Here is a 72,089-nt window from a genome sequence, read left to right as displayed (position 1 = left end):
TTGTTTGTGTTGATACTTAAATTTTCGAATTTCGATTCCTCCGTCTTCTTCTTTCTTCTCCTAAATTCACAGGCAGAGCATAGTTCTGATACCAAAGTTCTTGTAGTGATAGTTACTGTAATTAGATCGGTATAATTTTGTGTTTGTCTATAAACATTTCCTGGTTGATAGTTAACAGCATTTTATTTTATTTTACATTTTTCTACTAACTTATTTCTTTTTACGGGTAATTGTGATTTTTGATTTTTTTTTTCTTTTTTTTTTTTTTTTTTGAAAAATTTGATATTGGTCAATTTGTTATATAGTGATCGTTGAATAAAGTTAGTTCCAATTGTGAAGAGTTTTCATGAATTTACAATGCTATTATTAAACTGGTGGACTCAGCTAGTTAGGTGTGGAGTCATTATGCAGACATAAAAAGGAAAGAAACTGAAGAGACCCTAATCAATGTACTGACTCAGTTGGTTAATTTGGTGACCTGAAAGAAACAGTCGAACACTCAGTTGGTTCGAGTGTAATTTACATATCCCTGGTTAAGTCGAGTGATATAGTTTCATACTTACCAAAGACTGTAAAGTTTAGTAGGAGGGCAAGAATAAAAATTGTGATTCTTTAAACAGTTGACATTATGATGAAGTCGTAGGCCATTTAAGTGCCATTAGGTTTGCTTTACTGCCAGAGAGATTGGTTTAGGAGTTAATTTATAGAGAGACAGCTTTTGCTTTTATGTGTGTTGGGGATAAGGAAAACGTGTCAAGCTGGTCCAAAGCACTGTGTTGATTCTATTGTTTCTTAATCCTTCTCAATTATCTTGATGTGGCAATTTTAATCTGCTAATTAATTTGTATCTGTGAGACTATCTGATGATGTTTGCAATATAATTTTCTTAGCGTTATGTGCTGTGTTGTGCAATTTATGTGACTTAAATTACGTATTTAATAATAAAAGTAATATATGTTTGTATTTTGAAAAGACTTGGCTTCTTCTTTGCTTGTTGAATTTTAAGTATCTCTTGATATTTATAAATTAGCCCCTGTATGCTTTCATAGTTTCTCTTAATTTTTATTTTTTTGCTTTCATAGTTTCTCTTACTTGATTTAGGACATTTAAACTATCTCATTGCAGGATACTAATTTCAAAGAATGGAGGCAAGTGGTGCAAGAAATTGTTAGATTTATTAAAGTTGATACGTCCTTTATGAATGCTCGACCTTTGCGTTATTGTGCTACTTATGATTCTCATCCAGCATCTCTCCCGTATGTGACTCGATTTCATGCAAAGAAGGTCTTGAAATTTAAAGATGCGTTACTAACAAGCTATCACCGGAATGAGGTGAGATATTTATTTCATTATGATGGGCAATTTTAGTTTGCCTGGGGTTCTATCATCGTTAGAAATGCTTTGAGAAAAAAAATAATGTAAATATACTCTTACATGCAGGTTAAATTCGCTGAACTTACATTAGACACATTTAGAATGCTACAATCTTTAGAATGGGAGCCCACTGGATCCTTTTACCAGAAGCGTCCACTAGAATCAAAGGATAATGGTTCTTTTACTGATCATTCTGGGGCTTCTGGATTAATCGATATAAACTTGGCAGCAGACATGACTGATCCATCTTTACCTCCAAATCCAAGGAAAGCTATTCTCTATCGTCCTTCTGTGACCCATTTAATAGCGGTGAGTTAGAAAATATGGTTTTCTTAAGTCAATGATCAATGGTGTTTAATGCAGTTCCATGTTTGTTTCCATTGGGCTAATGTTTCCATCAAGCTAAGGGGCCCATCTTCCAAACTGTTTCCTCTGATTGAGGCTTTGTTGAGAATTGTTTATGAAACATAAATTTTAATATGCCTATGCCCGTCTTACTCTTCTGTTATTTATCTGCTGTTTGCAAAGCTTATGTTTATCTCCATGATGTGCTGGCAGGTTATGGCAACAATTTCTGAGGAGCTACCTCCAGATAGTGTTATGCTGGTGTACCTTTCAGCCTCAGGTTAGGTTGCTTTTATGTTGCTAAAAACTAAATTGTCTTATGTAGTTATCCAGGATAAGTAACCTTGGAGTTCACTTTTGCAGGGAAGGTTGGTCGTAATGTTGCCCCAACGGAATACATGGGAGGGTCTCAAAAATTATCAAGAAACAAAGTCCAGGAGCTTAGCAGTACTCTATCTCATTCTTGTGTAATTGACAAGGGAGAGTCTTCAAGTGGATATTATGATAAATATTTATGGTTCGGGCCTAGAGGACATGGTGGTAGGTACCCTTCAAATCATATCATATAAGCAAGAATTATTCTTATATGAGCATTTTTCAGTTTTAGTCTACTATTTCAGAGTGTCTTATTGCTCTACTAATGTTAGGTCTTTTGTTGAATTTCAGGTTCAAATAATTTATATCCTGGAGATATTATTCCATTTACACGTAGACCTCTTTTCTTGATTATTGACAGCGACAATAGCCATGCATTCAAGGCAGGTTTGTCAAAACTTGGGCATTGCTTTTTACAGGCTACAGCAAAAAGAACTTTGTAAAGTGGATTTTGTTCAATTTTCACTATACTTTTTTTTTCTTCTTTTTTTTTTTTCAAAAAAATATTTATTATTATTATGGTTTACAGTTCTCATGCGACTCATGTCTACTCGAGTAACTTCTGTGACATACTCACATGAGCAAGGAAAAGAAAAAATTAGATGTAGCTAACTACATTTGCCTAAGGTTTTGTCATATAAGTTGTTGGTACACATCTTTTATGTGGCTACAATAATCATATTTAGATTTTTGTAATTCAAGTGCTTTTAAAAGCGCGTGGTTGTGTTGATGCTTTTCTAGGAAGCTCAATACCTCAATAAGCTATTTAGTTTAGACAAAATGATTTTCTGGAGATTGTTTGGCTGTCTTGGTGCTCCCTAATTTAGGTGATAAATCATTAGCTAGATTTCAGTGTGGAGCATTGGTTCGTCTGAATGTGAATTCTTTGTAAAGCTACTTACATCGAAAATGTATGTATTTCAGGTTATACATGGTGCAGAAAGAGGGGAGCCAGCTGCACTACTTCTTTCACCTTTGAGACCATCGTTTAAAAACCCGTCTGATGCGGATATAGCACAAAATGGAAGTCAATTTACATTTTTCTTGACTGCTCCCCTGCCAGCATTTTGCCAATTGATCGGCTTCTCAAATCCAGCAGCTGAAAATGTAAGTTTATACAATAACAATGTTTCTGTACTTCCTGAAACTTAAAGAGTGTCTACAAGGATCTAATTTGTTTCACTCTGTAGGATGTTTATAATGAGGCTGAGGAAATACTCTCCTCCGCTTTCTCTGATTGGGAAGTTATTCTACTGAGATCTACAAATCTGGATTTGGTTTGGGCACAAGTTTTGTCTGATCCATTCATCCGACGACTTATTTTGAGGTACTTAAGCTTTCTTATCAAGAAAAACAACAAACATTTTGGTAAAATAATTCATAATTTATATATTCTGATAAATAAATTGGATCTATAAGCTAATAGCACACTTTTATTGTAAGATTACTTATCACATCCAGACTGCATTATTTACTGAACAACATCATAGAATTTCTTTTCCCCCTTTGTGATGGGAAAATGACATCATTAGATATCATAAGGTTACAGTCAGGCTTGATATATTTTGAATACTTTAACATAAATGGCAACAATTGTTTCCGAGCTTTACTTTAGTGTTTGAAGTTTGAACATTATTGTTTAGAACAAATGGAAGTGTTGATGATATACTTCTATTTCCAGATTCATATTCTGCAGATCAGTGCTCTCTTACTTCTGTTCTCCTGAAGATAACGAGCAATGTTTACCAACGTGCCTACCCTCATTTCCCAATTCAGTCTCCCCAGATTCTAAAGTTGTTCAGAGTGCTGTTATTCGGCTTGCAAAGCATTTAAAAGTTGCTGACTACTTTCACTTTAGCGACTCGTGATAAGAACCCAGAAAATGCAAATCCATGGACCATGGGTATTATTGACAGTGCATCAGAACAAAAAAAATGCAAATTCATGGACCATGGTTATAGTTGACAGTGCATCTTTTCTGGGGTGAATATTTCTTCAGTTCAAGCACGATCTATATCCCCGATCAACAATTCAGGAAATGCCATTGGTTGTTGATGGAGGAGATTATTAGGCCATCAACTGAGCAGGGTTGGTCCTGCTTGTTTTATATTTACTGCATACATACATCCCTGCTGTTTCTTCACTCTGCAACTCTTGTATTGTGGTGGCTAGTTGTTCTTTGCGGTTAGATTGGTATCTCGTATTTTGATAGGCTTTGGCGCCTTTCTTCAGGCATTTCTTTCTTTCATTTTTTTTTTTTAATTTATTAATTAAAATTGTTAATACACTCTGTAAAAGAAAATCAGGTAGTTAAAACCAATTTATGTTTTTCTGCTTTTTGAGTTGTATTTCACGTTTTTTTCTTGAAATGTTGCGTGTAATCTTAGGTCAGATTTTTTTTTTTTTTTGGATAAATTAGGTACCAAACTCTTGAGTTGTAACACCAAAATTAGACGGACTGCTGTAGGTCTTTCTCGTGTATATTTTGGATTTTGCAATTAAATTTTTTTTAGAGCTTCTTAAGTAATTAATGAAGCTTACTCTATTTGTTGTTGTCGAGGGTAATTGCTTGGAATTATGATGCTTGCGTTTATTATTTTCTAAACCATTATGGGCTTATAAAATGCAGCTATAATTCTTCTTTAGAACGGTAAGTTCTTTAAAACTAGAAGAAGAGCTTGAGATTCAGGGAAAAAATCCCTTCCCAAGGACATTCGTAAGAATTGAAACACCAGTTCTGGCTTGGTAAATCAATTCTGCCAATAGAATTAAAATTACAAATTGAAAACTTGGAACAAAGCTTAACAATGGGATAGAACGCCACTCTCCAATCCAGAATCTTTTTATGTGCATGAACAAACACCTTGTAATTTGAGAGAATAGTCACCTCAGACCACTGCAAAACAAGAGCCCAATCGAAGGCCATCACAATAGCTCTCAGCTCAGCTTCCAGGGCAAAGCCACTCTCTCCTCTAGCAGACTGCAGCCTCTGGGAATTCCCTTTGTAGTTCTCAGCCACCCCTATTAGACCATATTTGAAAGAATCATCCACAACTAGAGCATTTGAAATGTAATTATTATGCTTAGAATTACAATTCAGAACCAAGGAGACTAAGTGCATGTTTGACATCATAACTAAAAAATTATTTTTTGTTTTTAAAAACAAAAAATTGTTTTTTGTTTTTTGAAAACAATTTGACTTGTTTGGCCTTGTTTTTTGAAAACAGTTTTCAGAAAACAAAGTTACAAAAAACAAGTAATTTGAAAACAACAAAATGTTGTTTTCTGTTTTAAAAACCAATTTACTTTGGTCAATATTGTTTTTAAAAAACCTAACCAAACGTGACTTGTATTTTAAAACTTCAAAAACTATTTTTTGTTCTCATTTTTAAAAACAATTTTTTGAAAACAAAAAACAGAAAACAATACCAACCATGCTCTAAGGGTTGTTTGACATTGTTTTTTGTTTTCAAAATTGTGTTTTCATAAATGAGAACAAAAAAATAATTATTTGCAGTTTTTAAAATAGGGTAAATAGTGGCATAAGTACCCAAAGTTTTAAGTTTGTAAGTGGCATAAACCCAATGATTTTTTTTAGTGGCATAAGTACCCAATGTTTATAAAACTGTAATTTTCTTCTAGTTTCATCAGTACAGACTCTGTTATTGTCTTAAACAGGACACATATAAGACCCAAATTTTAGATTATTTGGTGTGGACAAAAAATATGTAGTATCAGTTACTTCCAAATCTTTTTTTAATAAATTTAAAACGGAGCATGTACTGACGAAAATAGAGAAAAATTACAGTTTTATAAACATTGGGTACTTATGCCACTAAAAAAAATCATTGGGTTTATGCCGCTTACAAACTCAAAACTTTGGGTACTTATGTCACTATTTACCCTTTAAAATACTACGCGTTTAGTTAATGTTTTTTAAAATACTATGTGTTTAGTTAATAATTTTTAAAGATTGTTTTTAGATTTTTTTTTTCACTAAAATAAGAAAAAGAACTCCAATATTTCACACCACACCACGACATAAATCCTACCCCACCCCGGCCCCAAAACCCGTGAACCTTGGCCCCGGACCCTAGCCCCAAACCCGAGTATGTGAGAGAAAATATAAAAAGAATGTTAGACAAAAAAAATTATTTTTGAAATAGAAAACAATATTTTTCATGTTTTCTTATTTTTTGTGTTTTTTAACTCAGTTTTTTTTTTTTAAAAAAAAAAAATTGGTCGAACACCCCCTTATTAGTTTTAAAAAGTAAAAACAGTTTTTAAGTTATGAAGTCAAACACCTGCTTAACTCTCTTCCATGGGAATTAGAACCGGTAAATTAAACGTATCTATCATGCAACTCTTTCTCTAGTTGCAAAGTGTTCATGTACTTTCAAATTACCTCAAAAATAGTTGTAGCACCCACTACTACTGACTTATGGTATGCACCAACAAGCCCGTTGTTGATGTTTTGCAAAGTTTCCATCAAACTGTCTCAATGTATCATGTAACGCCCTACTAGTTTAGGCATGTTATTGTGTTTTCTTAATTAGTGTGCTAATCTTTACTAACCAAAGGCTTTAATATAAAATTATGTTTAATTAAAACTTTATAATAATAAAATACTTTCATAAAATTACATCATAAATGCAAGTTGTTGGAAATTATTTTACCAGGATCTTAGATCTACTCACAAGTATGTTGATTAACACCTTAAATATGAACTTTCTAAAACGATGAAATAAACACATATAAAGTTTAGAAAACCTTACATTGGGTGCAGCGGAATTAAATGACTCCTTCCGTTCAGATATCTAGCCCTTGATTCCTTTCTGTAGCAGAGCATTATCAATATCTGAACCGGAATCTCTTTCTCTGAATCTTTGATGCTGAAAGTCTTTCTTCACGATCTTCCTCACTATGGTTGAGGTATCACTTGCTGTGTGTGGGCACTACTCTCACACTAAGAATTTCGAAATTGAAGAGGGAAGAGAGAGAAGAAGTGGCGGCTAAAGATAAGGAGAGAGAGAGGCTCAGTTTTTTCTGAATCAGAAGTGTAGAAAATTTAGTGTAAATTTCCTGAAGCATTCACTATCTATTTATAGCATTCCACTAGGGTTAGGTTTGAATTATTTGGCATTAAAATAATGAAAATGTCAGTTTAAATTCCCTACAAAAGTGGCCGACCATGCATAGTGGATTTGGGCCTCACTTTTTGCAATTTTGCAGTTTTATCTTTTCTGCATCTGATTTTCTCAAAAACGCCAATTATCAAATTCAACCATTTAAATGCCAATTCTAACTATTTAAGAATTATTAAATAATATTGTCATTTATCATATTTATTAATTGAACCATACAAAGTATCATAATTAACAAATATGCCCCTAAAACTCTTTCTTTACAATTTTGCCCTTACTTAGTGAAAAATTCACAAATAGACATAGTCTAACTTGAGAATTATAATTGATTAATCAAAACCAATTATATGAGTCTTACAAGCAATATTATCTCAACTAGTGCGGGAACCATAGGTCTATATAACCGAGCTTTCAATAAGTAGATCAAGAATTTATTACTAAAATTCACTAACTTATTAATTCTTCGTTGAATCCACGCATAAAACTTAGAATTGCACTCTCAGTATATAGAATGCTCTATATGTTCCACCATATAGACACATCATTAGTTATCCATTGTTATAATCCTAATTTGATCAATGATCCTCTATATGAATGATACTACCTTTGTAAAGGGATTAGATTACCGTTACACCCTACAATGTATTTAATCCTTAAAACACTTAACCCCGTATAAATGATATTTCAGCTTATGTGAAATGAGATCTCCACCATTTATTTTCGTTTGGTCAAGCTCGAAGGAGATCATCATTTACTTACTATTCGCCAGATAGAAGCTATAGATTCCATGTTTATGTTAGCGCTCCCACTCAATTGCACTACCGTGTTCCCAAAATGTACGTATCACCCTGACCTAAAAGTAGGCTTAACTAACAAATCAAAGAACACGAATAGCCTCCTGAGATTGAACCTAATCATAACAGGATTAAGATCATTTGATCTAGGATCAACTAGGCGATATTGACTTGAATAGATATTACGGTAAGTTTAATAAATCTAAGTCAAAGTTCAATATCGGTCCCTTCCGATGCATACTCCATGCATCCAACCTGAGCTTTACTTTAACCAATGCTCTGGAAAGAACATAGCACTTCTCCAAATGCAAGTAAACTCTGTTGTAGATTATCATATCAGTAAAACCTTATGTCTGATAAATCTAGGAAATTTTATTCACATAGTCATGTTTACTTTCCAATGTGTTGACAGCGCAATAAACAGGATCAAGTATGTGAAAAGGGTTTCAGATGAATTTATACATTATGTACATATAATCATGAAATAAATCATGTGAACCATGCAACATTAAATGTTATTTCTGATCTATATTAATAAGTAAATCTGATTATATTGAAATGAGTTTTATTTAGGGCATAAAACCCAACACAAGTTGTTTACAAAATACGGGATCCCGAATCTACTTTTCAAACATGAACATAATGCAATATAATAAAAGTGTCGCCAAGCGACTAATAAAACTGAGTTTATGTTGTCCTGAAGATCTGAACACTCTAGGTCTAACCATTTAGATATGTACAATTTTCACTAAGTTCCAAACTCATTGTTGTTCAGATTTAAACCTGCCTTTACCTACACATGAAAATATATTTGTGAGTCGACAGACTCAGTAAGAAAAATATAAAACATAATCATATATTCTGTAAGGGTCATTGTTTTGACAGATTATATTAATAGTGAGTCTAGTCGTATCTGTGGTTTTAATCTGTTATAACTGCATACTAATTTTTATGTGTATAACTTGTAATTAGATGCCCATACACCTAATTACCATGAGTCTATAACTTGCACCGAACGTGTATAACTGAGTCTCGAACATTCTTGATTATAGCATGATTGACCATAATATCAGTCAATAATGCAGCACTCTAGTCGTACTGATGTCATAGCATTAATCCATACTAAAAGTACAACTAGCTATAATACCACGTGCACTTAATACTCTAGTGTTGGTAGCACTAGTTTATACTCTATAAAAATTACTAAACATATATCCATCGATATCTAGGTGCAACTCTATGTACTCCAATATCGCTTTTACTGATATCTTATCTATGGCAAACATAAAACATATACAGTAAACATGTGCATTAAACTCATAATATGAAGTTTCCTTATTGATAAATAGCGTGGAAATACCCTAAATATTGAGAAAACACAAAAATTGAGGTACCCAAAAATCATCACAAAAGGTTAATCAGATCCCCAAAAGGTAACCCATTTACTGGGGTTTTGCCTGATGAAACTGTTCACTGTTTCTGTGCAAAAATCCTAAACTCGAACATCTCTTCCTCAATTATATCCCAAATTTGCTCAAACTTTTCAGAACACCCTAACATCATGTTCTAAACATATTCCAACACTTAAATGCATCAATAAACCCCTAAAATAAAATCCACCATTAAAGACCAAGTTTTAAGTTTCCAAACTTCAAAACTTGGTTCTGACAACTACATCTGCTACTATACTTAAAAACCAGCCAAAAATAATCAAAAATCAAGTTCCAAAAAACGTTCTAGCTTACTCAAACTCACACAGAATCAAAATTACAAAACATACAAAAACCTAGCTTCTTACTTCAAAACTATCAAAATAGAGAAATCTAAGGTTTACCTTGAATTAGCTACAAATTCCACCTCAATTCTAACTAAAATCCCTGTTAAAGATGAATTTGGTCTAAACTTATCTTGGTTTCTCTTGGTTCATTCTAGGCCGAGCAAGAGGGAGGGAGAATGTGATTTTAGTTTTTATTTTAAGTTATCTAATATCCTCTTGATTATTCTAATACTTTCAGCATATAACTCATATAATTCTACAGAAATCCACTAAAGACAAATATTAAAACTTAAATAGCATTTTACAAAAACACCCTTACTTCAACCTTAAGTAATCTTTACAACTAGGAGTAAAATAGTCATAACAAAATACTTCGCATAACCTTGATATTCTAACTGTCCATAAATCTTGTCTCGCTTAATCTAAGATACTAAATCGTATCAAGGTGACATTAATGGCCAAACCGCCAAATTTTAACTGTCATCATGCATAAAATATAAAAATATCATAATTCATAAATAACACGTATGACGCACTTAGAATTCAATAAAGTCTCCATAATTAAGAAATTATATCACTAATGCTTTTTCTAGGGCTTATTTTCATGTTAATGCACATATAATTATAAATAGTAATTTAATTACTAATAAGTTGCTAATTTATGTCTAATTATGTAGTCATTACAATTATCCTTTCGTTAAAAGAATTTCATCCTCGAAATCTAACTTGAACAATTCTATATATCGAGCCCTCATGATCGACTATAACTCTTAGGTGGCCTCCTCCATCTTGCTGTTTCTCTAGAGTACTTTGACCAAAACTATGGCCTTACTTTAGAGGGCCTTATCCTTCCTATCAAGGATTTGAACTGGTTGTTCCTCATAGAACAAATGTGCTTGGAGCTCTAAAACTTCATAACTTAAGACATGAGTTGGATCTAACACATACTTCATCAACAATGATATCTGAAAAACATTATGCATTGCTGACGATGCTGAAGGTAAAACTAGACGGTATGCTACCTGTCCAACTTTCTCGAGAATCACAAATGGACCTGTAAGCCTAGGACTCAACTTTCTATTCTTACAGAAGCGCTTCACACTTTCATTGGTGAAATATGAATACATGATTTCCTAGCTAAAATCCTATATTTATGCGCTTTGGATCTGCATAACTTTTCTGCCTGCTTTGGGAAGCAAGAATCCAAGCCTTGATATTTTCTATAGCATCACTGATCTTTCTGAACTGATTCTTGACCTAAATACTTTCTATCCCCAGTTTCATCTCAGTAAATCGGAGAACGACACTTCCTATTGGATGTTATTTTACCACGATCTAGATTTACTAACATGTATGTTTGATTATATTCTATAATCTAATATCCTAAACATGAATTTCCTAAAACAATAAATTAAACACATATAGAGTTCTAGAAAATCTTACATTGGTGGCAACAAAATATTATGGCTCCTTCCGTTCAGATCTCTAACCGTTGTTTCTTTCTGTCACAGAGTAATATTAAGATCCGAGCCTGATCTCCTTCAAATGTTAAAATTATTCACAATCTTTCATACTATGATTGATTACTAAATTGATATGAGTGGGCTAGGTACTCTTCACTATAGGACTTTGAAATTTTGAAGAGAGAAGAGAGAGAGACTTCAAAAATAGAGAGAGAGCCTCTTTATTTCAATTTTTTGACAGGATAGTCAAATGAAGAGTATCAGGTTATGAGCCTATCACTATCTATTTATATGATTTCATATAGGGTTAGGATTTAAATTATATGGAATTAAAAAAGATAAAATAATGGCTAAAAACTCCCTTAAGCGGCCGACCATATAATGGGCCCCACTAGTTTTAATTTTGCTATTTATTTAACAACTTATCTTTTTCTTTCAAAAATACCATATTTTAATTTTAAACCTTTAAATGTAAAATACATTTATTTAATAATTATAATTAATTATCAAATAAAATTGATATTTAACTTATTTATGCATTAGACCTTACAAAGTCTCTTAATTAACAAATAAACTCTAAAACCTCTTTTCTTCTCAATTAAGCTCTTGCTCAATGAAAATTCATAAATAAGACATAGTCTAATTTAGAATTCTACTTAGTTAATTAAAACTAATTGACAGAGTCTATAAGCCCATATTATCTCAACTAGTGCGGGAATCATGGGCCTATATAATCAATCTTCCAATAAGTAGCTCTAGAATTTACCGAGTAAATTCTTTATCTTATCAATTCCTCCTGACTCCACTATAGATTCGGAATTACACTCTTAATTATATAGAACACTCTAGATGTTCCAAATATAGATACGCTATAATTATTCATTATTATAATCAAAATAATCAAAGATCCTCTATAGACGATTTACATCGAGTAAGGATAAATTTATCGTTCTACCCTTCAATGTATTTTATCATTAAAATACTTAGCTTCCTATAAATGATATTTCAATAAACTAATATAATTATTAAAAATAAGTGTTGGAAATATTTTACCAGGATCTAGATTTACTAACCAGTATGTTTCATTAACATCCTAATATGAATTCTAAAACAATGAAATAAACACATATAAAGTTTAGGAAACCTTACATTGGGTGCAGCGGAATATAATGACTCATTCCGTTCAGATCTCTAGCCCTTGATTCCTTTCTGTAGCAGAGCATCACCAAGATCTGAACCTGGATCTCTTTCTCTCCTTCTTTGATGCTGATTCTCCTTCTTGTTGATTGGATTCTTCACAGTCTTACACACTATGATTGAGATACCACTTGATGTGTGTGGGAACTCACTCATTCACTCAAGGTTCGAAATAATTTAGAAGAAGAAAAGAGAAGGGAAATGGCGGCTTAGAATTTTCTCTGAAGGAATGAGATGCACCATCTTTTTCCTGAAGTCATCACTACCTATTTATAGGTAAACCTAGGTTTAGGTTAGATTTATTTGGCATTAAAATAATAGAAAAATAAATGGTAAAATACACTAAGTGTGGCCGGCCATAGGATGTGGATTGGGCCCCACTTTACAATTTTGCCATTTTGTCATTTTTTCCATTCCATTTTCTCAAAAACGCCAATTTTCCAATTCAACCACTTAAATGCCAATTCTAATTATTTAATAACTAAAAATTAATTATTAAATAATATTGTCATTTAATATATTTATTAATTAGACATATAAAGTCTCTTAATTAATAAATAAAACCTAGAATCTCTTTTCTTCACAATTTTGCCCTTGCTTAGTGAAAATTCATAAACTAGACATAGTCTAATTTTAGAATTATAATTGATTAATTAAAATCAATTAACTGAGTCTTACAAGCAGTATGGTCTCAACTAGTATGGGGATCATGGGCCTATATAACCGAGCTTCCAATAAGCAGATCAAGAATTTACCAAGTAAATTCACTGACTTATTAATTCCTTGTTGCATCCACGCATAGAACTTGGAATTGCACTCTCAGTCATATAGAACACTCTATATGTTCTACGATATAGATACGCTATTAATTATCCATTGTTATAATCCTAATTTGATCAATGATGCTCCAATAGATGATCTACATTGTATAGGGACCACATTACCGTTACACCCTTCAATGTATTTTATCCTTAAAACACTTAGCTCCGTATAAATGATATTTCAGCAAAGTGAAATGAGTACTCAACCATTTATCTCTGTTTAGCCAAGCTCGAAGGAAATCATCGTTTCACTTCTAAATACCAATAGAAGTTATAGATTCCATATCTATGTTTAGCGCTCCCACTCAATTATACTATCATGTTCCCAAAATGTACGTATCATCCTGACCCAAAAGTAGGCTTAACTAACAAATCAAAGAACATGAATAATACTCTTGAGATTGAACCTAACCATATCAGGATTAAGATCATTTGATATAGGATCAACTAGGTGATATTGAATTGAATAGATATTACGGTAAATTTAACATATCTAATCAAAGTTCAACATCGGTCCCTTCCAATGTATACTCCATACATTCGATACTGGTAAATTTTGCCAATGCCCTGGAAAGGACATAACACTTATCCAAGGTGTAAGCATACCTATCGCTGATTATCATGCCAGTCTAAATCCAGTGAACTGAAAAAATCAGGGAATGAAACTTTCGAACATATAATCAAGATTATATTCCACTGTGCTGACAACACTATAATCATTAACAAATACATATGTTCTGGACTTAATAGAATTTATACATATAATCAATAATCATGAAATAAATCATGTGAACCATGCAACATAAAATGTTATTTCTGATCTTTATTAACTAGTAAATCTAATTATATTGAAATGGGTTTTATTTAGAAAACAAAACCCAACAAACTCCCACTTGCACTAATATAAAACAAAAAAGTGCATTTCAAATGATCTCAACACCTTGATATACAAATCAAGTGTAGTATGTAGTATACTCTCCGTAATATGATCTGACAGGTTGTATTCAACACAACCTTTCCTCCACCATTACATTTCCTTAATCACAAAATACTTGATATTGTGAAATTTCTCTCTATATGTCTACTCCTCTAGGGATACTGGATTCTTTACTATTGGCAATTACTTTTTGTGTTTGTCAGGAAGTAACACTAGTATTTAAGAAATGTTGGAACAGTGCCAAAAATGTATAGAACTTTCCTTAGACTGAATAAGTACCTTTCCTGCAACTTTAACATTTAGTCTCTCTCTAGTAGACTTAGAGACTTCAAATAGGTTTTTACACTTCTCCAAAATCACTACTCCACCCCAGAGTAATCACCATCTCATCAGCAGACCTTCTAGCACTAAGGCAAGTCTAGAAATCTGATTTGGTGTAGTCTAAGAGTATTAAATACACCCTTATCGACTAACATATAGTTCCTCTTCTTAATCTTAAGATTTACTTGATTGTCTTCCAATGTTCCTTTCCTAGATTAATCTGATACCTACTCATTACTCCCACTTAACAGCAGGTGTCTGGTCTAAGGCATACTAAAGCATATCTGAGACCTCTCACTGTTGATTTAAGGAATTCTTTCATGGCTTTATCTTTTCTGGAATAGTTGAGACTTTTCCTTAGATAAATAAAATCTATGTCTAGAAGTCGAGAAGCTTCTATAGATTGCCATTAAAAAAGAAAATGCTTCAGCATCTTACTAAAGTAAGTTGCTTGCACTAGAGTAAGTAAATTACCAGGTATACCATAAGCCATAGGTTTAGATAAATTCAAACCTTTAATACCAGGAACAGGAAGTTTTGTTAAGTCCATTGAATAGACCTAGAAACGAAAATTTCCTTTCTTGTCCTTGTAATAGAAAACTTTTGGTTATTCCACATGAATGGTTTTAACCATAGTTCTCTTGGCTTTTCATCTTAGTTTCTTATTTTGACAATCCATTACTTGTTTAAACTCACAATGGATTTGAATCACTGGTGTCTTCCAAGTCATAATAGGGTGAGTTCTTTGAAACTCTCCCACTACGACAAGGTACCGTGAATTATGTTTAAGAAAACTAAATGGTATTGACCTCTTCGGTTGTGTTAAGACAACAAAGGCAGTGGGATCATCATATGTAGAATAAGATGATAGAACACTTTTGGAATCAAGAAAATTATCTCCTCTATTTGCTACTTTGTTTTCAGACTTAGTCATTTTCTTAGAAAAGTTGTATTTGTTTAAACAAACACTTTCTTATCTAATGACTATGGGATGGTCCACCCCTAATCACTTAGAATAGCTAATAAACATGCAAACCTTAGTTAACAGTTCTAGCCTTTCTTAAGATTACGATTAGGTCATCCATGAATCTAACAACCTTTCCATCATTCTGAAATTTTCCTTTCACTAGGGTATATCCCTAGAAGAAATTAGGCAACTACTAGTAACTAATCATCAATATGCAATTGAATTTCTGGGGAGGTAAATTTGGATATAATTCAAAAATCAACTTAATGATCTTTGAATTGCATATCTACTAACTATTTCTCCACCCCTATCAGTTCGCAAGATCTTTAACCACTTACCTTAAGGGTTTTCCACCATTGCTAGAAATTCATGAAACTTTTCAAACATTTCAAATTTCTGTGCTTAAGGTAAAATCTAGAGTGATCGTTTTAAGAATATAACGAAAAACTCATATCCACCCCTGAATGTACATCCATCTGCGAATGAGATGAACTTACTTTTAGTGGATATAGGCATATTGACTCTTTGCAGAGAATGATCTTGTCAAAACCACTATGAACAAGATACAAATGCCATAGATTTATCAGAATGTGGTTGTGTCTTTTGATGACTTGGGTTTAGTTACAATAAAGAGTTCTTAGAATAGTCCAAGTGAATCCTGGTCACAGAATACTAAACTCATATTCCATACTAACATACAGTTTAAATCCATTGATAGAAAATGGTTATTAAACACTTGTGAAAGTGTAACTGTATTGTATTCTGGAAATAGAAATATAAAATCTCTATTTGGAATCTAAAATTTAAAGTCAAAGACTTAAATTTATACCAAATATAATGAGTAATTCTTCTTTCTTGGACCACCACTACTAATTTAACTCTAAGTCTGATTTGCTTAAAGCAAGCATAAGCAAGTAGGAGATTTCTAAGATTGAGGATTTATATCAGTTCGGGATAGAATCACTACAAGAAATATAAGTTTTAGCTACTACAAAGTTGGTAGCAAATAATCTATATTTGGTAGCTAATACTTTTTTTGCTACCAAATTTTTTGGTAGCAAATTGGTAGTTGTATCTCGGTCGCTGAAAGTATTTTGCTACCAAATGTTTGGTAGTTGATACTATTTTTTTAGCTTCTAATTTTTTGGTAGCAAATAATATTTATTTTAGTAGCAAAATTATTAGCTTTTAATATTCAACATAATTATTTTGCTACCAAAAATTAGTAGCAAAACTAATAAATTATAATGTCCAACTATTTATTACCAGTTTTTGGTAGTAAATTATATAAAATAATTATATAATTAATAATGATATAATTAATAATGGTAATAATTTCTTTTTTCTTTATATAATGAAATATATATTATAGTACAATCTTTAAGTACGTACAACAAACTATTTTTTAAAAAAAAACAACAAATGGTTAAAGTTATTAAATTTGTACATGCATCAATTCATAAATATTGAGTCACATTTTTAAGTGCACACATGAGCAAATCTAGAAGTATAGCTGCATCTCTTTGGTTCACAACTTCCATAGCCATGTGTAGTTTGTTATTGTTGGGTGGGAAGTTAACAGTGGCAGGATCAAAACCTTTTGGTAGAGATAGAGCTTCTCTGCTCTTATACTTCTACTCCCATATTCCATCACATGAGATCCACCGTTGACGAAATCGTTGGCATTCGCAGTCCGTTCCTTGACCTACAGAGCAAAACACATTTGTTCATCAAACTCAGCATACAATCGAAGCAAAAATTAGCTGTTTTGAATGGCTTAGTTGTTCTCACATACCATTTCATATTTTTATGTTTAATATCATGAATCATGAGAGCCGTGGACCAAGATAGCAATACGCTTAGCACTGTCTGACCAAAGATTATCCCCTTTATATATATCCAATCTGGTAGGACAAACAACTTCCTAAGTACCTCAAAACTCTTACTTTACTCAATGATTAGATAACTCGAATTTGTAATTTGCTGTGGAGGCAGTTTCATGCATGCATAATATATGTATATGTATACAAGACAAGATTGTTACCTCACTCGGGCTATCTGGAGAAAACCACCGCAATAAGACCCCAAGATGAACAACGGCAGGAATCAACTTGAAGAGCAGTGGCGTTGTTACCAGACTGAGAGCTGTCGTTCCAAGAAGCAACAGATATAATTTTCCCTGCAAAAGAGCTTAATCCTTTAGAAAAATTGCAGCAGAAAAACTTGCAGTTTGGTTTAAATTTGATAAAGTTCCAATTTTGGATTTAGTACTGCTAGACCACCTGGTGGAAGCCTAGGTGCACCAGTGACAAACTGGCAGATGATGACTTACCTAGTGTCATGACATGTGCTAATTATCTGAAGCTTCCTCCTTACTCTACCAAGGAAATCATGTACAAGAAACTGGTCTATGCAATTAGTGAAGGGCAAGGATCCTTTGATTTGTCCTGATGAGATTTTGGACTAACTCATTTTACCTGTGTATATTACACCACAACAATCCGGGTCATTTCCCCCTTGTCTTTTGGGATAATTTTGATGTTGAAATTGGATAGTTGGAGAGTCCTACTTGCTAAATAATAAAAGGCTTCTTTTGGTGACCTTGTAAGCTCTAGTGCCTTTGTCAAGGTTAGTTTGGACAACAACCACATTCTTAAAAGAGGCTGTAAAGGAAAATCCACAAGAACTTTTTTCTTTTTTTTTCTTTTTCAAAAAAAAAAAAAAATTGATAAAGTTCACATTGGCAAAATTGACAATTTTTAAGAAAAATCCACTGAATGACCAAAATTTTTGTACCTCTCTACAAGCATTCACAAGAAAAGAGATGTATTCCTTTAAAAAAGTACAATAATAAACCAAACCCCTCTGTCACTCTATAGAACAAAATTGGGTGCAGGGTTCACGGATTAACTTTACTCTTTCTTTTTTTTTTCAAGAAGCGATACATTAGGGTACCAAACAATAAGCAAATGAGATAACAAAATTGAGGACCAGCAAATGGACGAGTTCACTTAAACAATACGATTCGAATACTTAAACAAATTGATACGTTATTTTCTTTTTTTTTTGAAAAAAAACAGCACAATGATTTCATTGCGAATTCAAGTCCAACCAAGAGTATTTCAGAAAAGGCATAACAAGCAGACGATCTCAAAGGAGTACATAGGCCTTTACAAACAAATTCATTTTATTGAACAGAATATAACAAAGACTACAGGACCATCACGCTTGGCTCTGTACAGAACCCAAAACCACATCATAGCACACATGCCCTTCCCAGTAATTACGTACGTGCCACCTGATTCCGATTAGGATGAATTTTCTAACTAACTAACCTATTTTAAAGCTAGATATTAGGATGAATTTGAATTTGAATAACAATAAAATTGCCAGATGAAAAAAAAAATAAGAATAAAAAAGAGATTATATATCATTAAAATATTTAAAATATTTATATTTAAAAATAATAAAACCCTAAATAAAACCTAAATATCTCCCCATATATAGTTCTGTCGATCTATTCTCCTTCTGTCAATTTATTTCTGCCAAAAAAAATAGAACTCATCCGAAACCTCAATATCTATATCTATATATTATTATGAAAAGTAAAGATTTTTGTATTGAAGAGCTTTGAAAAACAAGGACTGAAAGACAAAAAGGTATAATGTATATTTATATGTTTAGATTAGATATAGTAATGTATGTATGATATGTGTGGATACTGATTGAAATTTATGATGAATAACATAAATTTCTTTATAATAGGTGTGTGAGGCCATTTTTGAAGGAAAATTTCCAATTCGAGGCAATTGGAGGACTTGATCACAATAAGGTATATTGTTTGTTTATTTAAATGTTTTGATAAATGGATACTGTTTTTTTTTTTACTCTCAGCCTTTAATTCAAACGACAGCCCTTTTATTAAAGAGCTACAAGTCGTATTATAAACACATAAACACAGCCACTAAAGATTAACCCTAGCAGTTCTCCTTCTTTGTTCTTCTCTGAAGAACACAGAGACATCAACAAAAACAACCCAGAAATTAATCCTTGCTGCCCAATTCGAAATACCCCAAACAGAGCCTCCTTCTTCGTTGTTCTTCTTTGAAGAACACGAAGAACAACCCTCTTACAAACCCAGAAAATAAAACCCAGCAGCACCCCTTTCTAAACCGATTCTAACCCAGAAAATCCCAAGCAGAAAAATAAAAAACAGACAGCATCAACAAATTAATTTATATACAAATTAAGATTTAGATATTAATCAAATTATGAAAGTGAATAAAATACCTTTCTTAGAAATTCTCAATTAAGCAAATAGCTTCCTTTGCTCCTTTGACAGAAACTACCAATCTTTTTTCTTTGAGAGTACCAATCCAAGTGAAAGAAAGAAAACATCACAATCCATATAGCACCAAATATATCACTGCCATCAAGAAAAAAAAGAAACATGGTAAAATATTGAACCAAGCATATTATGAATAATTTCAAACCAGAAATATAACTGAAATCACAAAAATAAATTATAAAAGATATAGTAATTAAATTTGTTTACTATATCAATATAAGGGAACATCAGACACTTTTAATCTGTCGTAAAAGAGAGAATTAGAATCATTCATCAGAAAGCAATATTAAAATAATTCAGCATTGTATAATTCTAAGAGATAACAAGACACACCCAATTATTAAGTTTCTTCAAGTGTATAATTACACTAGCTTCTTTTTTTTTTTGAAGTAAAAATCAATTTCTGCAGTACATTCATGATTATGGAAATACATTTAACACATCACTAAATAAAGAAGGTATAATCATAAAATGTATCATCACATCACTTCAACTATTAGTTTGAATAAGTCTATGATTTTTGCTAATGTACATACCATAATATATATATATATACATACATATATATATATTCACAATATAGGTAGCATATGACACATCAAGATGACCTTTTGCATTTATTCTAATGCCCAAAAACCACCAAATATTTTCCAATTATTGATTATACTATCAGCCTCTAGAGTGTAGAGACCAAAGTTTCAAGCCAACTACCATGAGAAATTAATTACTTACAAAGCAACAATAAAGGAAAGAATTTTCCACATCAAAACCTTTCTGCTTGAAAATGGCAAAGCTACTTTTGACAATTCATTTGCACCCGTCGCCCAGAAGAGCATAATTTTCGACTTAAGTTTATAGGAGGGAGATTGATCAGGGTGTTGTAGCTGCCAGTTAATTATGTTAGCTGTTTAAGGAAACATTCCTTCAAGATATTCATCAAAGTGATCGTCATCGTCGACTTTATGATCAGAGACCGAAGCTGAAGCTTTCTTTCCTTTTTTCCTCTTTTCTTTGCTTTTCTCGTTATCAGTATCATTATCGTCATCACTACTCCTCGACCAATTCCTCTTTTTTGTATGCTCTGCCTTAGAAGCTTAAATTTGTTTATCTCTTAAACCTAATACATACGGGAAACAATCATTAATTGTTGTTTGATTTCTCAAAAAGAAACAATATTTTATTGAATTATTAAATTTCTTGTTCTTCCATACCATCTAAACCCCAGAAGCTGAGATCCAAAAAACCTCAAAAAGCAATTAAATTTACCATCTGGGTTGTGTTTGATTCTGGATTGGGGTGGCCCAAGAGAGGTAGATGGCGATTCTGAGAGATTTTGTTGTTTAGGCAGAAAGAGTTGATTGTGGTAGAGAATCAACGAGAAGTGTCGGACCTGGGGTTGTTCTATTGAAAACCCATAGAACAGTAAAGAAAAATCTCCCAACCCAATCAAGCAGAATAACCAAAAGTAGGGGAGAAGCTGCGCCATCATCGTCTGCGAGTGGGGGAGTTGGAGTCGTCTTCTTCGAGTCGTCTGTTGTCGTCGACTCTTGTGGGCTTGGTCAGAGATGAGCCGATAGAACTGGAGAGTGATCCCTGAGAGAGAGTGCGAGATCAGGAGAGGAAACGAGAGAGAGTGCGAGAAGGAGAGGAAACGAGAGAGAGCGACTGATCAGATTCGCACAAAGCTGCGGTTGAAGAAGCTTAGCTGGATCGAGTGATGAAATTAGGGTTTCTTTACCCAAATTAATGTAATGAGTTTTTGCCTATATTGGTACTGAAAAAAAATTAAAAAAAAATAAATAGTGTTTAATAATAAAATTTTATTAATATTTTATTTTATATAAAATTTATTTATTTAATTGTATTAAATTTTTTTAATTTTTTTTCTCAATTTATATTTTTAAAAAGACTTAAGTTTTTTTAATTTTTTTTTTCCAATTTATATTTTTAAAATACTTATTTATATATTTTTGAAAAATAATTCTAGTGAAAATTCTTTTTTTTTTAATTTTAATTAAAAATTAAAAAGTGTTAGTAGTTAATATTTGAATAAAAAAAATATAATTTTTTTTATAATATAATTACTTTTAAAAAATATTCATTAATATTATTTTTTTATTGTTTTTTTTAAATTTGGTCATATTGTTTCTTTGGATTTTTTTTTTCTAGTGTAACACATCATCCTCACACCTCTGAAAAGGAATAAACAAGCTATGGATAAGAGTTGGATTTCTAATAACAATAGATTGTCTGCCAAGTACAATAAGGGATTGCAAAAATTCATTAGATTATCAAGTAGTCATCTGAATGAGGAGAATAAGATTCGGTGCCCATGTGTTATGTGTATGAATTTATACTTTCATGACTTACAGACAATTGAGCGTCATATCTACGTAAAAGGGTTTTATACTCGATATGTTAACTGGGTACATCACGGGAAAGATATTTTAGAAGAAAGTGATCATGATAATAATGATGCTACTGATGTCGAAGATTTCAGTGATATTGGCGATAATAATAATGACATTGACCATGATGACAATGATGATATGATCCCAGCAATTGAAGACTTGGCTCAAGAAGTTCCTACACATAATGCTTCTGAGAATTTTGAGGATTCAAGTCATAAGGAGAAATGGAAAAACTTCCATAACTTATTTGATGAAGTAGAAAAAGAATTGTATCCTGGATGTACAAAGTTTTCAAGTTTGACTTTCATGGTTAAGCTAATGCATATAAAAGTATTGACTAGCTTGAGTATTAAAGGCTTCGACATGATTCTTGAGCTTCTTAAGGATGCATTTCCTGATGATAACAAAATCCCAAATTCTTATTATGAGGTTAAGAAAATATTGAGTGGTCTTGGTTTAGAGTGCGAAACAATAGATGTATGTAAGGATGATTGTTGTTTGTACTGGAAAAATAATAAAGATGCTACAAATTGTCCTATATGTGGTCATGAAAGATATGAGTACCAAGGAACTAAAGGAAAAAAAATACCACATAAAAAGATGCATTATTTTCCAATAACTCCCCGTTTACAACGACTTTTTATGTCAAGACACACCGCAGCAGATATGAGGTGGCACAAAGAAAAACGTGTGGATGCGAAGGTGTACTTAGACATCCGGCGGATGCGAGAGGCTTGGAAAGATTTCGATAAGCAATATCCTGATTTTGCCAAAGAGCCTCGAAACATTAGGTTGGGATTTGCAACAGATGGGTTTAATCCGTTTGGTGATTTATCAAACTCATACAGCATGTGGCCAGTAATACTAATGCCATATAATATGCCACCATGGATATGCATGAAACGAGAATCTTTAATGATGGCAGTACTTATTCCTGGACGTCGTGCTCCAGGTAAGGACATAGATGTCTATTTACAACCCTTAATTGAAGAACTAAAAGAATTATGGGAGAAAGGAGTAAGAACTTTTGATGTTGTTGATAAAACATATTTTACAATGCGTGCTGTTGTGTTATGGACAATTAATGATTTCCCTGCATATGGTACTGTGTCCGGCTATAGCACTCAAGGGTATAAGGCATGTCCAGTTTGTGAGGATGACACATCTTCATTTCGAGTTAGGGGTAAGATCTCTTACATGGGACATCGTCGATATTTGTGTGCTGAACATCAGTGGCGCAATGATAAGGAATACGATGGTACAATTGAAACACGAAATCCCCCTCAAGAGTTAACAAGTGATGAAATTTTAACTAAATTAGATGGTATGTGGAAATGTAGGCCGGGTAAAAATGTTGATATTGTAAAAGATGATCAGAATCAGATGAAGAATGCAGGCTATCAAAATAAAACAAATTGGAGGCGTAAAAGTATTTTGTGGGAGTTAGCATACTGGCCCAAACTTAAACTAAGGCATAATTTGGATGTGATGCATATTGAGAAAAATATATGTGACAGTGTGGTTGGAACAATGTTTAGCATCGACGGCAAGTGTAAGGATACCGATAAGGCACGACTTGACTTACAAGATTTGAAAATTCGTAAGCAATTGCAAATGAAGAAACGGGGAAACAAGTGGGTGAAACCTACGGCTTGTTATACATTATCGATGAAGGAACGACAAACTATTTGTAAGTTCTTGGAGTCTGTTAAATTTCCAGATGGATATGCAGCAAACTTGTCTCGAAATATAATTATGAAAGATGGGAAGATTACTGGTTTAAAAAGTCACGATTGTCATATATTATTACAGATATTGCTACCTATTTGTGTAAGGCCATACTTGAAAAAAAAGTGATGAGTGTAATTGCTGAATTATCCTTATTTTTTCAAAAACTATGTGCGAAGACATTGTATGTGAAAGACTTAAATGATTTGGAAGAAGGCATCGTGTTCACACTTTGTAAGATGGAAAGTATTTTCCCCCCTGCCTTTTTCGATGTGATGATTCATCTAGCGGTCCACTTGCCAAAGGAAGCCAAGTTAGGTGGTCCTGTCCAAATGCGATGGATGTATTCAATTGAAAGGTAACAAAATTTTTGTTACCTTAACAAATAATGAATTTTAAAAATGTGCACTAATGTATATATTAATTATATAACCTTTTATAGGGAAATGGGTCATTTGAAAAAATATGTAAAGAACAAAGCTCGGCCTGAAGGTTCCATTAAGGATATATAATTAGTGAGGCATTAAATTTTTGTTCTATGTATCTTCATGGGATAGAAACTCGTTTCAATCGTCCAGATCGAAATCCAGATGATGTCGGAGTAAGAAGAGAATCAACATTATCCATATTCAACTTACCAACTAGACCATTTGGGAAACAATCATCAATCAGAATAAGTGAAGATGAACGAAATATGGTTCATTGGTACATTCTGAATAATTGTCCTGAATTGGAGCCATATTTGGAGTAAGTTTTCTTTAATTCATCTTAAATATATCCTAAAAAATTTATGTTGTCGTAAATAAAATAATTCTTATCTGAGAGTTACTTACTTTGAATCAGAGAACACAGATTGTTTTTACAATCTAAAGGTGTTTTGGATATTGACGAATCGCAGAAAAAAAAATTTCCATCTTGGTTTGAAAATAAAGTAAGTTCGTAAATTTGTATATCTTTCAAATGGAATATGCATATTTATTCTCATTTTAACTATACAAATTATTATCTCAGGTTAAAAGAATGAATGAATGCTCATATTCTACAGCCCAAGATGATTTATATGCCATTGCAATTCAGCCTAATTTTTTAATTTGCAAGTATGCTGGTTGTATGGTTAATGGTGTTAGATATCACACAAAAACTCGAGATGAAAAACGAGTCACTCAAAATTATGGAATTCGAGTTGAGGCAGAATATAATGGGAACCTTTGTGATTTTTATGGTGTCATCGATGAAATATGGGAAGTACATTACATCTATTTCAATAAGGTGATATTGTTCAAATGTTCTTGGTATAACACCAGTGAGAGTCCACGTAGAATCTATACGGAATATCATATGACTAGTATAAATATTAGCTCATATTGGTTTGAAGACGACCCATTTCTTCTTGCAAATCAAGTTAATCCAGTATTCTATTTAGATGACATTAAAAAAGGAGAAAATTGGAAAGTGGTGCAAAAGGTAAACCATCGTCATATTTGGGAAATACCATCAGAGCCTGAAGTTGATGATGGAGAACGAGTTGTCCAGAATCGTGAAGCATATCAAGAAGATTCCTCAAACAACATTAATCTCACATTGGATTCTTCAAACAACATGGACGACGTTCTTATTCGAAAAGATATTGATGAAGTTGAAACTGATGAGTTATTGATTGACTCCCCAAAAGATCAAAATAATCAAGTTCAACACGAATTAAACATTGATGATATTGATGAAGAAGCACTACTTAGTGGTTCGCATTCGAAACTGACTGTGATGAAAGTGATTAATATAAAGGGTGTGTAAATAACTTTATTTTGTTAATGGGATAATTTAATATTAGCTACTAATAATTTATCATTTCAGATTTTATTATGTCAAGTAGTACGAGAAAAGGTAGTTCAAAACGGGGACGCACTGATACTTCAGATCAACCCTTGAGTAGTACGAGAAGATTTAGCTCTAAACGGGCACACAATGATACTCAATCACCATCAGATTCACCGCAATCCTTGACACCTTCTACTGATGACCCTTCAACAGTTCCATTACATGATGAACAACGTCAATCTTCAAAAGGTACAAAATTTTATCATCACTCTTATTTTGGAAAAAAATACATTTATAAATACTTATTAATTATATATTTTTCTTACAAAAAATAGAAATACAAAAGAATGTACGTGGTCCTACTCGTGGAGATCGCTTAAGCCGTGAACTGAAGAATGACAAAATAACTAATCTAACTATTACCTATAATAAGGGCGAGCTTCGAGTTTATGGTGATAATGCTTCTGATTTTACAACTAATGTTGGCGTAAATGTACGCCATCATGCTCCATTGCAATATAGTGGTTGGAGCAAAGTTCCACCCGCAGAAAAAAAAGCTGTATATGCTCGTATACAGGTACATTTGTTAATATATTCATTTTTCAATATTTTTTTTAATTAGGTAATTTTATATTTATTTATTCAAAACTTATGCAGGATGTATTCAAATTGGACTTTGCAAAAGATCCATATCTTGAGGTAATTTGTGATGAATATTGCAAAAATGCATACAGCAATCATCGTCATAATTGTCACCGACATTATAAAAAAATGATCGAGGAAGGAAAAAATCCATTAGAGCATCGACCTACGAGTTTGGTGATAAAAGAAGCTGACTGGAAATGGATGTGCACTGCATGTTTCTCCAGCGAAGAGTGGAAGGTATCATAATGTCTATTTCATCATATAAATTTTTAATTTTCTTAAAAAAGTATTAATGTCAATTACTTTTTTTTTTGCAGAAAAAGTCTGTGGCTGGCTCAAAAAATAGATCAAAAGTAAAATTTATGCATAGGGGTGGAAGTAAATCATTTACTCAACACTTACATGAGTCGGTAAAAATAATTTATTATTAATAATTAATTTTAAATTACTATGTATAAGTTTTAAAAAAAATTTCACTTAATTATTTCAGAAGTCTACACCGGTAATGGATGTAGATGAAGGACAATCAAAGTCTATTAAAGCTGGAGAGATTGAAACATTCAAAAAAACTCACTACACAGAAAAAAATGGATGGATCAACCAAATTGCTGAGGAAAAATATGTATGCAACACATTCACTATAAGTTAATAACATTTTCTCCACTATTTACATTTTATATAAATATATTACACAATTTTTTTATCTTTGTAGAAAGAGATGATTGAGTTACGTGAAGATCAACTTAATCAACTCGAAGCTGGTACATTAATAATGGTAGACGATGCTGCTATCTATAGACAAGTTTTAGGTGATGCTAAGTATGGGTGGCTAAGAGGGACTGGACCTGTAATAGGAAAAAAATTATCAATAGAGTTATCATCTAAATCCAAGGAGCTTCAAGAACAACGCATTGAAAAATTAGAAAAAATCATCAAAGATTTTACCAGTGAAAAAGATGGTGTTTTTGAAAAATATCTTCAAGAAAAAGTGGACAAGCGGGTTGAATCATTGGAAAGAAAATTCTTGGAAGGACATAAATTTCAATCATCATCAAATAAAGAGACAAATCCACCACAACAGTGGCCAACTCCACCAACAATGGTTTTTTCTTTTTTTTTTTTTTATTTAAAATAATATTGATTTTACTACTATTATAACTAATTCTTCTATGTTGTTTGTAGGATAAAACTTATAGATTAACTTTGGGAGACGGTGATGTAGTTGCTATTGGTGAAATTATTCCGGGAAAACAAGTTCATGGGAAAGATTTGGAAAAAGGCAATGTACGAGTATGCATAATTGAATGTTTGAATGAAAATGCTCGTCTTCCTGTCCATGTTCGTGATGATTTAATCTTCGTAAAAGATGCAGTCCAAAGCTTTGTTGCATGGTAGGAACACTTAATCATCTTTGGTGATTCTGAGGTAAAAGAAAATAGTTTGATTTGTATTTAGCCTTTCTATTATAATTATTTATTGTTTAATAATATTTTAGGCATTAAAAACTATGGAGAAAAATGAACATTTATCTCCACACATGCCAACTCAGAAAGCTTCAACAAGTTCGATGAATGTGAAAGACTCTCCTGTTCCATTTGTTATGCCCAAAATCATCCCAAGGAGCGTCAAAGCTATATTGTTAAGTGTTCAATATCGCAAAAGTAGAGAAGAGTATCGTATTGAAATGGATCCAAATATTTTTGGGTCTGATCAAGATTTGTATATTGAACCTAAAGATATAGTTCATCTTGGCACAAATGTTGAGATTGGAGCTGAGTGTATCGCATTTTATATAAGGTAAGAGATTTTTTTATCATATTTTTTAATCGCACACTTAATAACATTATTTAATTTGGTATTGTTATAATGTTTAGGATCTTACATGAAAGGTTAAAAAATTCAAAAAGAGAGAAGTATTTTCGTTTTATTCATCCAAGTTGGGCTTCTATAGTGGGATCCTATTTGCAGCAAAATGTAGAATTAATAGCAGATCGATTAGCAAGCGCAGGGGAGATGCAACTTTCATTGATCCCTATTAATTTAGGGTAAGATTAACTTAAATTATTATTTTAGCTATATAGTAATATATTTATATATTAAAATTTTTTCTTCCATCACTAGTTATCATTGGGTGCTAATAATAATTGATCCATCACGTGAGATGTGTTTCTGGCTCAATCCAACTGGAGAACTACCAAGTGATACCATTAAGAATTTTATCGCAATGTAAGTGAATAATATTTATCATTAGTATAATAAGCATCAAATTAAAATTTATATGTAATAGTGTTGATGTTAATTTGTTTATTATTTAGGATTTTTGACTATTACAATGCTTCAAAAAAGAAAACTCCAAGAGCAGCTGGTATTATATGGAAAATTATAAAAGTGAGTAGTCTTTATCTCTCAAAATATATAAAAAAATTTTGTATTTCACAAATATTTAATGATTTTACAACAAAATATTACTTTTAATTATTTATTTTAAGAGATTCTTACACATCTATATAAATGTGCAGTGTCCTCGACAACCCAAACACTTTGAATGTGGATATTATGTTATGAAATACATGCGGGATTTATGCATGGATTCAAGACCTCTCAATTGGTTAAATACTAATGTATATGAAATATACATCTTTTTCAATATATATATAAATAATATTTAAGTTCACTAATATTTATTAATATTTTTTTTTTCAGTGCAACAATAGAATGGAGAATTATTACACAAATGAAGAAATTGATGAAATTCGAATAGAGTGGGCCGATGCATTCATAGAATTGATTTAATATTTTATTATGTTTTTATTCATTTTTATTGAACAAATGAATCATACTATATTCATTAATTATTTAATTTAACATTATCATTTTATTTTATTTGTTTTTATTAATATTTCATATAACCTTTTTTCTCTTCTATTTTTCAACACTCTTTAGAAGTTTCAATAAAGCAACGATATAAGTTTTTATTTTGTGAGAAAATTATAATTCTACTCTTTAAAATTTTTTATTTTTAAAATAATATTTAGTAATACTGTTTGTATTAGGTGCGAACCTAATTATAATTAATTTTAATTTTTTTAAAAAATACATGCAAATTGTATATATTTACCAAATTAATAATTTAGGTAATAAATGCAATAAAGGATAAAAAAAAAAAAATTCACTAAAATTAATAAAAAAAATTACATAAATAACTTACGTTTGGAGAAACATTAAAAATAATATTTATATTTTCGTAAAAAAATCAATTATTTACTGTATTTTCTAATATTTAGTATAACAATTTTATAAATAATAATTATATTTTTACTCTAATAATTAATGAATTAGTAGGTAACAAAATATTATATTTTATTAAATATAAAATACAAAAGTGGTAAATAATATTTTTATACAAGAAAAAATAATTGCTGAGTATTGATTGCGAGAAGAAATATGTTTCTACTAAAAAATGCATATGGTAGCAAAAATTAGTAGCTGAAAATATTAGTTTGCTACTAAACACAATTGGTAGTAAAATTGGTAGCAAAAAATACAAAGATCTTTTGCTATTAAGAAATATGGTAGTTAAATTGGTAGCTAAACACAAAAATTTTGCTACCAAAATTTATTGGTAGCTAAAAATCACAATTGCCTACTAAATAATTTGGCAGTAGAAATATTTGGTCTTATTTGTTTGGTATTGGCTACTAAGAAATTTTACTACTAAAATTTGGTAGCAATAAGCTACATTTTGCTACCAATAAAATTTGGTAGCTAAAAGATATTTTTCTTGTAGTGATGTTAGGAATATAATCGTATGCGTCATTTAATTTCTTAAGAGGAAATAGAATGACATTTAATGATTTATAAACCATTTATCCAATGATATATTTATTGAGCTAATTCGAAATGAATAAGCTAAGAGGAATAAGGATAATTTCGTATTTAAATAAGAATCCAACGATGCTCCGATTAGCGAGAGTCAAAGTTATTCTTATTTATACAATCTTCTTGTTTCATATTGTAAATACTTGTCTAAGGTGTCATCAATTGATGAACAGCTAGATGTTGCATTTACAATATTTATCTATCGAGATCTAACACTATTATGTTTGTCTAATGGATGACAATCCATTAGGGATTTGCCCCATTAAAACAACAAGCCAAGTTAGACCAACAATGAAGATTCAAAATTAAACTACAACTAATAACAGAAAATAACATGGTTCAATATAAATTCACACACAATTCATAAATTATCAAGCATTTAGCAAATAACAAAGACATGTGAAAATACAAAACAAGCATATCTTAAATAATTTCTAAGGTTTCCAACAAACTGATACAGTGTCTCGGTAGGTGAGAGTCAAAGTATCATTCATTGAATAGAGTTGTCAGCTCATCTAAAATGCAAACCATTCTAGCAACCTTTTATTCGATCGAAATAAGAATCCAACGTTGTCCCGGTAGGCGAGAGTCAAGGTTATTCTCATTTTATGAGCTTCCACCATTGTTTCATGTTTTATAAGTTTATCTCTAAGTAGTCACCGTAGGGGAGAGTCTAATAGAGACGAAAACTTACAAAATACTTATCAAATGAGATCTTACGGTGTTAAATGCGTTCAACGAATAACCATCCATAAGGGGGACGAACTCTAGCGTCTCGAGGTTATATTAAAAACATTTAACTATTGTAAGACCAACAATGGAGATCGAATATCCTTATAACCAGGGGCGGAGCTATGTACAAGCTCACAGGGGCAGTGGCCCCCCCTGATTTTTTTACAATTTATATGTATTATATATTTTTAGTAAATTGTGTTTAGTATAAGGCATTTTTCATAAATAATATTAATTTATTGATTAATATCATATTTATATCTATATATAGAGTATTTTTAAAAATTAAAATAAATTATTAAATGTATAATTATTATATTATCTTTATTTGTAGTATTTATTTAATATATAAGTTAGTTTAATATATTTTAAATAAGAATATTTATAAATTAATACTACTGGATATATATACATGGAACATTTTTTAATGGGTATTATATCTATTTTTAGTTTAGTTATTTAATTAAAAAAATATCAAAAAATATATGCATTTTTTCATTTTTACACTTCAAAACAGTTTTTTTTTATTATTATTTTGTATTTTTTTTACAGAATTCTACATAGAAACCCCTATTGCAACTAGCGGAGCAACTTAAATCGCAACCAAAAATCGTATAGCAACCTACATAGAAACCATCAGAGAAACCACTTTAGAAACCCAAACTGTAAATTTGAAAAAAAAAAAAAAGTTAAAAAAATAGTATATGGAGTAATTCCCCAAAAATATTTTTTTTTACACTGTATCAAAAGTATGTTTATATACAAAATATTTAAGTCAAACTCAATTTTTTTTAATCTTTTTTTTGCCGATTTTTTTTTCTTAGTTTTTTCAGTCGATGGAACAACTCCAACTCATATAATGTAAAAATAAGAGATTGAACTAATTAGATAGAAAAATTAAGCTTAAAAACTAAAATTTACCCATTAAAGAGCAATACCCATTAAAAATACATCTATATATATTTTTAAGAAATTACAAATAAATATTGGTAATATTAAATTGAGTCTTGAACTCCTTAAATCACCACTCATATTTTATTTTGTACATAATGACTGGTTCTATATTTTTCTTAAATAACTTATAAAGTATTAATACATATAAATATGATATTTAATTTTTCAATTGACGCATCACTTAAAAAAAAAGAGTCACCAAAATTCACAATTGTTGTATACAACATTAATATTGGCCCCCCCTATAATTTTATTCTGGCTCCGCCCCTGCTTATAACTAAAAGCTCATTATTTTAAAGAGTTGTATTTTCTTTGATATTTATTTAATTAAAATTTCCAATTTAGAATGAAAAATTCTAATTATAAGTTTTAATTTAATATTTATAAATTATACTTAGATGGATATGAAAATAAAATGAATTATTTCCATCTTAGTAATAATTTCCAATAAATATTTAGAAAATTATTCAATTTAAGTTGTTTCAAAATTAATTTAAATTAATTTACAACTCAAATTTAAATTTCTATAAATATGTATTGCATTTCGAAAAATTGAAGTATATAAGAATACAATGTTCGAAAAATACTTTAAAATAAAATAAAAATAAATCCAAAAAATTATCCTAAGTTTATGTTGGCCCAAAATTAATTAATAAAAATTAATTTTCAACAAAAATATAATTTTCCTATTTAATTAAATATTAAAGAAAAATTTCAAATATTTCAGTATCATGATTAAAAATTAACTTAAATATTAATTTTCTATTTAATTAAATATCAGTAGAAAAATACTTCAAGCAAAACAGATAATATCTATCTAGACTTTCATTGACTAATTAATTCATTTTCTAATTATAATATATTTTAGTTCATTTATTTTAATTAATCATTAAATGAAAATATCATTGATTTAAGTTGGTCCAAAATTAAAATAAATAATTTTCAACTTTAATCTATTTTTCAAATAAAATTTGAAATTTCTGCATTTAAAAAAAATGCCATTTCGAAAATAATAAAAAAAAATGATTAATAAAATAAAATATATTTTGAAAATTATTCAAATTTAAGTTATTCTGAAATAAGATTTCAAACTTAAAATAATTTTCTATTTAATTAAATATCATGAAAATAATAATATTTAAGTATCAAGAATGAAATCAACTTAAATAATTAATTTTCAATTTAATTAAATGTATTAAATATAAGAATTAAATAATCAAGTATAAAAGAAACTTAATTATTAATTCTAATTTAATACTAGAAAAAATATTCTATAATTAAGTTGGTCCAAAATTTATTAAAATAAATAATTAATTTACAACTTAAAATATTTTCCTAATTAAATATTAGAAAATATAATTAGTACTAGAAATAACTATCTATAATATCTATCATTAACTAAGTGTTTTTCTAAAATTAACTTTAAAATATTAAATGAAAAAGTAAATTCCATATATTTTAAAGCTAATTACGTTGATAATTCAATTTTAATTAGGTTAGACTAATATAATTAACCTAATACAATTATTTAAATAAGGCAAATGGGTCTTTACAATTCGGGTAGTTCATGTGAGGGAGAGTTGGGTTCAGTATGCCGTACCCACTGCTATTGGCCCCCTAACTCTCACACAAGGCCCAAAAGAGAGGAATTTAACCTTTAAATAAATAATTTTTATTCATTGAATAAGCCCAAATCTAATTGGGCCTAAATAATTTTACTTATGTCAAAATTTATTTTAGCAACCTAGTCTATTTACTTAGTAAAACTTAAATGGGCTTCCTATATTCATCTAAGCCCAATAGCAAACATATAGGCTCATACAGGTCAAATGATTTGGATAGGCCCTATCATGTTACTAGGTTTACACAGATGAAAGAAGTATAAAATTTACCTGTTACAAATTATTTATAGGATCTATAAATAATTGGACTATGATCAAAATCAGATCATTGGATTTGTCAACAAGTTAATCATAGCAATTTAGATCAAATAAATAATAGGTTTGTTAAAAAAAAAAAAATTGAATAAACAATATAAAATTAAACAAACATTGTCCATGTAACAAATATGAAATAAGATATTTAATATAATTAAATTTTTATTTTTAAACTAATCAACTAAATTTTGAAAATTTAGGGTTGTTAAAACAAACTCAAAAATCTCAAAATTTAAAATTCAAAAATGAAAAATAATTTAAAATATCTAGGTTTATTTGAATTATTTTTATCAAATTAAATTAAATATCTAATAAGATCAATGATTTGAAAAAAAATATCTTCAATATCATTTTCAAATCTTATAATTTAATAAAATTAAAATAATAAAATAAACCAATTTTAAAATAGATGTGGTTAGATAATTATTATTTTAAGAATAAAATAATAAATAAATAATAATTATCCTAATTATATGTCAAAATATCTCAAATTAAGCATTATTCAAATTTCTACAAAAATATCTAAGTTATTTAAATATTTAAAATATAATTTATAAATATCTAATAAGTAAAATGATATAAAAAAGTAAAATATCATTTTTTGAACTTATAATTTATAAATAATTAAACATTTAACAAAATAACAAACTTTTGAATTTGAAAATATTATGGTTAAAATATCTATAAAAATATCTAGATTAATTTCAAATTTATTAATTATTTAATTTGTCATATAAGATAATTTTAATATAATATTTCAATTAAAAAAGATAAAATCATCTTTTAATTTAAAATATGTTAAATATCAAAATATCTAATCTTATAATTAAATAATATATAAATATTAAAGAAATTAACAAATTTTTAAATCTCACCATAATTTAAAAAATAAAATAATCAATTTTTAAATTTAAACCTCAAAATATCAAAATTAATAATAATCTATTGAAAAATAAATATTATTAATTTAAAATATGATATTTAAGTTCAAATATAATTAAAAATAATATTTTATTTTAATTTTGGGTTTGAAAATGGCAAAAAATCGAAATTTGGGGAAAAATCCCACAAAAATCGCACATTACGGTGTGCTACCCAGGAGGCTGCACGTACAGCCCAGGAAGGCTGCACGCAGCCTTGGGCTCGCGCGGACAGCAAGATTCCAGCCGAGAAAACTCGGCGCCTGCAGGGTGTCGAATGGGCTAGCTGCAGCCAGGCGTGACACGCTCGTGTCTGAGCGAGTGCTGACCAAGGAATTCAGACATAAGGTTGTCTGATCCGCGCGGATCACCTTGTCTGAAGCCCTGCGCGCGCGATGCTCGAGTGCTCGACACTCAATGCACCAAAATTTTCAAAACACCATAACTCTCTCATTTTTTATCGGAATTGAGTTCCGTAAAAACGAAAGTTGCTTAATTTTTCACAAGGAATAGAAATAAATATTTTCAAAAACAGAAAAAATATTTTTCATGGAAAAAATTCGTACAACACATACATTCATCACATAAGCACATAAACCAACATAAAATCACCCAAATCAACACAAAACATCGTTTTAATTCATATTTCATGAAAGTAAATCATTACCATGGCTCTGAGGCCAGTTGTTGGAAATATTTTACCAGGATCTAGATTTACTAACAAGTATGTTTCATTAACATCCTAATATGAATTCTAAAACAATGAAATAAACACATATAAAGTGTAGGAAACCTTACATTGGGTGCAACAGAATATAATGACTCCTTCCGTTCAGATCTCTAGCCCTTGATTCCTTTCTGTAGCAGAGCATCACCAAGATCTGAACCTGGATCTCTTTCTCTCCTTCTTTGATGCTGATTCTCCTTCTTGTTGATTGGATTCTTCACAGTCTTACACACTATGATTGAGATACCACTTGATGTGTGTGGGCACTCACTCATTCACTCAAGGTTCGAAATAATTTAGAAGAAGAAAAGAGAAGGGAAGTGGCGGCTTAGAATTTTCTCTGAAGAAATGAGATGCATCATCTTTTTCCTGAAGTCATCATTACCTATTTATAGGTAACCACCTAGGTTTAGGTTAGATTTATTTGGCATTAAAATAATAGAAAAATAAATGGTAAAATACACTAAGTGTGGCCGGCCATAGGATGTGGATTGGGCCCCACTTTGCAATTTTGCCATTTTGTCATTTTTTCATTCCATTTTCTCAAAAACGCCAATTTTCCAATTCAACCACTTAAATGCCAATTTCAATTATTTAATAACTAAAAATTAATTATTAAATAATATTGTCATTTAATATATTTATTAATTAGACATATAAAGTCTCTTAATTAACAAATAAAATCTAAAATCTCTTTTCTTCACAATTTTGCCCTTGCTTAGTGAAAATTCATAAATTAGATATAGTCTAATTTTAGAATTATAATTGATTAATTGAAATCAATTAACTGAGTCTTACAAGCAGTATGGTCTCAACTAGTATGGGGACCATGGACCTATATAACCGAGCTTCCAATAAGCAGATCAAGAATTTACTAAGTAAATTCACTGACTTATTAATTCCTTGTTGCATCCACGCATAGAACTTGGAATTGCACTCTCAGTCATATAGAACGCTCTATATGTTCTACGATATAGATACGCTATTAATTATCCATTGTTATAATCTTAATTTGATCAATGATCCTCTAATAGATGATCTACATTGTATAGAGACTAAATTACCGTTACACCCTTCAATGTATTTTATAATTAAAACACTTAGCTCCGTATAAATGATATTTCAGCAAAGTGAAATGAGTACTCAACTATTTATCTCTGTTTAGCCAAGCTCGAAGGAAATCATCGTTTCACCTCTAAATACCTATAGAAGTTATATATTCCATATCTATGTTTAGCGCTCCCACTCAATTATACTATCATGTTCCCAAAATGTACGTATCATCCTGACCCAAAAATAGGCTTAACTAACAAATCAAAGAACATGAATAATACTCTTGAGATTGAACCTAACCATATCAGGATTAAGATACTTTGATACAGGATCAACTAGGTGATATTGAATTGAATAGATATTACGGTAAATTTAACATATCTAATCAAAGTTCAACATCGGTCCCTTCCAATGTATACTCCATAAATCTGATACTGGTAAACTTTGCCAATGCCCTGGAAAGGACATAACACTTATCCAAGGTGTAAGCATACCTATCGCTGATTATCATGCCAGTCTAAATCCAGTGAACTGACAAATCAGGGAATGAAACTTTCGAACATATAATCAAGATTATATTCCACTGTGCTGACAACACTATAATCATTAACAAATACATATGTTCTGGACTTAATAGAATTTACACATATAATCAATAATCATGAAATAAATCATGTGAACCATGCAACATAAAATGTTATTTCTGATCTTTATTAACTAGTAAATCTGATTATATTGAAATGGGTTTTATTTAGGGCACAAAACCCAACAATAAGATCTCTTCTATTTATCTCTTTTAAGCCAAACTCAAAGAAAATTATCATTTCACTTATATGTTATTATAGAAGCTATAGATTTCGTATCTATGATTAGCGCTCCCACTCAATTGTTAATGTTCCTAAAATGTAAGTATTGGGCCGATCTAATTGATCAGCTTTAACGAACAAGTCAAAGAACACAAATAGTACAGTTAAGCTAGACCTACATGACACACAACATACAATGACACACATCATTTTATATGTGGTATCGACAACTCTTTCGAATTGCTCCTAGTCCACAAGGCCACGCCCAGAGAAAGAAATTTATTAGATGAATAACAAGTGTTTACAAAACCAAATTGGCTTATACATATAAAAACTCCCTCTTTGAATTTGCCGCAACTGTTGTAGTCTATTCTTCCAATCAGATTTCAGAAGTGTCGAGACCTTGAACTCCCTTCAATTCGTAGCACTTGCACACTTCATCTCGAAGAGTGTCTCACATGCAATCTTCCTCCCGAAGAGTGTTTAACTTGCAATCTTTCTCTTGAAGAGTGACTCACTTGTAAATAAAAATAAAATACATTTAAACATTAAGACAAAATTAATATATATAATCTTAGGAAACTTTTATGGTACTCCCAAAAAGGGTATGCACCCTTTATTATTATGATATTTAGAAAATAAATTCAGTTTAATTTTTTATAATTTTGTACATTATAATTATTTAAGATGTTATTTAAAATTTTGAGAACTCGAAATAATTTACAATATAAAATACAATATTTATTTTAAAAAATAAGAGTTGGAGTCTTAGGCGTGCGACTGTAGCTTTCTCTCTCTTCCATGGCGAAGAAGAAGCGAGTTATTCAAAAGCCTTTTCGATTCATCGATTCGGATCCCCCTTCAATCCAAGATGGTGCGGATGGCGAGAACTCGAGTAAGCAGTTCACAGACTGCTTAGAACATGAGGAAGATCCCCAGGTTGATGAGCTTTGCCGTTCTGAGATTGGGGGAAAATTTGACGAAATTGCAGAGCAGTGTGAAAGTGGGAAGAAATCGTGGGCTGAGGGGGCTGAAGATGATTTTCAAGTTAACTCTTAGCAACATTGGAGGCAGTTCACAAATGGTAAGAATTCTTATTAAGATGCTAAACTTTTGTAGTGGGAACCTATGATTCAAGATGGAAGGAAGATAGCTAGGGTTGGTTTGAACAAGGTACAAACTCAATCGGCATTTTGGAACTCAGTAGTGATATGTATGGTACTTGGAGCTAATCCTCCATTTACTGTCTTTGAGGGATTCATTATTGGGGAAAATTGGGTATAGCTCAGGTTGTTAGAATGAATGCTGGTTTTACTATTATTAAATTTAATGATGAAGCTACAATGGATGTAGTGCTTGAAGAGGGTGTCCTACAGTTTGATTGGAAGCCATTCATAGTAAGGCCATGGACGACTGATATTGATGCCTTGAAGATGGTCAAGTCGGTTCCTCTCTGGATTTGTTTACCTGATTTAGGTTTGCAATACTGGGGAACCAAGTGTCTTAGTGCCATAGTTAGCACTATTGGAAAACTGATAATTGTTGATACAATTACGAAAGAAAGAACTATGGTGAAATTTGCTTGAGTGTTGGTTGAGATGGATATTACTGATTTGCCTCCCCGGACTGTGCAATTTCTTAATGAACATGACAGACTTATTGATCAAAATGTGGAATACGAATGGATGCCTATAAAATGCAAGAATTGTGGTGGTTATGGACATGGAATGGCAGATTGCAGGAATGAGGAAAAGGTTGAATGGGTTAAAAAGGCTAAAAATACGATAGAGAAGAAAAAGGAGAAAGCTACTGAGGCGAAAACTGAAGTTAGTTTAGAAAAGCATGCACTTATTACTACTATTTCTGAAAATAAAGTGACAAATAGTAAGATTGCTAACAGTAGCAGTGGGAATGAAGCTAATAAAAGCTCTACTTGGCAAACCCCGAAGAAGACAGTTGCAAGATGCTTAAACATGAGGAATGGCATGAAGGATACTATGCAGGAAGCTGAAACTAGTCAACAAGACAAATTAAAGAATGCTTATGAGGCTTTACAAGAGCAGCCTAGAGAGGATTTTAAGGGAGGTACTTCTTTATCTCATTGACTATGGATAATTGTAAAATAATGTGTTGGAATGTAAGGGAGTTGAATAATAGTACCAAGAAGGATGTTGTAGTGGATACTTGCAGAATAAAGAATATTGGTGTTATGGATTTAGTGGAAACTAAAATGAAAAATCATAAAGTTGAAGACATGATTAAGACTCGATTACAGGGATGGGATTATTTTGCTAGTTCAGCCTCTGAGGGGCAAATTTTGATTATGTGGAGGAAAGTTTTTGTGCGTGTAATAATGGTGGCTGAATCTGATCAGTTTATTCAATATTTTATAAAAATGGCTGGGATCTCTTAAGGATTTTGTACTACTTTTGTCTATGGCTCTAATTCTCTTGAGGAAAGAAAAGATCTTTGGAAAGGCCTTTGTAACCTTAAGCTTCATGTGAAGCCGTGGCTTATCTTGGGGGATTTTAACTCAGTTTTTCACTATTCAGATAGAAGTGGAGTCAAACAAGTTTCAAAGAAGGAGATCGAGGATTCTAATAACTGGCTTGCTTTGGGTTTAGTTGACTGGTTGTCTAGTTTAGGATCTCATTTTACTTGGACTAATAATCAGGATGGTCAAGAAATAATTTTTCTATGTAAAGTCCTTTTTTTGCAAGTTAGTTGACAAAATAATTTTTCCATTTATGGTAAGATTGCTATGCATTCATATTCGATTCTTGCCTTATAAATTCGGATTGTAGTTGCTCTTTTCCTTGTTAGGAAAGTTGCACTTTTCAGCTGGACTTTCTTTTATTTGGAAACTTCTTAAAAGAGAAGCAATTCTCTTTTGGAAAGTTGTCTTTTTTAGGGAAACTTTGATTATTGCCTTTTCCTTATTGATTTCGATTATCTCTTGATACAATCAGAATATCTAATCTGTTTTTGGCAGGAATCAAGCATTAATAGAGGATCGGACCCGATTATAGCAAGTTTCCCATTTCTGGTCTGATCTGTTGTGTCAGCATCCGAATCTGATGCTGCAGATCGTGTTTTCTTTGGAAAGTTTTTGTACAGCTGTAGATTCGAACTTGTAGTTACCTCTTTGGTTTCTATGTTCTATAAATAGAGTCTAGAGAGCAACCATTCGAATCAGCTCTTCCATTATTCAGTTTTTGCATTTATCTTTTTAGAAAGAAGAGTGTTTCTTTGTTTTGTGAGAGCCTAGTTGTTCATCTAGGTTCTAGTTGTTCTATTTCTGTTCTTACTCTGTCCTAGAGGTTGTGAAGAACTACTTGTCTGAACAAGAGATTGGTCTTCGGGAGAAGACTTGATAAAGCCTTACTTCAGGAGAAAGTAAGCACTTGGTCTTCGGGAGAAGACTTGTTGAAGCCTTACTTCGGGAGGAAGTAAGCACTCACACTTCAAAGAGGAAGGGAGTTCGGGCTTGAAGGTGTTTCAAGAAGTCAGATTCATAAAGTGGATTACAAAGGATTGCGGCAATACTTTAGAGGGAGTCTAAACTTGTTTAAGTCAATTGTCTTTGTAATTTTGATACTTTATTAATTGATTTCATTCTCTAGGCGTGGCCCCGTGGACTAGGAGTGTTCGTGAGAACACTGATACCACATATAAATCTCTTGTGTCAAGTTATTTATTTTTCTGCAAATATTTTATATTCTCGCTCGTTCCGTTTCTTTGTAGCGAAATTACTTTCTGCTTCTGCAAACGCTTCCAGTTTTTATATTTTCTTATATACAACTGACATTTGCAAAAACACGGTTTTTCATTCTAGAATCGATCATGTGTTCAAAAATGAAGATTGGTTAGATGCTTTCCCCAATTCTTCGGCTACTTTTCAATGGGAAACTACTTCGGATCATTGCTCTTGTGTAGTCTCGTCTACTCAACCTCAGAACATTGGTGTTAAAAAAATTCGTTTCTTTAATTTCTGGTCTTATCATGCTAGGTTTAAAGAAACTGTTATGGATAATTGGACTTTACCGGTGAGAAGTGCTGGTCTCAAAGCTATTTATTTGAAGCTTATGAGACTAAAACACACCCTCAAGAGGTTTAACAGGGATTCAATTGGTGATGTGGATGCTAATTTTCACAAAGAAAAAGGGCATTATCAAGAAACAAGAGCTGTTGCTCAAGCCCACCCGAAAGATCCTGGTTTTCAAAAAGAGGAATCTGATGCATCAAAAGACTATAATTTTAAGGCTGGTATGTTTCACAATTTTTTAGTTCAGCGAAGTAAGTTAGATTGGCTGAGAAAAGGAGATGAAAATAATGCCTATTTTCATGTGTGTATTAAGAAAAGAAGAGAGGAAAATCACATTGTTACATTTGTTAATGATCAGGGAGAATTAATTGATAATTGTATATAGAAGTAGTTGACCATTTTGTCAAGCATTTCCATAGTTACATGGGAAGTCATAGTTCAGCCAACAAGAAGATGGATTTAAGCTGCATAGCTGTTGGGAACAAGCTTGATGTGATGCAATAACTTAAGCTGCTGAAGCCCTTTACTCAAAAGGAGATTAAAGCAGTTCTTTTCAGTATCCCCACATACAAGAGCCCAGGCCTGGATGGGTTTGGTTTCGGATTCTATAAAGCTCTCTGGCCAGAAATTGGACAAGAGGTTAGTAAAGTCGTGACTAATTTTTTTGATACTGGAATTCTGCCTTCGGAGTTTAATGAAACTTCAATATCTCTTGTGCCAAAAGTTGACAATCCAACTAAGGCTATTGATTATAGACCTATAGCATGTTGTTCAACCATCTATAAATGCATTTCAAAGCTATTGTGCTTGAGACTTTCAGAAGTTTTGCCAGATTTAATTCACTAGCATCTAGGAGCTTTTGTTAAAAACAAGTCCATAGCCCACAACATTCTTATTTTTCAAGATCTTATTAAAGATTATGGCAGGAAAATTGTTTCAGCTAGGTGTGCTATCAAGATTGATCTCAGTAAGGCTTATGACACGGTGGATTGTGGTTTTTTAGAAGATCTCCTTAAAGCTTACTGTTTTCCTAGCTAGTTTGTTAGGTGGATAATGACTTGCTTGAAAGGTACCTCGTATTCAATCATGATGAATGGAAGATTACATGGAAAGTTTCAAGGGGCCAAGGGTTTAAGACAAGAAGATCCAATATCCCTTTTTTTTTTTATTTGTTCTCGTTATGGAGTAATTGACAAGAAAATTGAAAGTGGAATCTTAAGAAGGAACTTTCAGATTTCATCCAATGTGCAAAATTCTTCAACTAACTAGTTTATGTTCTGCATATGACCTCATCTTGCTTTGTAAAGGGACGGTTCAATCTGTGAGGCATTTAAAATTTTCCTTGGATGATTTCAGCAATGTTACGGGGCTGCAAGCTAACAAAGTTAAGTCTCAAATCTTCCTAGTAGGGGTCTCGAACATAACAAGAGAGACTATATTGCGTGATTTGCAATTTGAGGAAGGAGGATTCCCCCTAAAATATTTGGGGGTTCCTTTAAGACCTACTAAGGGGAAGGTAGAAGACTGTGATGTTATTCTGAGGCAAATTAAACTTAAGGTTCACACGTGGGCTTCAAGGCATTTATCTTTTGCTGAAAGAGTCCAATTGATCCACTCAGTTCTTCTGGGATTAAGAAATTATTGGATGAGCATATTCCTACTGCCCCAGAGTGTTATCAAAGAAGTTGAAAAACTTTGCAGAGGGTTCTTATGGGGAACAAAGCAAGGTTCACTTGGCTTCTTAGGAAAAAGTTTGCCTTCCTAAGAAGTATGGAGGTCTTGGGTTTCGAGAGGGTCCCCTTTGGAACAAAGCAGTCTTGGCTAAGTATATTTGGGCTATAATGGAGAAGCACGACTTGTTATGGGTTAAATGGGTCAACTCGATCTACCTTAAAAGAGCAGATTTTTTGGATTACAACAGGCAGCAAGATACTGGTTGGTACTGGAGGAAAATTTGTCAGCTGAGACAAGTTTTTAATAAGGCTAGCATTGTTGTTGCTAGAAGAGGCGACAAATTCAGCAAATCTATATAATAGCGGGTTACAGCAATAAGTTCTTTGCTATCAAAAGAATGTTTGGTGCAGGCTAAGTATTCCTAAACACAGATTTATGCTCTGTCAAGCTTTGAATTCTCATCTGTTGACGAGGGACAAGTTGATCAAACTTTGTATCCTGGTGGAAACGTTGAATTGCCCAGTCTGTGATTTAGAGGAAGAAACTCGTGCTCACCTTTTCTTTGATTGTGTTTTTTCTGCTCGTGTGATTTAGAGATTGACTAGCTAGTTTGGAGCTGTTACTTGGCCTCAGGAATTTACAAATTGGAAAATTTGGATTTGCAATGATAGGAAACATCTGCCAACAGCTGTGACTAACTACATGTTGGCTGCAACTGTGTATGAGATTTGGAAAAATAGAAACATGTGTGTTTTTGAAGGGTGCTCTAGGTCAGTCAATTATATTGTTGCTGAGGTAAAAAAAGATGTTGTTTTATAGGTTGGCTGATGTTGTTAGGGAAAAGAGGAGCACTAATGATCATAGCTATTTACTTAAAATGTTTAGCTTATTAAAAAGTTGATTGCAAGAGCAGTTTGTTGCTCGACTGCTGCTGGTTTTGGCTGTTGTTTTGTTGGTTGTGATTAATGAAAATCTCCTTTTCTTGATAAAAAAAATACAATATTTAAAAATTTATTTTTCACATGTATAAAATAAAAAAGACACTTATTCAACAAATAGTTTATATCTTATTTTTGGTGTGTTAATTTTTTTTTTCTCGAATTTCTTAAAATTTTACACAATATCTTAAATATTTATAATACATAGAATGAAAAAACTTAGACTAAAATCTTATTAAACAATAAAAAATAACTTTATTTAAAAAAATATGAAAACAAATTAAAGTAATTATTAAAATTGACATAAATTAATGTGAATTTTCTTTTAGACAACTATCAAAAATGATTTTTTAAAATTAATTTAAGGCTAATTAGTAATTTTTCCTCCCGAACTTTGACATGTACTAAATCGTGCTCCCTGAACTTTTTTGGTCGTTAAAAATTCCCCCCGAACTATTGAGATTGTTAAATTTAAGGACTTTTGTCTAATTTTAGTAAAAAAATTTTAACATGTATGAAAGTTCAAGGGGCATGATTTAATATATATCAAAGTTTGAGGGGCATGATTTAGTAGATATCAAAGTCTGGGGAGCATGGTTTAGTACATAAATAATTACTGAAATAGTAAAATTGAATGAAATTAGACAAAAGTCCTTAAATTTAACAATCTCAATAGTTCGGGCGGAATTTTTAATGGCAAAAAAAGTTCAGGGGCACAATTTTATATATGTAAGAGTTCGGGGGTGAAAATTATTAATTAGGCTTAATTTAATTTAATTTTTTTTAATGAGAGGTGTAATTATAATTTCTTTGGGAGCAACTAAAATTTTTCTAAAATTATTTGAGGTATTTTTTTTTTTTCAAAAGGTAAATCAATGATTCTAAAAAAAAATAAAAAAATTAAAGGATATAATTATAATTTTACAAAATACCTCTTCAACAGTTCAACTACCACCCACGGGCCACGGGTATTTGTGTTTTCATCTAAAATGTAAACCTTCTATTTCCAACAATAAACATAATATTCAATAAAAACTTATTTCACGTGTCGACCAATAACAATCGAGTATTAATGCCTAACGATCCGCGTTTTCGTCAAACTTTAAATCTGGACCGTCCATTCAACGCGAGAAAACACAAACAAGCCACGTCTCAACCGTCAGATGATCAACAGAGAAAACACACGGATAATGAATCCTATCCGTCCATCTTCAAATCGTTACAACCGTCGCAGGCTATAAATATACCATAATCACTGATCGATTCAAAACTTTATTCATCTTGAGAGAAGAAGAGTCGCTTACCTAGGTTGAAGAGAAGAAGCAATCTAAGGTCAGTTTTCCTTTTCGTCTTTCTCTTGAAAGTTTCTGTTTTTCGATGGTGAAATTAGGGTTTTGAGATTTATATCCCCTGTCATCTTCCATGTTCACTTTCGCTTTCGATTTTAGCTTAGGGTTTCCCCCCTTTTATCTGAGATTTTACCCCTCTTTCCTCTGAGATTTTGTTGTATGATGAATGACTCCTAAAATTATCTCAATTTTACGTCTTTGACGCTAATCTCAATCTAGGGATTTGCGATTTTGGGGGTTTTATATTGTTTTAGATTTTCTCATTTGTGTAATTGGTACGTTTAACATTTAGGGATTATGCATATTATTGGTATATTATCGTTCTTCCGTGATCAATTTATCTCGTTAGGGTTTGATGTAGATTTACTTACCTTTCTTGCTTGGTAAGATGTTTATTTTTTTAAAACTTTAGGACTCTATGTTACATTGTTGTAGGGTTCTTGCAAAGTGGGACTATTATTCGGTTTGTAGATTAGGGTTTACGCATATTCTTGGCATCTTCATTGTTCTTTGTTTAATATTGTTCTTTTCTTTATTTCTTGTCTCAGATATGGCCCGTACAAAGCAAACCGCTCGTAAGTCTACTGGAGGAAAGGCTCCCCGTAAGCAGCTTGCTACTAAGGTTTGTACTGAAAATTTCTCAAATTTTTAATAATTATCTTAACACTGTGTTTAGTTTGTTTTCTGATTTTAATTTGGTTTTGTTTTAATAGGCTGCTCGTAAGTCTGCCCCAACTACTGGAGGGGTCAAGAAGCCTCACAGATACCGTCCCGGTACCGTTGCCCTCAGGTATGCAATCTACTCTTGTTTTCAATTGTGCAAATCAGTTTTCTTTTTATCTTTATTTTCTTTAATTTCTGTTTAAATTATAACTAATAATTGTTTGTTTTGATGCACAGGGAAATTCGCAAGTACCAGAAGAGTACCGAGCTTCTGATTAGGAAGTTGCCATTCCAAAGGCTTGTTCGTGAAATTGCTCAGGACTTTAAGGTAATAAAACTTTTGGTGTTCGATGTAAATTTAATTTTCTTGCTGGCGATTTCGTGTAATTTTGGTATCCTTGCATATGTTTTTCTAATGATTGTACAATTTTGTTTTGCAGACTGATTTGCGTTTCCAGAGTCACGCTGTTCTGGCTTTGCAGGAGGCTGCTGAGGCCTATCTCGTTGGACTGTTTGAGGACACCAATCTGTGTGCCATCCATGCCAAGCGTGTCACCATCATGCCTAAGGACATTCAACTGGCAAGGCGTATCAGAGGTGAACGTGCTTAAGTGCGTTGGTCTCTTGATGAATCCAAGTGTTGGCTGCATGGTGCTTAATTAAGCGATTGTGCAACGCTTATCAGTATTATTTGTTTTCGTTTTTTGATTTTATGTCGTCATTAGATATAGATAGACTTAGAAGGTTTCGGTGAATATGGTAAATGGCATAGACATTATATTGCCTTGATATGGTGGTGTGCAGTTAATGTTGGTTTTGTTATATAGAATGAAGGATTTTTTCAATTCTATATTTGTAGTTGTCTTGTGATGTTAGAATCTCGCAGCCACACTAATTGTGCTAAAAACAACTTATAATGGATCTAATGTTAGTTTAGTTTCCGTTTCAATTTGCCATGTCAAAGCTTTCTATATATACATTAACCGATTGTTTATCGGTGTCATCATTTCAAAGTTGGATAATTTTCGATCTTGTTTATTTGACGTTTAAACTTATCAATCGTGTTTTGTAACTTCGTTTCAAGATGAAACCGATTATGGGGAGGTTTTTAAAATTTGGCGTTCCTGTGTTGTTAGTGGTGGGTTTTATTCTTCAACCGTTTTTGAATGTTGTGCAATCAAAATCTTATCAGTTTCTGCACTTCGGTTTCTAGGCGATGTCTTTTCTTTTTTATTTTATTGAAATGGCAATACAAATTGATAAATTGAAAATAATATTTGTATATTAAGTTGTCGATTAATAATTTATTCCGAAAATAAAATATTATTTATAATTGTTATTAATATTAATTAAATTGAAGTTTCACTTTTTCTAGAGAGATAATAAATTAGAGCACATTGAAATTTGAATGATTGAAGCTGCTATTTCTACAGCTACAGTTAAAAAAAGTTCGAAGCCGCTCTTTCATAGTAGTCATATTCATTTTTTTATAAAAACTAGTTGGAACAACACGTGCTACGCGTGTAATCTTTTTGGAAGTAAATATATAATTTTTATTAATTTGCTAAATCAGTTAAAAGATAAGATTCTTCCTCAATAGAAACATCGCTCTTGTTGAACACTCGAATTAGAAAAGAACAAGATGCTCAAGCAAAACTATGAGCAACTATCATTAATAAAAAACAAGGAACTATTGTGTAAAGATGGAAGAAGTTTACGATAATATTCTATAATAACCTCAAAAGAAGAAAACATAGGTAATGAATTTCGAATAACTTGTACTGCTACTAAGCAATCTGACTCCAACTCCACTTTCTGCCAAGGTTGAGTTTTAATTCAGTATAGCATGCGTCATGTACAAATTAAATGTTTGCATAAAATATAACACAATTTTTATATTTCTCATTGAATACGATCTGAACATTTTATTAACTATATACGATAAAATCTAACATAATTCATTTATATTTAACAATAGGATTAGTTCAAAGATAATCCTTAAAAAAAAATACAATTTAATAGTGGTCCTAAAAAATCTTTAATAAACACTTATTTTCTCTTCTTAAAAAAAAGACCAAAAGAAAAAAAAAAAATAGAAGAATGTATACTATAAAAAGTAAAAAAAATAAAAATATTAAAATTATTTTTTTAATGTGAAATTATAATATGTAATTCTTTACAAAAAGTAGAAAATTGAAAATATTAAAATTATTTTTTTAATGTGAAATTATAATATGTAATTCTTAGTAAATTATATAGGGTGATAAAGTTAAGGCTAAGTTTGCTAAAAAAAAAAACTCTAAATATTAATTTTTGCATACTATTATTCTTACAAATATGTATATATATATATATGCAACTATATTGAATAAAAAAAAAAACAATAAAACATGTTTTTACATATATTGAGTAAAATTTAGTTTTATTAATCATTAAACTCAATCATTCACATATAAATGATAATTTAGTCAAAAAAAAAGACAATTAATCACCACATATTTTAAATATAATTAACCTCAACATAATAAATTTAATATATGGAAGCCCAAAATAAGATTCTCACTTTTATAGTAGTAGTTATTAATAAAAAATAAAAAAAAGCAATTAATCATTACATATTTTGTATATGATTAATCTCAACATAATAAATTAAAGGTGAGAAGTGAGGACTTTCTAGTAATTTAATATGTGGAAGCCCAAAACAAGATTCTCACTTTTATAGTAGTTATAGATTATATAGTACACTTTTTATTCGTTTTAAATACTTTTCCAATTATATATAAAATAAATTATAATTTTTTTTTGAAAAGGAATATATTATAATTCTAAACGTAAATGAGAAATTTTATGTTCCATTTCTTTTTTATTTTAACTTTAATGTCCAATTCTCTTTAACGAGTTAAAAGATAAGTTGGTTTTTTTTTTTTTTTTAATTTTTCTTTTTATATAAAAAAGTAAATATTTTGAATTATCAAAATATGTTTGGAAAGATGAATATTTTTCTACAAATGTATTTCATTGATAAAGTCTCGTATCTTTATTTTACAGAAATATGTTCAAGTATTTCAAAATAATTTTATTTGGATTAGCTATTCAAATTAGCTTCTCTACTATATTCTTAAAAATATCTCAGTAAAATAAAAAAAATATGATATTTTACTTCAAATTTTTATATTAATTATTTTTTTTTATACTATTTAAGTATTATATTTTAAGGAAATTATCACATATACATTTTTTTTTATTTTTTTTTTCTAATGTATCGTTTAAGTTGTTCCGGTAATTTCTTTGTGGGTTATTAAGTAGATTTTAGTGTTGTTCCGTTAATTGCTACTTATGAGGAATTCCATAAAAATGTATTAAAGTGTAAAAATAAAAAATTCCCCATATTTTATTAAATATATAAAAAGTTACGTGAATTACTTATTATATTATTTTTTAACTATTTTTATTTTTAAATTTACAATTTAAGTTCATAAAATATTAAAAAATTAATTAAAGTATAAAAATAAAAAAAACTCAAAAAAGTTAAAAGTAATAAAAAGGAAATAAAAATGGGACAAATTATTTGAAGAAGCAAAATGCTTCACCTCATAGAAATCACTATTTATGATGTTAATTTTAAGCTATTTTAACTTATTTGATAGAGGCATCTATTAAAATTTATTTTTTATTTTTTTAGTTCTTACTTTTTGCAACTCTTGACAAACTGCACATTTTTTTACTAACAATTTTCTTTATCAATTTTGTAAACAATATAATATAAATAAAAAATGGTTACTCTTTTTGTTAAATATTTTTTCCGGGTTCTAATTTCGTAAACATGCTCTAAGACAATTTACTTTAAAGAAGAAAAGTAAAAGAGTAAGATTTTCTTTCAATTTCAAAATTTTACTTAGAATGGAAAGATGTTACCCATGCTGTCTGTCATTTCCCTTCAAAAAAAATAATAAAAGACAATCTTCTAATTATAATTTTAAACTGAGGGACGTGTTTATTTTGGAAGGTCTCCGAATATGAGGTCAAACCAAATCCAATATCAAATAGGAAAAGCAAGGCAAATTAATGGTCAGAAGAAGAATGCTAAATTGCCTATAAAATGCTTTGAATAATTAATTGACCAAAAGAGGGTTGAAAATTAATTAAATATAAATATTATCCATAATTAGCCACAGTGGGGTGGTGGAAATGGAAGCAGTCATAACAGACGGCAAATAGTAACACAACACATTCCTTCCTTCCTTCCTTCCTATTATGATTGGTTAGTGAATTTAATGTGTTTAATTGACAAAGAATTTTGATTAAAGATTCCTTAAGTTAAATCCCACGTCGGCCAAATAATATAATCCATCAAATCACAAATGAAATAGGCATGCATAGATTTGGCCGCAGGTTCCATTAGTGGAAAACCCGCCAACTTCGGTCTTACCTCACCCCCCAAAACAAAAAAAACAACACCACACCAATCTATCTATCTATGTTTAACTCTCTATTCCTCATCGAATTTATGCTTTCCTAATCCTATCCAACCTTTTTGGACCTTAATTATATCGAAACACCACTCAGGTACTTTCCTTTCTCTTTCTCTTTCTTTTCTCAGACTTTTTCAATGCTTTGTTTGCCTGATTAATATTTTTGGTTTTTGGTTTGCATTGACTTTTGTTTCCAGCTGATTGGTTCTGTTTTCTCATTGATTCCATTAAAATAATAATCCACATAATAATTCTTTGTTTCTTATATTCATTAGGCCATCTTTGTACAAACAAGCAAAAACTATCCACAATCTAAAGGAAGTTTTAGAAAGCTACCAAATTAGTACTCGAGGTATTGGCCTTTTATCTTTGTGATTGTTTATTATAATTGATCATTATGATCTTATTGGTTTTATGGAGATTTTTTTTTTCATGGGATTGAATTTGATTATTGGCTATAGTTAAAACAACATATTAGATTGTTTGTACTTTAGATGCAGCAGCAAATGGGGCAATTTGATGTGGAGCAAAAGAAGATGGAGGAGAAATTATATGCAACCGAGCATGAAAAAGACCGAGCACTGGCCGAGCTGAGAGCCATGAGAAAGATGATTGAAGAGGACACCAATGCAAAGCGCCGTGAAGAATTATCCAAACAGAAGATTGAGGAGATGCATAGGGAGTTGAATTCAGTCAAAGCTTCATTAGCCAATACTAATGAAGAAATGAATAAAAAAGACAAAATGATCAACTCTCTTAAACTTGAACTTGAAAAGGCAAAAGGGTTGGAGCTGAAATTGGAAGAAGAGTTGGCTTATGTGAAATCTTCTGAGGCTAAAACACTGGCCTTGTCAAGTGAAAGTGCGAAAAGGGTTGTTGAAATGGAGGTGGAAGTTGAGAAAGGTAAGGAATCAGGAACCAAAATGTTTGATTCCTTGATAAGCCAGATGAAGAAACTTGAGGAAACTCAAATGTTGCTTGAAGAATCAAAGGTTGAGATTGCTTCTCTTCACCAAAAAGTAAAGACATTGGAGAGTTCTACAGGGCAGACTGGTATACAACAAAATGGTCATGTGGGGAAGGCAATGGAGAGTTTGAAATATGAGCTTAATATGGCAAAAGATAATCTTGCTGATGCAGAAGAGGTAGGCAAACAGGCTTGTTTAAAGGCCAACAGCTTGATTAATGAATTGGAATCTCTTAAAAATGAACTGAAGTTGGCAACTGTGGCTGAAGAAAACAGCAAAAAGGCATTAGATGACTTAGCTTTAGCACTTAAAGAAGTGGCAACAGAAGCTAGTAGGGTGAAGGAAGAGCTTGGATTAGCCAAGGCTGAACTAGAACACTCAAAAGGAGAGGAAGACCGTTTGAATTTGGTTCTGAAGAGTAGTGAAGAAATGTATAAAAGACATTTGGAAGAAGCATTTAAAGAAGCCGAAAAGTACAAGAACACAGCTGAGAGGTTGAGACTAGAAGCTGAGGAGACCCTTTTGGCTTGGAATGACAAAGAAACTGGCCTTGTTGATTGTATAAGAAAAGCTGATGAGGAAAGATCTAATGCTGAACAAGAGATTGCCAGATTGGCTGATTTGCTTATCGAAGCCGAAAACAAGACAAGATTATCCAAAGAAGAGAATAGTAAACTCCGTGATATACTCAAACAAGCATTGAGTGAATCAAATGTGGCAAAAGAAGCCATGTTGATTGCTAAAGCAGAGAATTCAGAGCTCAAGGACAGATTGGCTGAGAAAGAAGAATCCCTCATTTTCATTTCACGTGAAAATGACAACTACAGGCTTAATGAGGCTGCAGCTATTGAGAATATCAATGAGTTAAAAAGGTTGCTCTATGAAGCCAGTGACCAGGAGTGTAATAAGAAGGGAGGAGAGAAGGAAAAAACAAATTCAAAAGTGGGGAAGACTAAGATTGGCAAAACATGGAGCTTTCATCTCAAGGAGCTGAAACTCTTGAACAAAAATGATGATGAAGATGTAAGTGAAAATGAAATTGATGAGGCATTAAGGGGTTCAATATTTGATGTGGTGGACTCTCCTGTTGAGGCTGAAACTGATGTTAATCATCATAGAAAGAAGTCTTCTTCTGTATTCAGTAATGAAGATGAAGCAGTTATTCAGTTGGATGATTTTGATAATCTTGATGGAACCCATTTTGATGATTTAGAGAATGATAGAACCTCAAGAAAGAAGAAAGCCTTGTTGAGAAGATTTGGAGACCTTCTTATAAGGAAAAGGAGTTTCCACAAGAAGGAACCTTCAGAGTAAATAACTCTTCTTATATATTGGTGTGTTTGTCATGCCATTTCTAATTTTTGTTGTTCCCTTATTTTAGTTCTGTACTATTTTTATTGTAAATTGTTCTTTATTATTACTTTATTAGATACTACTACAATTTTGATTTTGTTTTTTTTTTTTTCTTTCTAATTGATTTATTTTTGGATTGCATATATGTAAAAAAGTTAATTTTTTTTTTTTTTGAAACAGAGTTAAATGTTTTTATTGTACTAGCAGAGTATCATCATTATCATGGTTAGCTCGAGTAATTGGGTGTATGAGTTTGTAGTTAGTGGATAGGAGTTTTATTCACCGTTGTATTAAACAAATTAGTATAATCTAACCAAAAATGTGTTCCTGAAAAATGAAAAAGAAAAAAAAAACAAAAAACAATATATATATATATATATATATAAAGATATTTTAAGATATAAATAAAATAACAAAAAACGTGACACTGCATACTCAATATTTGTTATGAAAAAAAAGAAAGTAATTTATAACAAAAGCTCTCCAACTATTAATTTACTTGCAAAAAAAACATTCAACTTTATTATTTTGTTGGGAAAATCTCTAAAGTAGTGTTCCATTTACATTTTTAAGGTGCCAGGTCACTAAAAAATTATCCAGGACCATATTTTATAAAAAAAAAAATTAAAATGAGTACTTAAAATAAAAATAAAAACTTTAAGGGGGCGTTTGGTATGAGGTGTTCAAAATAATTTAATTATAGGGAATATTATTAAAGAGAATATGATTATAGAGAAATGTGTATACTGTGTTTGCCTGTGTAGGGTAATATGTAATCATATTCCTGTTAATTGAATTATACTGTTTGGTTGAGTACAGAAATCTTATATATTATTTTAAGAAATTAAAATTAAAATATTTTTTTAATACTATATAATGTTAATTATACATAAAAATAAAATAATTATTCATTAAAGAAATATATTTATTAATTAGAAAATATTAAATTTTATTGTATTTTTTATTAATTAAAATGAATATTTTTATTTATCACTATGTTATTTATTTTTGTTCGCTATGTTATTTATGTACATCATTAATTCTCATAAAATTTATATATAATACATATATATGTTATTGTTAATATCATAATAAAAATAAATCATTTATAAAAAAACCAATCTTACAGACTAAATATATATATATTATAATATTTTGTTTATAATAAATTATAATATTAATGGTATTTAAATTTATTTATTAATTTAAAAATATTATTCAAATTAATATAATAGAAGAGAATAATAAATCCCACCTTTTTTAATGTATCAACATTACCCTTTTCAAGGGTATTTATATTACCAAGGGAATGACATTTTAAGATTAAACCCTCCAAATAAACAAGATAATGTTTAACATTACCATTCCCTTGCTAACATTAACCCATTCCAAACACCCCTTAAAAGTAATTTGTGGCAAAACCCCACAACTATCAATTTACTTGCAAAAAAACATCCAACCTTTAAGTTTTTTGAAAAAATGTGTTCAATTAAACTACAAAAATCATTTTATAAACTAAAACAATCCGTACACATGTGGTACAATCGATTTAGTAAATATTTATTAAAAGAAAAATATACAAATGATGTATTTTAATGAAAATTCAAGTTATGAGTTTGTAATCACTGTTATTTATGAAGATGACTTGGATATTATTAGAATTCCTAATTTTTTTTCAAAAGATGTAAAATATCTAAAGAAAGAGTTCAAAATTAAAGATATAGGAAAAACAAAGTTTTCTTTTGGTTTACACATTAAGCATTTAAAAAATAAAATTTTCATTCATCAGTCAACTCTGAAAATTTCTCATATTATTTTATAAGTTGTATTCTTCAGATAATTTGATTAATAAAATACACTTATAATAGATAAATGAGTAAAATTATACCCATATTTTAACATAAATAATAAATGTACATAAATGAAACAATACAAAAATGAAAAGTACTTTCTCAACTTGGGAAAATTAAAAAAATTAAAATAAAAAAATACTAAATTTGTTCGTTAACTAAAATTTGATAACTAATAATAAACAGTTGCAATGCAAGTACTTAGTTTCCATGATCATATGGGTGTGGGTATGGGTATGGATACGGGTATGGATATGGGTATGGGTATGGGTATGGATATGGATATGGGTACCTATATGGGTAGGATTGAGGATATGAGTGAGGCTGAGGGTGATTAGGAAACTGGCTGGGAGTAATGGAAGGCCAATTAGTGTTGTTGTTGTTGTAGTAGTTTGTACTGTTGCTGCCGTTGCGGATAGTAATATTGTTATTGTTGTAGGTGTTATTTTGTGGAATAACATCACGGGGTTGCTCTTTAATGGCCTTCTTCACCTCCACTCGCTTGTTCTTGAGGTTGTGAAAAGTGGTTTTCAATACCTCTTGCACAGTTTCTTCTGTACCAAAACTCACAAACCCAAAACCTCTTCTTTTTCCACTCGACACATCACACATTATTTTGGTCTCTATAACATTACCAAAAGTGTTAAAATATTCTGTAAGGTCTGTTTCATTAACTTCATTAGGAAGACCCCCAACAAAAATCTTGTTATTGTGGTATGTAGAATTATTGGTGTTTGTTTCATTCTCATTAAGAACTTGTAATATTGAAGCAGGGGAAGTAGACATTTTCGTTTTGCCAAATTAATTGAATTTCAACACTAAAAAGTTTTGTGAGGTAATGAGATCATAGACTTTCTATTTATAATTTACTTTCGCTATTTAATTACAATCCTATTAAGAATAGGACTAGGATAAACTAAAACTTTTTGAAAGGAAAAAAAAAATAATATATCCCAATAGGAATAGGATAAATTAAAAATTTTGAATTGAAAAGGAAAATATCTAATTCATCATTTAATTTATTTACTTATCTTTTTTTTTCTTAAACAGGGCTAATAAATTTTAAATATTTGAAATTACATGTATTTGCCACTTCAAAAAAAAAAAATGTTTTTAATTAATTATAATACTTTATAAAATAAGATATGTTTTTTAATTTTTATGAGATAAATATAACTAAAAACAATATGTAACATCCAAATTATAAAGTTCGACGTTAATAATATAAAATACTCTATTTTTTTTTTGGAAAAGATAAAATATTCTATTTTACTAATATTATATGTAATCCTACTGTAGAGTTAAATCATTTAATTCACGTTACATTATTATTAATAATAATTTAAATTATAATGTATCTGAAAGTGGTCCACTTATCCTAATAGCAGATATACATGTGATTCGCATGCTGAAATTTTGATAGCGTGGCAGCAGTAGAGCTTATATTACTCCCTGCACCCTCATTACATATAATCACACCTCTTTCTCTCTCTACCTAAATCTGAAGAAACCTTTCCTATTCAAAATAACAAAACCACTTTAATTAGCAAGCAAAACAAAAATTGCAAGAAAGAAAGTGATGGAGTTCGCAAAGGCCGAAGAAGGTGTCCTTGAATCGGAAGCTAATAACAACAAACGATTGGATTTTATTGATACAACGGCGGTCGCCGACTTATCATCACTCCCGTCGAAGACTCTTATGAGGGCGGCGCTCTCACTCAAAGATCAGGTTCGTACAACAGTATATATATATGTATATCTACAGTACTACTGCGTGTTCTAAGAGCTTCGCTGCTCACAGTCACTGGAGAGAGTAAATGTTAGAGATATTTTGGCGTTAATTGTTAACGGGCGTAGGTTAAGATTTTATCAGCCATATGAGTACGTTAGCAAATTTCATTTGTTTAGGTGGTTGCAATCACATGGGAACGACGCCGGGTCTTGGGTGTGGGTGTGGGTGTTGACCCGACTGTGTATTCGGGCCTGCTGGGCACGGCGTTCACTTGCTTCAGGTCGTACCAAGCTAACTCTAATCACCAAGATTTGGTTATATGTACGGACATTATCGATACTTGCGCCGAGATCATAAGTACTGCTAATTCCAGGTATTTTATTTATAAAATTATTAAATAACAGACCAGATATTTTTTTCAAAAATAATTATAAAAAAATAGAGAATAATTTTTTAGAAAATTTTATTTACACTCTTAAATTTTTGTAAAGATATCTTATTTTAATAATTTTTATTTTATATAAAATTTATATTTTTAATTGTATTAAGTTTTTTAACTTTTTTCTTCAAATTTATATTCTTAAAAAATATAACTATTAAATAAAAATAAATTATATTTTAAATATTATGACAAAAAAATTAAAATAAAAAATTATATGAAATTTTTTTAAAAAAAGAATAAAAAAAATATATACATGAGTTAGAAAAAATTATGAAAATGAAATCAAAATAAGTATTCAAATTAAATTAAAATAATGTGAGGAAATTTTTTTTTAAAAAAATATTAAAAATATTTAAGTTTATATTTTTTTAATAATAGAATATTTATTATTTTATGAGGTGCAAATAGAACTTCTCAATTTTTATAGTACAGTTTGATTTTCTTTATTTAAATAAGTAGGGGTTGTTAACGATACTTTATAAAAAATATTTTCAAAGAGGATGTTAGTAACCAGTAGTGCCTCTTCAATAAATTGTTTGATATTTTTTTTAGTTGTTTTATAGTTTATTTATGGTTGATTTATAGTTGTCGTTTTTTATGGTTATTTTTTATTTTATAGTTTATTTGTAGTTGTTTTGTGGTTGATTTTTATTTTATTGTTTTTTAATTGTTTTTTTATTTTTTGTTGAAAAAAATTATATTTTTATAATTTTAAAACTTTAAAATCATATTTTAAAAAATGAAAATTTTAGGTTATAAATTATGATGAAATATATAATTATTTCTTTTATGGCAGTGGCATGGTTTTTATTTTATTTATTTTTTTAAAAAAAGAATGGCAATTCATTAATTAATAAGCATCAACTATTACAATAGATAAAAGTTCAACATGAGCATTCTCTAAACTAAAATTACGATATGAATAAAAACAAGAACAAGCAACACAATAAACAACCTTGTTAACAGAACGTTTAACAAAACATAATTTAATAAATGGTAAATAAGCTAACAAAATCTTGCATTCATGAACTATTTGACCAAAAGAAGAAGGCACATTCAACGAACTAGAAATAGCTTAAATCGCTACCAACGAATCTGCTTCAAGCTTCACACTAGCCCACCCTTTAGCCTTAATTCAACTAAGAGCTTCTTTTATCCTCACATCCTCTGCCAAAGTTGGATTCATCACGTGACCAGAATGACACAACGAGGCTGCTTCCACCAATTGACCATCACTATCCTGAGCCACCATTCTTATGTCGAACTTCATTTTTGACATGAAAATCTCTCCATCGACATTTACCTTAATCATATTAATATCTGGTTTAGTCCAACGCTCAAGGTCTTCATCCAAAACTGTAGATGAAAATAAAGAACCCCTTATTTTCAATTGAGCTATTGTCCGTTGATTAAGGGCTGCACGAGTCGAAAGAACCACTTCAATCGCTGAAGGAGTCTTGTTCTGCCAAACCCTAAGTATTACAGGTCTGCCACACCACCCAAACAACCATGGCCACCTCCTCTCACACCCCAGAACAACCAACATGTTGCTGCATTAAATTACCAAACCATACCCAAAAATCAATCCCCCTACACTACTAGCGTTCACAATAGATCAAGTCCAACATGCTTTAGAAAAAGAACAGCTAACTAGCAAATGAAAAATAAATTCATCGGCTTGATTGCACATAGGACAACACAAATCAAGAGGAACATTTTTACATACTAACTGTACTTTGGTGGCTAAACAACCACTAAGTGCACACCACATAAATTGGTTCACCTTAAGCGAAATATGAAGGCTCTAAGAAATCTTTCAAGCTTTCACATCATCACTACTTAACCTAAAAGAATCAGCCTTACAGAGAAACTTATAAGCTTCCTCAACATATTACAAATCGTTAATATCCATTGACTAATATCAAAGATCATTCACTGCAAAAAAATATTAAGAGGAATATTAATAATGAGCTCTCTATCCCATTCATTAAAAGATCCTAAATTAATGTCCAATTCTCATTCTCTTGAACCCACCACTATGAGATCAGCCACCTTACAACCATCCAACCCCACTCTAGACGAGATATAAGAAGACGTAGAATATAGAAGCCACAGATCCCTAACTATGAAAATATCAGACCTTGGCCAACTGATTGCCTAGTCTTAACCCTCACTAAATCTTGGGTTTCCAAAATAATTTTCCATATAAAACTTGTATTGGGACCAAAAGAAGCTTAAAGGAAAGAACCACGTGGGTAATACCGAGCCTTATCGAGACAACTTACAAGAGAGCTCTCCCTGGTGACTAGATGCCAAGCTTACTTCCCTAACATAAAAAGATTAAACTCACGCAAGCTTCAAAACTAAGACCACCGAAATTACGAGGAGCACACAAGCACTTCCAACTAAACCAACTCACCCCACGAGAGTGAGAAGAACCAAAATTCCATCAAAAATTACTCATCAACCCTTCTAGTTTATTACACAAATCCACTATACGAAAAAAAAACTAACATAGCAGAAGTCGAAAAAGACTGGGCTACCGTTTTAATCAACACCTCCTTACAAGCCTTTGATAATATTCTTCCTTCCCAACTCTAAATTCTCCTTTGCATCTTATCTTTCAGAAAGCTCAGTATAACATTTTTAGTATGACCCATCATACAAGGAAGACCCAGGTAAATAATATCAGCAGAGGCTTCTGACATTCCCGAAATCCCACACATTAATTCCTTAATATATTGGATAGTATACATACTAAAGAAAATCGTGGATTTAGAGACATCAATACATTGACCAGAAGCCTTCTCAAATGTTTGGAGGAGTTGAATAAACATAGCTATCATCCACAAATAAAATATGAGAAATTACAAGAACCTCATTACAAACCTGGCAGCCATGTAACACACCCCTAGCCTCAAACTACTTGATAACACTAGAGAAACCTTCTTCACAAATTAGGAACAGATGTAGTAACAGTGGATCTCCCTGATGAATACCTTTGTCAGGGATATAATAGGACCTATATCACGACCACCATGAGTAATAGTATAGCTTACTAAGGAAATGCACCGATAAATCAACTCCACTATCCAAATATTAAAACCCCTATTAGCATGATAGCATGAAGATAAGACCACTCAACCCAGTCATAAGCCTTAATCATATCCAACTTAAGAGCCAAATACCCTTCTTTACCAACCCTTTTTGTCTTCAAATAATGCATAACCTCAAAGAAAATCACGATGTTATCTGAAATTAAATGACCCGGAATGAAAGCACTTTGATTATCAAAAATAATATAAGACAATACTTCCTTCAAACTATAAATCAACAATTTAGAGAAAACTTTATAGAGAACATTACAAAGAGCTATAGGCTACATATCATCCATTTTTTCGAGGGTTCTTCTTCTTTGGGACGAGAACTATGTTAGTCTAATTCAATCCAGCAGGTAAGTCGCCAAAAAAGAAAAAAAGAACGGACTTGCTTCACCACATCAACCCTAACTATGTGCTAGCATTTTTGATAAAATCCAGGAGTCATATCATCTAGACCAGGCGACTTATCTGGATGCATCTGGAAAAAAGCCTCTTTAACCTTTTCATCGCATATAGGCTTCAACAAAGCTTCATTGTCTGCATCATTTATTTATCAAGGAATCCCATTAAGAACCTCAGTGGCATCGATATCAGAAGGAGCAAAAAGCTCCCTAAAATAATTCACCATTACATTTGGGATTCCCGTATCCCAGTCCGCCCAACTCCCATTAAGACGCCGAATTTTATGAATACTATTCACACGATGACTAGAATACGCTTTAGCATGAAAGTATTTACAATTATGATCACTTCTTGGAACCATAACTACTTAGACCTTCGTCGCCAGAAAGCTTCCTTTTGAGTCATTACTTTAAATAGATTATTTTATGCCTCTTTATATTTCTGAATGGAATCGTTGTCCCGACCCTATTTTAATCTCTTAATCTCTTTTTGCCAGAACTTTATACGAGAACCAAAATTACCAAAATATCTTTTCCCCACTCAAGTAGAAAAGCTCCACAAAGCTGAATCTTTTCCTAAATACCAAACAAAGAACAACCCTCCCAACAATCCTTAACCACTTGATAACAAAATGGTTCACGCAGCCAACGCTTTTCAAAGAAAAATTTGCATTGTTAGGCCACAAAAGCAGCAACATACATGTCAAACAACAAAGGACAATGATCAAATGAGGAAACTTCTATGTTAAACAATTTCACAATGGGGAAGAGTAGCATCCACTCATTAGTCACATACGCTCGGTGTAAACGAACCTCTAACCAATTATTAGTAGCACGACTTTTCTCCCACGTAAGTAAACTGATGACTAGTAAGTTCAAAATCAATAAGACCACAAAACTTGAAGGGTATTTTGAAAGCCCTCAATCAACCAATTTAATCATCTTGGGAAAGCACATTATTTAAGTCACCAACCACACACCAAGGGAGATTACTTTCCATCGCAAGTGCACGAAGTTGATCTAAAAACTCAGAACTCAAGCTTCTTTTCGACTCACCATAAAATCCAGTTAAATGCTAAAAATAAGAACCAAACGAGATAACTTCAATATCAACATAATTATAAGCAAAACTAAGAAGATCAATACCATCTTTATTTTGCCATAAAAGAGAATCACCATCACTCCTACCAAAAACTTCAACTGCCATCATACCATCGAAACCCAAAGACACACACACCCTTTCAACCACATCCTTATGACAAAGAGTTTCACAAAGAAAAACAAAATTAGGATTCTTTTGGATTATGAGACACCGAAGGAATTGAATAGCCCATGGATTCCTAAGCCCACGAAAATTCCAACTCAAAATACTCATAATACCTAGCGGGCCTGGAAACCAAGACCCACATCTAGCCCATTTTTTGCGAGCCCATCAAAATTCGAACCAAAATCCACAATAGTATTCATGCTAGTCTCCATAGCCATAGCCTCATGAGACTCATTCTCATCATCATTAGGTCAATGCCTCTTAGTTTCGTGATGGCCCATTTTAACACCAACTCTACTATTTGCCAACTCATTAATTATTTCCCACAAAATTAGAAATATTATTTGCAATAATAATACCCTTATTGAGAGCATTCTTGATTGTCCTTCCTTGATTTACAAAATCAATTCTTTGGTATTCTATCCCTAGAAACTTTCCTTTTCTAGTGTCTTGAATATCGAAAGCTGCATGATCAACCGGTACAACATCATTCTCAAGAAAACTATCCCAATTCAACTCAACACCTCCTTACCTGACCAACGATATTGAGAATGCAACAGATAGTTCTGCCTCTTTGGCTGAACTCACATCCACTTACCATACGATTTTATAATCTCCTCCATTGGCGTATCGAAAACTTTATGACAAAAATTCTTAGAATGATCGATAATACTACAAACTAAGTTAAACGTTGGAACACATTCATATTTAAAGTTAGTGCAAAACTATTCTCCACCCTTTTGTCTCATCTTCATTCGTCATTTTAAAGGTTCATCGATATTAACAGTCACACAAACTCTCATATACTCGAGCCAAAAGCCAGAATTATTCTTAGGATCCGACTCAACAACAGTACCAATGTACACCGTAGCAGATCGTATCACACGTTCATAGACTTCAGGTCCCCTCCTTTAGAACTCGGCCAAATAAAAACTGGAGTCTATTAAACGTCCAAGGACTTCCATCAACCACACACTTGAGAACAAGTTTGTGGTAAAGCTGAAACAGAAATAGATTCGACCCTTCCTTAACATACATTCCACACACTTGAGATCAAGTTTTTGGTAAAGCTAAAATAGAAATAGATTTGACCCTAATTCCTTGACATACATTCATTTCACGGGTCTCCAAAGTCCTGCCATTGTATGCGCTCATGGAATCAAAATCAATAGCTCGTGCATTCAAAAACTGCCCAACAATGAACCACCGATCATCCACAATTATTTCCTCCTCAAACCCATTATCAAACTCTACTACACACTCCTCCTCATCATCCGATTGAACCTGAGCACATTGGTCCTCTAAATCATCTAAACTGCGACTGCTAGAAGCCATATCGAAAATAGACAAAGGCAATACTTAAATAACAAACCTCCAAGATGAAAAAACCCAACAAAGAATCACACACCTCCAACCCCTCAACGAAAAACCAATCACACACCCCAACTTGCAACGAAAGAATCAATCACACGACAAGAGACCAAAAAAGAATCGAAGACCACTGTAATATTTGAATCACACGTCTCCCACCCTTGAAATACCCGAATCGCAGATCTCCCACCCCTACAAAATCTGAATCGCGCAGAAGAAAGCTAGGAATGCTTGAATCCACCCCACAAGACCTGAGCCGCCCGACTCCAACCCACAAGAACTGAACCGCAAACCACCAAACCTTCGAAAACCTTGAACGCACGGCAGAAACCCACATGACTTGAAAAACATGACACTCTAAACCCTAGAATTTTAACCTCACATCTGGAAATCACAAGACTTGAATCTCACGACACTTTAAACCCTAGAACTTGAAATACACGTTTGAACAATCACAGGGAAAACCCTAACACATGTCAAAAGACAAGACCAATAGAATTTGAAAGTAGCACCAACGTAAAATTATAATCACATTAATCATCATCAATTAAATAACTTTGTAGCGCTTCGTTTGTATGTCAATGCATGGAAAAGTCATAGAGTCAAAGTACATATAGAATTGAATTGAAGTGGAGAGAAGAAGAAAATAATGGCGAAGTATAGTGTTTGGTTCTCGTAAGCCCTTACAACTTATTGATAAGAATGTCTTTTTTTTTCGGCACATACAATAAATTATAATTTTTTTTACAAGTGAATACTATAGTTACTTATAATTTTTCATTATTCTTTTTTTTTTTAATGAAATTTTGTATAATTCATAGTACAAAAAATAAATTTTAAAATAATTTATTTTTATGCGCTTATAAAACAGTCTTGGAAACAGTTGATTTCAGATTTTTAATGCTATAAATATTTAAAGTTTCTTAAAAATTTGTGTGAATTTATTATAATTAAATTGCTTATATATATATAGATATATAAAAAAGGATATAATTAGTCCATGTACCAAAAATCTTAAAACAAGTAGTTTTTAAGCTTAAACTATAGGCCCCTAAAACGATCGAGTTATATTTTAAATCTATTTTAGCACCATATATGATTTAATTTTTTTTTTTTTAAAAAAAAAATCATAAGATTCTCCAAATAACTATAATATATACTTGGTGGGTGGGATCAAAAGCATAATATAAAAAAGCAAAATTATGAACACTTATTATAATTAAGAATAAATGAAAATGATAGGCAATTGGGAAGTGCGGTGGTGGAGACTGGAGACTGACATTTAGATCGTGGTTAAGGCTAGCTATACCCTATATGTCTTCCACCTTTCAACCGTTTGCTAGTGCATTATTGTTTAAACAATATTCTGTGTGTTTTGTTACTTGATTTGCTACAGAGTAATTAATTGTCTGGCTAGAGCTTCGTGTCACATGTCTAGCTACACCTTTGGTGTTACATTATTCGGCAGATTTATTGTAGCTTTTGGTGATATTAATTAATTTTAATGAAAGTTTATCTCTTTTGTTTTTAAAATAAAAATGAAAATATGATAATATGATAATATGATTTTTTTTTTCTTTTTTAATAATGTATTGGTTCCTCTATATATATATATTTGTGTTTATTTTGTATTTTCTTTCAATTGTTAAATATTTTAGGGAATAAATTGACAGAAATTTTACTGTTAATCATTTAAAATTTCCGCAATGAAATGTTGATTCTAAATTTTAGTAACCTATTATGTCATAGTGAAACATGCATTTATTACCCTACTCAACTCATGATTCATCAATTTTATGTCTCATTTATTTTCTTCCTTATGAAATGGACACCTTTGGTTGATAATGCAGGCACGTGACATTTCTTTGTGGTAAAGGTGGGGTCTACGCGCTTGGATCTGTGGTTGCTAACTGCATTGGGGACCATCAAAAGCGTGACATGTACCTTAACCTCTTCTTAGAGGTAATTATCTATATAACCCATCCCTATCTTCAAGACTTTTTTTCATCTCACCATTGGAATTGTATTTTTGCATACTATTTTAAAAAATCTACCTAATAAATAAAATATCTGGCTTCATTTGATATCCCTTTCTCTTGAGAGAAAAAACCAGTTTTTGTTTGTTTTTTTTATTTGTGCTATTAATATTTTTGCTTTTAGGTTTCGGTATCTTATTCAAAGATTTATTAAACCGTACACGCGTCTATCGTACCAAGCATATAGTTTTACTGACATAGACAACAAAAAGCAATTAATAAGAATATGTGGTGCGAAATATCTTTATGCCTGCAAATGCAATTGACCGTTAGGGGTACTTTGCCAAAACAAAAAGACCATTTAAGGAATTTCCAAACAAGTAGAAAAAATTAAGTTTATTTCGATATTATTTTATTTTAGATTAATTATGATTTTTTTCTTCCGAACTTTGACATGTACCAAATCATGTCCTTTGAATTTTTTTCGGCTGTTAAAAATTCTCCTTGAACTATTAAGATTGTTAGATTTAAGTGTTTTTGTCTAATTTCATTTAATTTTACTGTTTCAGTAATTGTTGATGTATTAAACCATGCTCCCCAAACTTTGATATCTACCAAATCATGCTTCTCAAATTTTGATATGTACTAAATACTTTCATCTATACTAGATTTTTTTTACTAAAATTAGACAAAAATCCTTAATCTAACAATCACAATAACTCTAGGGAATTTTTAACAATTTTAAAAGTTCAAGAGTATAATTTATTACATGTTAAAATTTGGGGAGAAAAATTCTTAATTAACCTTTATTTTATTTTCTTATATCAAAGAATTAAAGTATTTAATTATTCAGTAGTGATTTTTTTTAATGTCATGCGTTAAATTTAAGCAGCATTTACATAGGAATGGAAAAATCCAGCTGAATAGCTTGACTTGAAAAGGGAGGTTAATCCCTATCCACTTAGCACTTGCCCTACTAAGTAGAAATTAATTGTCTATTAAATTAAGTAGTCATTTTGAGATACATAAATTTACACGTACTTTTAAGTCTTTTCTTTTTCTTTTTTGTTCTCTAATGCTCCACTTGTTATCATTTTCTTTGACATACATGATAAAGTGGTTGTAAGTTCCTAATTATTTTCTTTCACATACATGCTAAGCTAAAGTGAACATATTTTATGAAACTAATTATAAGCTAATTGGTCTGAGGAAAGAAAAAAGAAAATGCAAATGAGTTCCTATTACTTAATATATTTCTTTATGTAATCATAAACAACTCCTTAAATATATCTCTCTATTTACACAAAACTACTCAGTTTATATGCACTTAGTTTTGATAGCAGAGCACAACACTATAGGTGTAAAATTTCAGCGTGTTAAAAGTAGTTTCCAAAGTACGGCAGATCATATATACTCATAGCTCATTTCTAGCCTCATCCATCCTCTTGTTATCAATCTGACTCTGTTGAATTAGAATTATTAAAGCAAAAGATGAACGGGATGACTAATAATTCGTCTCGCATTTTAAGTTCTGAGATCTATATGTATGTCTACGAATTAACAATGACTCAAGTGTTTATAGTAACAACAACAAGAAAATCTCACAAACATGAAAACTTACATTCTTTTATAGCCCTTCATATTTTTTAGTTCATCATAATAAAATTTTTGTACAGGTCGAGATCACATTAAGTAGCTTAATCACATAGGTTGTGTAAGAGTGTAGAAACACTCAACTGGTGCAGAGCACCAAGAATCAAAGAAAACAGAGTGAAGGTGAAGTGAGAGTAAAAATGCAGTAAGAACTTGCATCCTCTCATGAACAAAGTCTTTATTTATAGGCACATACAAGTTGTTACAAGATAACAGAAATAACAGAAACAAAGAGCTAACTAACATAACAGACATACAACAGAAACTAACTAATGTGACTGTTAACAGTTTGTTTAACTAAAATTTAATCATGTTATAGGTTGCACAGGAAAGGGCTCTCCCTGCTGGACCCGAGGAAGGTGGTTTTGGAATGTCATATGATCTTCTCTACGGCAGAGCAGGCTTCCTATGGGCAGCTCTATTCATAAATAAATACATTGGTGAAGACAATAAGCTGTCTAGTGATCTTCTCATGCCAATTGTCGAAGCTGTGTTAGACGGAGGCAGAGCAGGGGCATCGGTTAACTCTTCCTGTCCACTCATGTATAGGTGGCACGGAACAAGATACTGGGGCGCAGCCAATGGCCTAGCAGGGATTTTGCATGTACTTCTCTACTTTCCACTATGTAAAGAAGACGCAGAGGATGTCAAGGCCACTTTAAGGTACATGATGAGTAAAAGGTTTCCTCATAGTGGAAATTACCCCTCAAGTGAAGGAAATCCCAGGGACGAGTTGGTGCAATGGTCTCATGGTGCCACCAGCATGGCCATTACTCTGTCCAAGGCTTCAGAGGTTAGCAATTCAACCAAAACTATAATACAAGAATGTGCAAACCTTTTAGGATATGTTTGGTTTGGTTTCAACCCAACGTACTCTTTGTCCCTTTTGGCATTGTATTAAAGAAATGTGATTGGTTTATCTGTATAGGTGTTCCCAGGTGATAGAGAATTCCGTGATGCTGCTATAGAAGCAGGAGAAGTAGTGTGGAAGAATGGGTTGGTGAAGAAGGTTGGACTGGCTGATGGGGTGGCTGGGAATGCCTATGCTTTCCTTTCCCTCTACAGACTGACAGGCGAGACCCTATACGAAGAGAGAGCTAAGGCATTTGCATGCTTTTTGTATCATAATGCTCCAAAGCTAATGAACATGGAGCATAATTCTCCTGGGGTTGACCATGCCTGCTCTCTTTTTCAAGGACTTGCTGGAACTGCTTGCCTTTGGTTTGATCTGCTTGCTCCTCAAAACTCTAGGTTTCCAGGTTATGAACTATAGAGACTAAGAGAAAAGTATACTCTACTTAGTTGTAATTTTATGTCAATGAGATGTGATGTGATCCTTTATGGAAATGTTGCAGTGTCAATCTCAGGCATGGTCTAGTTAGTTTACAACTTTAGGCTTGACTCTTCAAGGTCTGATTTAGCTTTCAGATCCACACGTGTAGATCTTCTTTGGTGTCCGGGTTAGGCCAAACCATAAGCATATGTAGTCTACTTGCATTACTAACTATGCATTTGAACTAAACTTAACTCTAGTCCATCTACAGTCTACTTGCTTGATGCTCAATCTATGATCTCTAGTCGTTTATGTTTGTTTAGGTAAAAATAGCTAAATGGGTACTCGAGCTAGTAAAGTGTGATCTAACTATGGATTATGTATTATTGGATTTCATTGATTGGTATCTTTATTCATGCTTTTTTATTAGTTAGTAGGTATTATTGATTATTGGAATGTTGCTCTCTAAATGTGATTACACTGATTAGAGTTGGAAATATGACTAAAAGATACTAAAACTAGACAGTTGGTACTTTGCTTCGTAGGGAAATTGTACTGGAATTAAAATTAAAATTTTATTATTTTTATTTGTTTTTTTTTTTTTTCTAAAAAAAATTGTAATATCTTTTCTTTAGAGCATCTCCCAACATCTATGAATCATAGTGACGGAAAGTAAAAAAAAAAATGTGATTCTAGTAAGGGGTGTGCATAAATTGATTCAATTCAACGAGAATCAACCGATTCAATTATAATCGATCGCTAAATATTGGATATTCAATTGTGATCGAATTGGATTAGATGTTAATTTTAAATATCCAATTGGATTACATCAGATGGTAAATGAGGTGTCTAAAAGTCCAATATCAACATCCAATCGAATTAATTAGTATTTTCATTTAGTTTTGATAAGTAATTAGATTTTATATAGTTATACATAAAATCTATATGTATATATAAAAATTCACATTAAAATTTTACTTTTTTTTTTGTGGTTTGGATGGATTCAGTCCAATCCAATACATAAACTAAAATATTGGATGGATTTGATCTGATCCAAAAAATATTAGGTGTAAAATATTGGATAAATCAAATTTAAACCAATAAATATATATAAAATATATCCATTGGATATATAGAATCGATCCAATCTAACATCCAATGGATGTCGGATCGATTGGATGATAAAATCTAACATCCAATATATAATTAGATCGGATCTGGATAAGTTTTAAAAATTTAGGATGTGGTCCAATGAACACCCCTAGTTCTAATCATATAAAATTTGGCTCTCGAAAATGTGGCGAGTTTTTTTTTCATATTATTTTAATAACAATAATAATTTTATCATATAAATATTTAATAATTTAAAATATTTGTAATTAACTTTTCCTACCAACAATATTTTTTTCACTCGTTAAAGTCTTTATAGAGAAATCAAGATCCAACTAATTTTTGTAAAACAATCTTGATAATATTTTCCCATATATTTAAGTAGTTCCAGTCACTTCCAAAAATTTCACTTTGATTTTTAACTACTTAACTTGCTGATAAAACAGTAAGGTGTACTGGTTGTAACAATTCCAATGAAAATACCTCAAACCTTGGTGCAACACAATTATGAATCATTATACATCAATTTTTGGCAATGCATAAATTTTTCTTGTGTCACTACCTTAGTGACCATATTTGAGTACAAAGAACCAATTGTTGTAAAGGCATAGACAATTTGACCGGCACACTTGAAATTAGAATTGAGGTAAGACTAGTATGACACACATGTTTATATTTGCCAGATATATGACATATTTGTTAGAACGATAGTTGGTGTATATATGATTACATGTTAATATCGTGAATGTATGTGTTTGTCAATTTAGAAAGTATAACCAATGCTATCAACACTAGTACGCCAAATTATACTGAGTGCATGTGGTATTATGGTTGGGTATACTTTCAAAAGCATGAACTAGTACTACCAGCATTAGTACGCCAGAATACTGAGTGCATGTGGTATTATGGTTGGTTATACTTTCAAAATCATGAACTAGTACTACCAACACTAGTACGACTAGAGTACTAAGTGCATGTGGTATTATGATCAATTATACTATGGTCAAGAATGTTCGAGACTCATTTATACATATTTGACATGGTTTATGACTTGTTGATAGGTGTATGGGCGCTTAGTCACAGGTTAGTTATATTTATATTTTATGTTTTTCTTACTGAGTTTGTCAACTCACAAATGATATGTTATGTGCAAGTAAAGGCAAAGCTGTTGTTGAACGACAATAAGTGTTGAGCTGGATGTAGATTGTACATATCAAGATAGTTCAACCTGGAGTGTTATATCTTCGAGAAAGCTAGGGCTCACTATTTTGTAGTCGAAGTGCGACATCTTTTAATTATGTACAGTTAAAAAATGTAGATACGGGATCTCAGATTTTATAAATGTAATACATTATATGTTTATTTATTTAAGATTAAATTTTATCGCTTTTGATAAACCCTTTGATTAGCAAAGGTTGCACAATAATTATGAAAAGTATTGTAGCACGCTTAAACTAGTAAGGTGTTACAAGATGGCTGTTATTTTCATAACCTGATAACATAACAATCATCAGACTACTTTGTCAGATAACTAAAAAATAAAGAAAGCTTCTCTAGATTTTGAAATACTCATCTCTTCTTTCTTCTTAGTTTCGAACCCTATAATGAGTGAGTGCTTGCCCACACAGTCAATACTCAAATATAGTGTGGTAGATTGTGAAGAATTCCATCATCTAAGGAGATCCAGCTTTAGATCTTAGTAATACTCTGTGATGAAAATGAACAAGAGTTAGAGATCTGAATGAAAGGAAACATTATATTCCGCTGCTACCAATGTACAATTTTCTATAGACTTTGTATGTGTTTATTTCATTGTTATAGAAAATTCATATTTAGGATGTTAAATTATAGTCATATAATCAACATACATGTTAGTAAATCTAGATCCTGGTAAAATAGACTCCAACGTTTTATATGTCACCCTACACGCGTGTAGAGTGGGCCTACACGTGTGGGCTATATTAAGGTCCAAAATTGATTTTTCAATTTTGCCATAAATAAGATTTATTATTTATTCTACCAATAAATGATAATTTATTAATTCTCATTAATCTCTTATTTAACAAGGATTAAAATATTATTTTCTCTAAAATAATAAATTTCTCTCTTTAATATTATTAAGAGTAATATTATATTTAACTAATTAATATAGTTAAATACTATTAATTATACAATTCATAATTACCATAATTAATCAAAATAATATTCACAAATTACTATTTTTCCCTTAAGAATTTCTTTTCGAAATCAATTAATTCACTCAAAATTCATCTATGAAATAAAATCTTTCCCTGTATAGTGTTGTATAGAGGTGACTCGGGGACTATAGACTTATATTTCAAAGCTCCAATAAATCCGCGATTATTATCAATTTAATTAATATAATAATTTGGTTTATTAATTCTATTATTACTCTACTATAAATATGGAATTGCACTCTTTGACAATATAGAATTATATTTACAAAATTCTTACTTGTAATCCATTGATATAATCAATATAAGTAGTTCGCCCTCCAATTATTAGTTCATAATTAGAGTAAATTAGTTAAAATATCATTTTACCCTTCTAATTATCTCTTGATTCTTTATGTACCATTAATTTACTATGAACATTTAATTTATAACTTACAATAGATTTGGATCCAACTGTTAGCACTCCCAGAATTAACACTATAAGGGAACTAATAATCGATCCGTTAGGAAAACTTAGATTCTACTATTGTATAACATGTCCCTAGCCACGTACTCATATTATTAAGCTCCCAAAATTAGAAGTTGTAAAAATCATCTTCTCTGAGAAACTTTAACGAGTGAATCAAAGAACTCAATGAACACAAATAGGAGTTCATGTATACTCAGGATTTAGGTTAATCTACTAATGATCATCATTGTGATATGAATAAATCTTTTCATGGTAAATGACAAGTTAATGAAAAATGTTTATTACATATTGGTCAAGTCATGCATAATCTAATTATA

General features: G+C 31.3%; 6 protein-coding genes and 1 long non-coding RNA gene across 8 annotated transcripts in view; 5 read left to right on the top strand and 2 right to left on the bottom strand.

Moving 5' to 3' along the window:
• Window positions 1-4,639, top strand: part of LOC115712740 (uncharacterized) — a 5,495-nt gene extending 856 nt beyond the window's left edge. Inside the window, exons 2-9 of the mRNA XM_030641091.2 lie at window positions 1,126-1,332; window positions 1,441-1,683; window positions 1,933-1,999; window positions 2,083-2,259; window positions 2,386-2,477; window positions 3,019-3,201; window positions 3,285-3,421; window positions 3,776-4,639. Of these exons, the coding sequence (XP_030496951.2) occupies window positions 1,126-1,332; window positions 1,441-1,683; window positions 1,933-1,999; window positions 2,083-2,259; window positions 2,386-2,477; window positions 3,019-3,201; window positions 3,285-3,421; window positions 3,776-3,962 (1,293 nt within the window). The 3' untranslated portion in view covers window positions 3,963-4,639. The remainder of the gene's footprint in view (window positions 1-1,125; window positions 1,333-1,440; window positions 1,684-1,932; window positions 2,000-2,082; window positions 2,260-2,385; window positions 2,478-3,018; window positions 3,202-3,284; window positions 3,422-3,775) is intronic.
• Window positions 4,640-16,838: 12,199 nt separating this feature from the next.
• On the bottom strand, window positions 16,839-21,600 carry LOC115695633 (uncharacterized). Its single transcript, XR_009687419.1, has 5 exons — window positions 21,130-21,600; window positions 19,806-20,980; window positions 17,560-17,694; window positions 17,311-17,419; window positions 16,839-17,220 (listed from the first exon to the last, which is right to left on the bottom strand). It is a non-coding gene; the product is annotated as an uncharacterized LOC115695633 (long non-coding RNA).
• A 17,468-nt stretch (window positions 21,601-39,068) lies between these two features.
• Window positions 39,069-42,019, top strand: LOC115713604 (uncharacterized). The gene is made up of 4 exons (XM_061113879.1): window positions 39,069-39,555; window positions 39,885-40,148; window positions 41,332-41,736; window positions 41,901-42,019. Exons 1-4 carry the CDS (start codon window positions 39,069-39,071, stop codon window positions 42,017-42,019), a joined length of 1,275 nt encoding a protein of 424 aa, XP_060969862.1.
• A 3,168-nt stretch (window positions 42,020-45,187) lies between these two features.
• Window positions 45,188-47,088, top strand: LOC115712897 (histone H3.3). The gene is made up of 5 exons (XM_030641312.2): window positions 45,188-45,459; window positions 46,025-46,098; window positions 46,190-46,266; window positions 46,377-46,467; window positions 46,580-47,088. The coding sequence occupies exons 2-5, from the start codon at window positions 46,027-46,029 to the stop codon at window positions 46,748-46,750; spliced, it is 411 nt and encodes a 136-aa protein (XP_030497172.1). The 5' UTR covers window positions 45,188-45,459; window positions 46,025-46,026; the 3' UTR covers window positions 46,751-47,088.
• A 2,460-nt stretch (window positions 47,089-49,548) lies between these two features.
• Window positions 49,549-53,038, top strand: LOC115712432 (putative WEB family protein At1g65010, chloroplastic). 2 transcript variants are annotated; one of them, XM_030640708.2, is made up of 3 exons: window positions 49,549-50,705; window positions 50,887-50,963; window positions 51,090-53,038. In XM_030640708.2, exon 3 carries the CDS (start codon window positions 51,106-51,108, stop codon window positions 52,891-52,893), a length of 1,788 nt encoding a protein of 595 aa, XP_030496568.2. In that variant the 5' UTR covers window positions 49,549-50,705; window positions 50,887-50,963; window positions 51,090-51,105; the 3' UTR covers window positions 52,894-53,038. The 2 variants fall into 2 exon arrangements, with proteins under 2 accessions (XP_030496568.2, XP_030496567.2); XM_030640707.2 differs by having other exon boundaries at window positions 49,550-50,705; window positions 51,106-53,038.
• Window positions 53,039-54,983: 1,945 nt separating this feature from the next.
• On the bottom strand, window positions 54,984-55,568 carry LOC115713603 (uncharacterized). The gene has a single exon (XM_030642093.2). The coding sequence runs from the start codon at window positions 55,566-55,568 to the stop codon at window positions 54,984-54,986; it is 585 nt and encodes a 194-aa protein (XP_030497953.2).
• Window positions 55,569-56,175: 607 nt separating this feature from the next.
• LOC115714128 (lanC-like protein GCL1) lies at window positions 56,176-68,427 on the top strand. The gene is made up of 5 exons (XM_030642689.2): window positions 56,176-56,511; window positions 56,691-56,887; window positions 64,947-65,058; window positions 67,045-67,518; window positions 67,654-68,427. The coding sequence occupies exons 1-5, from the start codon at window positions 56,362-56,364 to the stop codon at window positions 67,996-67,998; spliced, it is 1,278 nt and encodes a 425-aa protein (XP_030498549.2). The 5' UTR covers window positions 56,176-56,361; the 3' UTR covers window positions 67,999-68,427.
• The last annotated feature ends 3,662 nt before the right edge of the window (window positions 68,428-72,089 follow it).

Source organism: Cannabis sativa, chromosome 4 (assembly GCF_029168945.1).
Source record: "Cannabis sativa cultivar Pink pepper isolate KNU-18-1 chromosome 4, ASM2916894v1, whole genome shotgun sequence".
Classification (NCBI taxonomy): Eukaryota; Viridiplantae; Streptophyta; class Magnoliopsida; order Rosales; family Cannabaceae; genus Cannabis; species Cannabis sativa.
This window is presented reverse-complemented; position numbering and strand designations above follow the sequence as displayed.

What these genes read in the sequence shown, in the direction of transcription:
- LOC115713604 (XM_061113879.1), top strand. Translation starts at nt 39,069, where the DNA reads ATGGATATTACTGATTTGCCTCCCCGGACTGTGCAATTTCTTAATGAA. An exon ending in TAGAGAGGATTTTAAGGGAG is followed by an intron (nt 39,556 to 39,884) that starts GTACTTCTTTAT and finishes GGATCTCTTAAG; the next exon opens with GATTTTGTACTACTTTTGTC. An exon ending in AGACTATAATTTTAAGGCTG is followed by an intron (nt 41,737 to 41,900) that starts GTATGTTTCACA and finishes AATTGTATATAG; the next exon opens with AAGTAGTTGACCATTTTGTC.
- LOC115712897 (XM_030641312.2), top strand. Translation starts at nt 46,027, where the DNA reads ATGGCCCGTACAAAGCAAACCGCTCGTAAGTCTACTGGAGGAAAGGCT. An exon ending in CCCGGTACCGTTGCCCTCAG is followed by an intron (nt 46,267 to 46,376) that starts GTATGCAATCTA and finishes TTTGATGCACAG; the next exon opens with GGAAATTCGCAAGTACCAGA. An exon ending in AAATTGCTCAGGACTTTAAG is followed by an intron (nt 46,468 to 46,579) that starts GTAATAAAACTT and finishes TTTGTTTTGCAG; the next exon opens with ACTGATTTGCGTTTCCAGAG.
- LOC115712432 (XM_030640708.2), top strand. Translation starts at nt 51,106, where the DNA reads ATGCAGCAGCAAATGGGGCAATTTGATGTGGAGCAAAAGAAGATGGAG.
- LOC115713603 (XM_030642093.2), bottom strand. Translation starts at nt 55,568, where the DNA reads ATGTCTACTTCCCCTGCTTCAATATTACAAGTTCTTAATGAGAATGAA.
- LOC115714128 (XM_030642689.2), top strand. Translation starts at nt 56,362, where the DNA reads ATGGAGTTCGCAAAGGCCGAAGAAGGTGTCCTTGAATCGGAAGCTAAT. An exon ending in ATAAGTACTGCTAATTCCAG is followed by an intron (nt 56,888 to 64,946) that starts GTATTTTATTTA and finishes TTGATAATGCAG; the next exon opens with GCACGTGACATTTCTTTGTG. An exon ending in CTCTGTCCAAGGCTTCAGAG is followed by an intron (nt 67,519 to 67,653) that starts GTTAGCAATTCA and finishes TTATCTGTATAG; the next exon opens with GTGTTCCCAGGTGATAGAGA.